This window comes from Lactuca virosa, chromosome 9 (assembly GCF_052849685.1).
Source record: "Lactuca virosa cultivar CGN04683 chromosome 9, Lactuca_virosa_CGN04683_v6, whole genome shotgun sequence".
Classification (NCBI taxonomy): domain Eukaryota; kingdom Viridiplantae; phylum Streptophyta; class Magnoliopsida; order Asterales; family Asteraceae; genus Lactuca; species Lactuca virosa.
In genome coordinates, this window is record NC_136434.1 from 6,215,185 (window position 1) to 6,286,794 (window position 71,610).

A 71,610-nucleotide genomic window follows, 5' to 3' on the forward strand; every position below is an offset into this window, starting at 1 on the left:
CTTAAACATAATTAAAACTAAAGAACTAAGTAAAGAGTTATGATTTGTGCCTTAATTCTCCTTTGAAATTGGATCTAGGGTTGGATCTTCACTCTCCAGGTCTCCTCTGGCTCTTAATCGCAGCTTCTCTCCCCAAGGGTTCTCTCTCCAAAAAACGTGAATCGATCTGAGGGTCTCTTTTTATAGATTCGACCCGACTCGTCGAGTCCAAGACTGACTCGTCGAGTCCATCATTAAATTCCCGTGTACGGCAAGTCAAGGACTTCTTCTGCTTCGCGAAACTTCGTGGCGACTCGTCGAGTCGGTGACCAACTCGCCGAGTCCCTTGTGGTTTTTTTGGTGTTTTCTTGTTTTGTTCATTCCACAGCTTCCCGATAGTTGCTCCTGCTTCCTTTTGCTTCCGAGTACTTCTTTTGGACTGAAAATACAATTCAAAGATAATTAAGTACCTTTTTGTCCATAATATGCAAATATTTAGCTAATAAATGATAAAAATCTATATTAAATATAAGGCTGAATATGTACATATCACTCCGCTCCTCCCTGACCTCCACCTGTAATCCTCAAAGTGGCCGGTGCTGAAGTCTGCACCGGTCTTGCAACAAGTTGTGGACAGTTGACCCTCAAGTGTCCCACCTGATGACAATGATAACAGATCCTCATATCCTGAGCCGGGGCTGACTGACGGCAATCCCTCGCATAATGCCCCTCTCTCCCGCACTTGCGGCACGCACCACCGGACCTACAAACTCCGGTATGACCCTTCCCACACTTCTCACAAGTGTGGCTGCTCTGACTTCCAATCCTAGAGTCAACGGTCTTAGGCCGTTTCGGCGCCGGCTGCGACTGCACCGGGGCTTCCTCTGCTCTCGTAACTGCAACTCCATCTCTAACTCACGCCGCCTGGCGGCCTCCTGCAACTCTAACAAGGTATCACACCTCTGCGTGGACACAAACTGCCTGATATCCCTCCTGAGCATACTCAGATACCGGGACATCTGAGCCTGCTCCGACGCGAACTCCGGGCAAAACATCGCCCTCTCAGTGAACATCCTAGTGATCTTCGTCACCGACTCTGAATCCTGCTTCAGCTCCAGGAACTCCTGAGCCAACCTCTCTCTCTCAACCCGTGGAACATAACGAGTGCTGATACCAACTTGTAACACCCATAAAAATTGAGCCAAAATAAAACATTTTAATTTATTCAAAAACCATTAACTTCATACATCTCGTTTTCAAAATAGTTTATTATTAGAGTATCCCCCAGAACCATATCATATAAATCATAAAACATGAGGAGCGGTACAATCACGCCTTCGCCTTGCCACGATCTCCTGAAGTACCTGAAACATAACACTACAACTGTAAGCCCGAAAGCTTAGTGAGTTACCCCCAAAATACCAACCACACATAAACATACTCATAACATATCACAAATAGAACAGCCTTGCACATCGGGTCTACTGTGTGACTGGTCCGCCCGCACCGGGCCTTCAGTCCACCTGGTCCACCCTCCGAGTCCAGCCATGCGTATCGAGTCTACAGTGTGATTGGTCCGCCCGCACCGGGCCTTCAATCAACCTGGTCCACTCTCTGAGTCTACAGTATGACTGGTCCGTCCGCATCGGGCCTTCAGTCGGCCTGGTCCACTCTCCGAGCCTCGACACGTCTGGTCCGCCCTCTTGGGGCCTTCAGCCTATCCGGACAGTCGGGTTTTACCAAATGGACTCGTCGAGTATCTGAATGGAACTCGACGAGTTTTCTTCACTGAGTGAAAAAAATTAGCTCCTGCTTCAGGTTCGTTTCTGGGTTTTTTGGAGATTATTATAGCAATATTCCCCCTCATTTTTCTTCAGTAAAAACACATCCCTTCAGCTGTTTAATTATCGGACTCGTAATTAGACTCAATTCTCCCATTCTTCTCGTTTTAGACTCGATCCCACGTTTTATTCCTCACACTTTATTCGTTCATTCTATCCCTCACCATATATTCTGAAAAGATCAAAAACAAATACCAAGTAATAAAAAAAATAAAAATAAAAATCCTAAATTATCCCTAAATACTAAAAGTTTAGAAAGAAAAAGAAAAGCAAACTCTCGTAACGGGTTGCCTCCCGCCAAGCGCTTCTTTTTGAGGAGTCTTTAGTTGGACTCCCTCCCGCTCTACGTTTCTTCGGTGCTCTTCATCGGGATGCCATGCTTGATCTTTTGTTTCTTATACTTCGTCTTGTAAGCGTATATCTTCCTTTTGTAAGCTCTTCTTAATTCTTCTTTCCTCCTCTTTTGAGCATTATCTTCAGATTCATACCTTATCCTTTTTCCACACTTCTCTTTCTTCAACCCGTTTCTTGCACCTATCTTTCGGACTTCTTCTTTATCAACCTTGATTTTTCGTTCAACTTCCACTTCATCGTCACTTGATATTAGGAATTCGTAATCACTCTCATCACCTTCCAAAGAATTCGGTGGTTCAAATGTGAACACTGCATAATTAGTCGACACTTGGGCTCGAGGTTTTGTTCTTTTAAGTGTAGGTGACTTGTTCTTCTGATTAGCAATTTGTGACTCAATGGATGAATTCGGCAAGTCATTATTATCAGCCCTTGCATTCTCCTTTTCTCCCAAACTTGCCCCCTCGTTAAGTCGAATTGCTTCATCTTTTTGTATTAACGTGTCCAGGTAAGCTACTTGTGCGTTTTGGAAGTCACAATAATTTTTAACAAATTCTCCTTCTGCTATTGGACCTTCCAAAGACTCAAAAAAAATATGCAAGTCTGTGCCATAAAGAGAACTTGAAAGTGGCAGGTCAAGGTTTTCAGTAAAATTGAAATTCTCGACTGGACTCGTCGAGTCAGTCGATGCGACTCGGCGAGTCAATGCGTGTTCCACAATTTTAATTGTTTCTTCTGAATCAGCCTCCTCTAGTAACTTTTCTATCTCCTTTAAATCTTTTTCAGCATCAAAATGTATGTGAAACTAACTAGTTTTAATCCTACTTATAAAATCTAAATTAATCACACAAAGGCAGTGGACCTGTCTATTGGTGGTATAGTTCTAGTAAGCAGGGTATCGAACTCAGGGAATGACAATTTAAACTAATTACTAAAATTATCTAATAGCAACTAACAAATAATAAAAGAGAGGTTTTTCTCTAGTTTTACAAGACTAGAAACTTACTAACACTTAAACTAAATTACTAACTAGAAACTAATCAAGCAAAGACCAACTAAATTCAATATCTAAAGGTACTTCTGTTCAGGTTCGACTCAATTGATCCTATGGTTGATTTTATGGTAATAGTGCAATGGATTAACTTTTTATTGGCTACCGATTCAGGTGATTAGGTTCACATTCGCTACACTAATCCTTAGAAAACAAACTAAATCAAACAGTGGCCAGTTGTCTAAATTAATTTAATTCCCTAGGTTATTTATTCGGGTTAATTAAGACTTGTTGTGGTTAACTAATTTGCCCCTTTAGTTGTCCTCTTGTTGATGGTCATCATACAAGCTCACACGTAAATTTACCTATTTTCTTATTAATTCTAGTTTCACATTCGCTAATTTTAGTCATATAATAAAGTGTTCACATAAATTATACGAGGTAAACAATTAAGAGATGTTCATGCAACTTAATTATCTTCCTATTAACATAAAAATAGTTTTCATTCACACATAAGGTTCTTTAACAAGCTTAAATTAACAAAATCACCAATATAAGACTAATCCTACCATAAATCAAACCATAGTATCAATATTGTCTCCCCAAACAGAAGCAACAAAGGTTTTAGCTCATGATTAAGGTAAAAACGAACTCAAACACACATGCTAAAAGCTTAAACATAATTAAAACTAAAGAACTAAGAAAAGAGTTATGATTTGTGCCTTAATTCTCCTTTGAAATTGGATCTAGGGTTGGATCTTCACTCTCCAGGTCTCCTCTGGCTCTTAATCGCAGCTTCTCTCCCCAAGGGTTCTCTCTCCAAAAAACGTGAATCGATCTGAGGGTCTCTTTTTATAGATTCGACCCGACTCATCGAGTCCAAGACTGACTCGTCGAGTCCATCATTAAATTCCCGTGTACGGCAAGTCAAGGACTTCTTCTGCTTCGCGAAACTTCGTGGCGACTCGTCGAGTCGGTGACCAACTCGCCGAGTCCCTTGTGGTTTTTTTGGTGTTTTCTTGTTTTGTTCATTCCACAGCTTCCCGATAGTTGCTCCTGCTTCCTTTTGCTTCCGAGTACTTCTTTTGGACTGAAAATACAATTCAAAGATAATTAAGTACCTTTTTGTCCATAATATGCAAATATTTAGCTAATAAATGATAAAAATCTATATTAAATATAAGGCTGAATATGTACATATCAAAATACCCCACACTTGACTTTTGCTTGCCCCCAAGCAAAACTGAATTTTAAACATACTAGCATCACATAAGACAATCCCAATCTATCCCAGCCATTATGTCAAGACCGCAACGCATGCATTTGTGTCTAAATTTTTTCCTAAGGACCCCCCTAATTCTAAATACTAACAATCCTCATAAACACTCGCCCACTTCTTTTGAACAACGCTCATTTTTTGCATCCCTCCGAATCCATCCCCAGAAAACTTTTTTAACCTCAAGGTATTTTTGGCTGAGCAACCCAAGCATACACAATCTAGAAAAATACAACTTTTTGATACCACTATGGAGCTCTTTGGGATTCTTCACTTCTTTGATAATTTATCTTGATTTCTTTGAATTCACCACCTTTATGATTCTTGGTATCTTCAAATTTTTTGATTTTTTGGAATTTTGATCTTTTGATCTTCACTTTGAAAGCTCCAAAATTCTTACAACTTTTCTTGTAATTCTCTCTCTCTCTCTCTCTCTTTTTTAACATGTATCTCACTTTTTTTTCACTCAATACCTACATGCTTAAGCAAGGGCACTCAACTTCAATCTTTATTGGTTAAAGTATTAGTCTTCCTGAATACATTTCAAGTACACGATGCTAAACATATTGCGATCCTCAAACTAAGCGAGGTTGTGTTTTTGTCCCATGATTTCACTAGAATAAAGGGGGCCACAAATGCACTAGAACGTGTATAGGCTCAACTAAACATTTGGGTCTTCATAAAATCATCAAACATAACACTAGCATGGAATCCTAATTGTTTTTACCAAGATTTCCTAAATTAACCCTAGCAATTTTAATGCAAAAATTTCAAAATTTTCAAAATTTAACTAAAATTTTAACTAATGTAACCAACCCCCTACCCCACACTTAATTCATGCAATGTCCCCATTGCATATCATGATAATTAAAGAACATAAAAGTAAATAGAGAATTGGAACAAACTCCCCTGGGATAGTAGTGGCGAGGTTGATATTTCTTCTTTTGAGCTCCATCTTCAGCTGACTTTAGACATGGGAACAGCTCATCCATGCCTTGGGTGTCATTTGTCTCGTGTGGTTATACTCCAAAATATAGAGAAAAAAGGTCTTGGAAATTCTCGGAAATTGATCTTTAATAGTATAGCCAAATGCCCTTGTCAAATGTAATCCAATCACCAACTTGAAGGTAAGAGAAAGAGTAACTCGTCGAGTCCAGAGTGAACTCGCCGAGTTAAGTCGATAACAGTCGGGTTTTACCAAATGGACTCGTCGAGTATCTGAATGGAACTCGACGAGTTTTCTTCACTGAGTGAAAAAAATTAGCTCCTGCTTCAGGTTCGTTTCTGGGGTTTTTTGGAGATTATTATAGCAATATTCCCCCTCATTTTTCTTCAGATTCATACCTTATCCTTTTTCCACACTTCTCTTTCTTCAACCCGTTTCTTGCACCTATCTTTCGGACTTCTTCTTTATCAACCTTGATTTTTCGTTCAACTTCCACTTCATCGTACTCGGAGTCCTCCTTTATTGGGTCGTCGCTTGCCAAAGAGGTGCTGGATTCTCCGACTTTCTTGCCCTTCTTCTTGCTGAAAACGGATTTGAGATTCTTTAGCGGTGAATTCTTTGGTTTTTCGGGATCTCCAATCGTTATGCCTCTGTTCCTTCTAAGTGTTGCTTCCGGGTCGTCAAACGGTGGGATCAGAGGTGTATTTCCTCCTCTGGTCATAAAAGTCCTGCAAACAAAAAGAAAAACACACGTAAAAAGAACAAAAGAAAACTAAAAACGAAATTAGCTGTTCAGCGATGGACTCGTCGAGTCTGTTCGAATGGACTCGGCGAGTTTAGTGTAAAAACAACAAAAAAATTTAACTAAAATTTCCTAAAAACTTAAAGCTAAAATTAAAACCTAATGCTAAATCTAATAGAAGCAGTAACTTTGTGCAAGATAAATCTCACACAAAGGATCGATAACAATAGCAATCAATTTAAAATTAAAACCGTTCCCCGGCAACAGCGCCAAAAACTTGATGTATGTGAAACTAACTAGTTTTAATCCTACTTATAAAATCTAAATTAATCACACAAAGGCAGTGGACCTGTCTATTGGTGGTATAGTTCTAGTAAGCAGGGTATCGAACTCAGGGAATGACAATTTAAACTAATTACTAAAATTATCTAATAGCAACTAACAAATAATAAAAGAGAGGTTTTTCTCTAGTTTTACAAGACTAGAAACTTACTAACACTTAAACTAAATTACTAACTAGAAACTAATCAAGCAAAGACCAACTAAATTCAATATCTAAAGGTACTTCTGTTCAGGTTCGACTCAATTGATCCTATGGTTGATTTTATGGTAATAGTGCAATGGATTAACTTTTTATTGGCTACCGATTCAGGTGATTAGGTTCACATTCGCTACACTAATCCTTAGAAAACAAACTAACTCAAACAGTGGCCAGTTGTCTAAATTAATTTAATTCCCTAGGTTATTTATTCGGGTTAATTAAGACTTGTTGTGGTTAACTAATTTGCCCCTTTAGTTGTCCTCTTGTTGATGGTCATCACACAAGCTCACACGTAAATTTACCTATTTTCTTATTAATTCTAGTTTCACATTCGCTAATCTTAGTCATATAATAAAGTGTTCACATAAATTATACGAGGTAAACAATTAAGAGATGTTCATGCAACTTAATTATCTTCCTATTAACATAAAAATAGTTTTCATTCACACATAAGGTTCTTTAACAAGCTTAAATTAACAAAATCACCAATATAAAACTAATCCTACCATAAATCAAACCATAGTATCAATATTGTCTCCCCAAACAGAAGCAACAAAGGTTTTAGCTCATGATTAAGGTAAAAACGAACTCAGACACAGATGCTAAAAGCTTAAACATAATTAAAACTAAAGAACTAAGTAAAGAGTTATGATTTGTGCCTTAATTCTCCTTTGAAATTGGATCTAGGGTTGGATCTTCACTCTCCAGGTCTCCTCTGGCTCTTAATCGCAGCTTCTCTCCCCAAGGGTTCTCTCTCCAAAAAACGTGAATCGATCTGAGGGTCTCTTTTTATAGATTCGACCCGACTCGTCGAGTCCAAGACTGACTCGTCGAGTCCATCATTAAATTCCCGTGTACGGCAAGTCAAGGACTTCTTCTGCTTCGCGAAACTTCGTGGCGACTCGTCGAGTCGGTGACCAACTCGCCGAGTCACTTGTGGTTTTTTTTGGTGTTTTCTTGTTTTGTTCATTCCACAGCTTCCCGATAGTTGCTCCTGCTTCCTTTTGCTTCCGAGTACTTCTTTTGGACTGAAAATACAATTCAAAGATAATTCAGTACCTTTTTGTCCATAATATGCAAATATTTAGCTAATAAATGATAAAAATCTATATTAAATATAAGGCTGAATATGTACATATCACTCCGCTCCTCCCTGACCTCCACCTGTAATCCTCAAAGTGGCCGGTGCTGAAGTCTGCACCGGTCTTGCAACAAGCTGTGGACAGTTGACCCTCAAGTGTCCCACCTGATGACAATGATAACAGATCCTCATATCCTGAGCCGGGGCTGACTGACGGCAATCCCTCGCATAATGCCCCTCTCTCCCGCACTTGCGGCACGCACCACCGGACCTACAAACTCCGGTATGACCCTTCCCACACTTCTCACAAGTGTGGCTGCTCTGACTTCCAATCCTAGAGTCAACGGTCTTAGGCCGTTTCGGCGCCGGCTGCGACTGCACCGGGGCCTGCCTCTGCTCTCGTAACTGCAACTCCATCTCTAACTCACGCCGCCTGGCGGCCTCCTGCAACTCTAACAAGGTATCACACCTCTGCGTGGACACAAACTGCCTGATATCCCTCCTGAGCATACTCAGATACCGGGACATCTGAGCCTGCTCCGACGCGAACTCCGGGCAAAACATCGCCCTCTCAGTGAACATCCTAGTGATCTCCGTCACCGACTCTGAATCCTGCTTCAGCTCCAGGAACTCCTGAGCCAACCTCTCTCTCTCTCAACCCGTGGAACATAACGAGTGCTGATACCAACTTGTAACACCCATAAAAATTGAGCCAAAATAAAACATTTTAATTTATTCAAAAACCATTAACTTCATACATCTCGTTTTCAAAATAGTTTATTATTAGAGTATCCCCCAGAACCATATCATATAAATCATAAAACATGAGGAGCGGTACAATCACGCCTTCGCCTTGCCACGATCTCCTGAAGTACCTGAAACATAACACTACAACTGTAAGCCCGAAAGCTTAGTGAGTTACCCCCAAAATACCAACCACACATAAACATACTCATAACATATCACAAATAGAACAGCCTTGCACATCGGGTCTACTGTGTGACTGGTCCGCCCGCACCGGGCCTTCAGTCCACCTGGTCCACCCTCCGAGTCCAGCCATGCGTATCGAGTCTACAGTGTGATTGGTCCGCCCGCACCGGGCCTTCAATCAACCTGGTCCACTCTCTGAGTCTACAGTATGACTGGTCTGTCCGCACCGGGCCTTCAGTCGGCCTGGTCCACTCTCCGAGCCTCGACACGTCTGGTCCGCCCTCTTGGGGCCTTCAGCCTATCCGGACCGCTCGCTGGGCCTTCGGAATATCCGGTCCGCCCTGGGTATGTTGGCCTACAGCACAAATCACGACCCGCCTCAACCCAACCCCCGTCAAACAACCATGTGCACATAAAACAACTAATCACATAACAACCCTTAACCAGACAAACAGTCTAACAGATCACATAGCATATCAACATCCTAACCAGGATTCCGACCTAACCGGTCACTAGCATATCATTACCCTATATACCAGGTACCGACCTTAACCAGGTCACTAACATAACACCATCCTAAATACCAGGATGCAGATCTAGCGAAGCAATAACATAACAAACAATACCCGAATTTCCATCCGATAAAGGGCCGGCCTTGGTGCCGTAGACCCTGTCGATATAGTGAGGATAACTCACCTGAAATTGCCGACTGAAAGGATAAGATCAGCTGCTCCGACCACTGACACGAACTCCACCACCGAACACTACCAAAGAACCAATTCCATAAATACCAAAATCACCAAAATACCCTTGGTAGACAAACTGGTCAACTCTTGGTCAAAGTCAAAGTCCTCAGTCAAAGTCAACCTCCCTGACTGACTCTACTCGCCGAGTCGACCCGTCGACTCATCGAGTCCCTATACTCAGAAACTCCCATAACACGACTCTACTCGCCGAGTCACCCCAAGACTCGTCGAGTCCAACGATCTCCGAGTCCCATCCTGCTCAACTTACCGAGTCACCTCCCGACTCACTGCTTCAAGGTTTAACCAGAAAAGATTGGGGTCTGCGACCAGACTCGTCGAGTCCAGAACAGACTCGCCGAGTCCAAGGCAATCTTCAATAGACTCGCCGAGTTGTTCATCAACTCGTCGAGTCCATGCACATGTTCATACGACTCGTCGAGTACACCCATGCGACTCGCCGAGTCCCTTCAGTTCTCAATCCATACAGAGGCTTTTCGAGCCATGCAGAGGCTCCAATCCATAGATCCACTCTTCTACAGCCTAACCCTCACATAAAGTTGCAAACTTTACGTGAAACCAAGGGGATATAAGTCCAAAACACTCTAGGGCTAGGGTTTATGACAAAGGGGCTTCACCAACAACTCAAAGACTTATGCTTTATGACTTTCTGGACCAACACAAGTCTAGATCTGAAGTAGCAACCTCAGATCTAAGCTTCTAGCTCGAAATAGCTCTCAATCATACCAAAAATGCCCCAAATCTCAAATGATAATAGATCTAGATGCAAAAGAGCCCAAGCAACAGATTATTACCTCTAATATAAGCTCCAATCTGAAGTAGATCCCGGATCTACACCACTCCTTTGCAGCAAACCTCTTGATCTTCAAGCTCCTTTCCAAGATCTTCTCCTCCAAAGCTCTAGTCTCTCTATTAATGGAAGCTCACTCAATTCTAGGGTTTCTGGATCTCAAAAGGGTAGCAAAGAGGCTGATGGTGGGTTATAATGTGCTTTATATAGGGCACAACCCCCGGGATTAGGGTTTTCTCTCTTCAGCACCAACTCGTCGAGTCCAAGCCGCCGACTCGGCGAGTTGACGACTTAATCCGCCACCCAAACCCGCTCCGACTCGGCGAGTAAGCGTACCTACTCGTCGAGTCCCTTCTTCAAAATTACACTTTGCACCCTTCAACTTCTTGCTTCCGAACTTGGGATGTTACAAAGGTAGCCCAACACGAAGCCCAAAAGCTAAAACCCTCCTGACTGAGTACGCGGGGCGTACTCAGCTGTACGCTAAGCGTACATGCAATCTGGCTTGTACGCCCAACGTACAGACTTATACGCCCAACGTACTCCTCCTTTAAGCCATTTTCGACATTATGCTCTTAATGCTTAAGTCCAGAAGTCCAACCCATAGATCTAAGTCATAAACAACGTCTAGAACCATAAAGTCACTGACTTGGTGACTTTGCATGACCCAAACGAACCCAATCTCGAAATATAACCTTCTACTTCCATTAAATGAGCTCAAACTCAAGCATGGAGGATTCTAAGCCATAAAGGTGCCAACTTTATGAATCTAGGACCATAGAAACACCAAGAGTGGCAACTCTAAGCTCCAAGAATGGTATTAACCACTAAATCCCATCCATGGGACTAAAAAGGGTCCAAAACTCATACAACATAGATTTAAGCTAAAAATGAACAAGGTCAGAGCTTTTTACCTCAAACAAGTTAGAAATGAAGCACATACTCAAGATCCACAAGCTCCTCCTTGGTGCACAACCTTGCACTAAGCTCCATCTTCTTGGAAATGGCCCAAAAACACCAACATGCACACCATGAGCTCAAAATCACAACCATGGAGGCTTGGAGACGATTTCTAGGGTTTTGGGGACTTGGAGGCTGGTAAAGAGGCCAGCCCTAAGGACTAAATGTGTTTATATAGTGCCCAATACCAAAAATTAGGGTTTCTTAACTCCCCTCGTACGCCCCACATACTCCTCGTACGCCCAGCATACGAGGCTTCGCATTCCCGATCAGCCCTCACACTACGCTCAACGTAATCCATACTATGCCTCGCGTACCCTCCTCCGCAGCAGTACACCCCGCGTACTCCCTAGGTACGCCCCGCGTACTAGGGTTTCCCTTCAAATCCTACACATTCTGAAGGCTATAATTTCTTCGATATACATCCGATTCCGACGATCCATATATCCATGAAAAGGTAACGAGAAGCTCTATGTTTTAATCAACTCGTACCCGCCTTACCATATCCCAAACGAACATCCATTTTCCATAGAAGCCGAGCTGACAAATTACCGAAATACCCTTTAACTCCAAAACACAAACCGAATACCCGGATCATCCAAAATACATCATCCACCTCTAAATGAGCCCAAAACTAACTTCTTCAAGGATCCTAAGCCTGCAAATACCCAAACCTTTGATCACCACCCCGAAATGGAAACGATCTGAAACAGGGTATTACAATCATTCTCTATCTCCAGAGGGTAAAAAGTCTCCTCCTTGATGACTTAGTTGATAGATCTAGATTATATGTTTTATTGTGATCTTTTGTCCCAAGATTATGACTTTCTTGTGGATTGCATGCTAGAGAACATTTGGGTTGTCCTTTTGGACGTTTTTCCAAGTCTAGAGCCATAAAAATATGATCCTGGTCCCTTAGTTGTCCCCATGCATGTTGTTAAGAGCTTTAGTGATTAGGGGAGTTACGGTTTTGTTGTTGGGCTTGATTTAGGCATGTAGAACCATAAAGTTAGAAGCTTTATGGTTTGGAATGACTTATGGGACTGAGACCAAGGTTTGGACGTGGTGGGTTAATGAAATAAGCTCTTAAAAAGAAGATTGGAAAACCACCGCATACGCTGGGCTTAACCTGTTGTACGTCGGGCGTACGCCAAAGAGGACCCTGATCTGTATAGCGTGTACGCTGGGCATACATGCCAAGAACGCGGGGCGTAACTTAGTCTAGTTGAATTTTTTGATCGTTTGACTTTTTGACCTTTTGACCTAGTTGACCCAAGGGGTATTTTTGGGTAATTTGAATGGTGTTTGAGAATTGGTCATTTGGATGAATAGGTAGTGGTTAGAGCTAAGATTTGGAGTCGGGACCTCACCAGTTATTGTTCGCACTGTGAGGTGAGTTTTCCTCACTGTACTTATGGGTCGAAGGCACCAAGGCTGACTCATTGGATTGATATCATGGTTTACGTATGTTGCTATGCTGTAGTGATATCTTAGATCTGTATCCTGGTATATGGGGTGTTGCTATGTTGTAGTGATCTGTTAGATCTGCTTGATGTTTGTTGACTGGTTATATGATTATTTGTTATGTATATGTCAACATGTTATGTGTGGTTAGGTTGAGGTGGACCAGTGTAGACTAAAGGCCAAGAGACCTAGGGCGACCCGGATAGACTGAAGTCCTGTGAGGTGTACCAATCAGGCCGAAGGCCCGGTGAGGCGTTCCAGTCATGGTGAAGTTTCTAATGTTTCTGCGGTGTTAAGGTATTTTGTATAATTTACTTGTAAGATTATTGTATTTTATTACCATATATATTGTTACGGAGATGAGGATGTGTCACAACTAGGAATTCTGATACGTTGTAAACACTTAACAAAGAATGACATCATAGCTAAAACATGTATGGTGTTTATTCAATGACAACAAAATTCCATCAAATACCCTATACAAACTTTCAAATAGTCAACAAAAGTTGGAAACCCTAAAAATCCCGGTTTAAGTCCATTTTGGACTAGGATTTTCTTATTGGGCCTAATGGACCCATAAGCTTCCAATTTGACTATTTTGGGCTTAGGACCCTTAAATGGACCCTAATTTGGACCCATTTGCATGAGACTAAATGTTTTGGGCCTCATAAGCCTAGAATGACTAGTTATCTTTAATGGGCCTTATTGGGCCATAACAAACCTAATTAGCCCTAATAAGCCATAAAACTCATTCTTTGATGTATATTGGGCCGTGAATTACTCTAGAGGCCCAATGGGCCGAAGAATGTTACTTGAGCCTCATAAATTCGAACATGGGCTCAAAATGACTCCTTTCCTTCTTATACAACCCAAATCTCGGCCCAAGTAGGAAAAAAAAGAAAAAAAAGGAGAAATGTAGAATTATGAGGGCAAGACACCTCATAATTACCCATTGGAAACCCATGCATAAATCTCATATTTCCATGCATATCACCTCATCTCTCACCTCCCCTCTCTTCTTCTTATCTCTCGGCCGAAAATCACAACACACATTTCACCAACTTCGTTCAACCTCACTCTCTCTCTAGAAAGTCTTCATTTCCTTCTTAAATTTTCGAAGATCTAAGGTGGATCAAGAAGGTTTCCACCAAAAACTCATCTTCCCTTGGTAAGTCCTTACACCTCTAAGTTGTATAACTTCATTTCCATGCTAAGATCATCCATTCTAAGCATTTTGTGATCATACTCTTAGAAAACCTCCATAAGTTCGAGATCTATTCAAGGAGGGCTTGTAAGGCCGAAAATAGCATCAAACTCTTCCATTTCTTCTTCAAATCGAAATCAACAAGCAAATGTGAGTTCATACCCCTCTATTTTCGATTTTCACATGTTTTATGGGGGAGAATACAAGTAAAATGTGTAGATCTATGTGTATTTGTATGTTATGTGTGATTTCTTGTGTTTATGTGGTAAATAAGTGCCAAAAATGAAAGATATTTTGAGATCTATAGTTCATGGGGGAAAAATATGTGATCTAGGATGTATTACACTTAACAAGTTAAGAAAATTTATCATCTAAGGTTATAATAAGCATGTTACAACATAAAACCCATTTTTGGACTTAAATTGTCAAATAAACAAAAGTTGGGTTGAAAATTACCATCCACGGTTTTCTTAAGGACTAAAAGAGTCAAAAGAGTAAAAATAAAAGTTTTTATGAATATCATACTCTTTTAAGGGCTAGAAATGTAATTTGTAGCTTAATGGGCCAAATTTTGGGCTTTTCGGCCCATTGAGCCAAAAAATGCGAAAAATACAATTTTCAAGGGATTGAAATGGTGAACTTCTCAAAAACAGGGGGTAAAAGGGTAAACAAAACTAATTCAGGGGTTAAAATGATTTATTTTCCAAACAAGGATCAAAAATGTAAACTTTTTGGATTTTGGGCTAAAATTGTAAAAGTTGCGAAAAGTTTAGGCTTAAACTGAAAAACTCTTTACTGGAGGGGATGAAACTGCCAAAGAGTAAATTTTGAACTAAAAACATCACTTAAACAAGTCTATGGGTCAAAATTGTCAATAAAATGGTTTAAGGGCCTAAAATGTCTTTTTTTTATAAGGGACTAAAATTGTCATTTTTATTAAAGAAGGGCTGAAAAGGTCAAACCAATATTTTGAACCAATTATTTTATTACTAAGATATTTGAGTCAAAAATACCAAACTACAACTCATGAAAATGAAAAGATGAATATACGTATAATTCCAAATATCGTTATAAACAACCGACCGGCCTCGTGCCGATACAAAAATAACAATCGTTCAATCAAACTTTCCAACAATTATACAATACCTAAAACAAGTAAATATTCAAATAGTTGGGCTTGAAAGATCTTAATCATGCTTATTGGGCCTTCGTGACCCATTAACATAACTTTTGAGCCCAACGATGAAGATAAATGTTATTGGGCCTCCGGTGACCCAATTACATGCTTAAGGGACCCTCAATGGCTTTCAAGTGCTATTGGGTCTCAGTGGCCCAATTAGCATTGCTAGTAAGGTCCAAATAAATCAAATGCGAAATGGGCCTACATGTCCTTCGTATACCCAACAGCCTTAAATAATACACGTAATTAGCAGGACTTTGTAATCTTCTTCTTCTCGTTTGTTAGGCTTACCTTCAATTCAGTAAACAAATACAGGTCGTTAATCAATGGTAATCAAATTCAATTGGATTCAGTGAGTAATAACGGGCAGAACCTTTATGGGTCGTTTGTAGTCTGTAGTTATAATCAAAGTCTCCTGGAGGGAGAGCGAGAGTTTGTGTATAGATCTATACGGGGGTGACTCCCCCACACCTCAGCTGTTCGCTATAGTTAGACTCGGCCAGTCTAGGGTGACAAAATCTTAAGATCAATTCTGGCGTTTATTAGGATGCCAAGACAGACGAACTAGTCATTATTATGCATGGTTATAACGACTCACGTAATTAAATAAATCCAATACCATCCGAGTAATCAAGGAAGAGTAATCAAAATCACTCGTTGTGGCGATATAACAATTTGAAATAATTATATTATGTTATCGGAAAACATCGGGTTTTTCGAGGAAATCAACACCACTCGCTTGTATTTTCAATAACTATAATGCAAAACTTCTCATTTATACACGTTTTGAAATCATTCATGCACAAACTTATGGATCTTCACACTTTGGTATAAACAATTATCTTTTCAGAAAATATCGGATTTTTTGGGTTTTATAAACTACACAAAACATTTTTATAACAACCCTGCTTATGAACTCACCAACATTCCATATGTTGACGTTTTCAAAATAACTTGTATTCTCAGGTAACAGGTAAGCTGAAGAGTAATACCAAGTATGTTAGGGAATTATGCTTTGAAAAACTTTCCAACAATTCATGATATGAATATGTAATATTTAAACAATGTACTCGATGTGAACAATGTCAGTTGTAATGTATTAATGCATGGTGAAGTTTATGTTATGTTTCATGTATATTCATTGTGATGATATTCAATTTGAGTCACGCGAGCCCTCGGACGTTTCCGCCGTCTGGTTCGGGGGTGTGACAGGATGCTCCATATATATTGTTACGAATATGAGGATGTTACACTTCGTGGAGGCGTTAAGAAACGATTAGGAAGATATGTTGGGGGATATTAGGGTGATGGTGGAAAACCGAATTCCTTATGGATCGTGTATGTTCACTTTCTGAACTAATATTTCCACCCTACGCTTAGGTTACAAAAAATCCAGTCTAAGATAATCCAAAATGACACTTGTGTATCTAGGCACATAAACACAAGCCAAATTGCCAGAGAGTTTTGTATTCGTTTTTGGAAGAAGAGTTGAGAAAAGGGTTCTGTCTACGGCTCATAGAGGAGTCGTATATATGCATGACATGTTAGGGTTTAATCTTCTAAATTAGTTAGGAAAATCTCGATATTAATGGCTTAATCAATGATTTCCAAAACTGATAAGATTTGTCAATTTTACCATAATCACCCATTAGAATTCGGTTTTTCCATAATGAAACTAATTCGATTTTCCGAAGACCTTTTGGGCGCTGCCCCTCGACCCCACCCACCAACTCTGCCCCTTGGACCCCGCTAAGGGGGCTGTCCTAGGACCCTGCAAGGGGGCACAACCCCCTTGACCACCGTCATTCTGTCATACCGGCTTATAATTCGATTTTATACATGCACACTCCGCATTCACCGAACATATAATATATAGTACAAATAATAAACCTCTTAGCTCACATATTAGTTCTAATTACATAAAATGTCAGATGACACTAAAATTACCAACAAAATATGCTTTTGTTAATGCCCTATCTGACAGATATAAATATTTAGTATAAGACGCCATAAAAATAATTTATTGTAACTTATAAAACAGCTTATAACACATCAAATAGTTTTATATATGATTTAGGGAAAATCTTGGAAAAACCAATATATTTTTATGGAATGCTTAAAAAAACCATTATATTATTTTTAATATACTAAAACCCTTATATTTTTTAAAATTATTATTTAAGGTTTTCTGACTTCAGAAAAACCTAATTTATTTTAATGAAATGATTAAAAAAACCACTATATTATTTTTTAGTGCATTTAAACCCTCTGATTTTTAATTTTTTTTTTAATCTAATGAATTGTAACAATATAAACGTTAAGAATCGATTACCTAACATTTTTGGCTATCTAGGATTTACCGAGCTCGATGCCTTAAATGATACATTTTAAAAAATATAAGGGTTTTAACGTAAAAAAAATAATATAGTGGTTTTTTTAAAACTTTGATGAAAATATGTTGGATTTTTATAAGATTATTATGATTTAACGTTTTTATCTCGTTTTACCAACAAAGAATAGGTACAAAGGGCATCTCCTGGACCAAAGGAAAAGGCACGAGCACTCTTCTTTAACCTCTCGGTCATATAAGGCATTGCTTTCCTTATTGAACTTATGATATTAAATATATTAAATATTAAGAATAATCAAAGTCTAACTTCATATTTTAGTCTTCAATTATTTATCTTTTTTTTTTAATTATTTATCTTTGTAATTTATATGTATGAGTTTCAATCTTTCATGCGATTTTTTTATTCTCCATAATTTGTTTTATTTCTTCTCGTTTGAATAAGATCTACAATTATGTTTATATTTTTCTTTATATAACACAACTAAAACATAAACAATAAATGTATTTATAAAATAAAAATAAAAATGACAATAATCAACCTATATCATGGTTAGTTTCTATATGTAAGGATGATATTAGAGTTACCTTTCACAAAAAACACAATGTAAATTTTATATTTTTACAGAGATTTACATTGAATAAATCAACAACTTTAAAATACAAACGAATAAATTTATGTATGGGTTGAATACAAGAAAAATCAACATATTATTCTCTATTTTTTTTTACCATCCCAACTTTATTTATTTTTATTATATAGTTGTATTTTTAACACGTTCCTTTATGACAACATTATAGTTCAAAATATTGGTCATTTCATATTTTAGAATAGGGATAACATTGTTTTTAGGAAAACAATTATTTAAAGTAAAACTTTATGTAGAAAATCTTATTATTTTAAGAAATTTTTTAATATAGTCTCAAAAAAAATTTTTGAACAGAAAACTCCCGATTATTTAATATTTTGTCCAAATTAACGAAAAAGTATTTTTTCATATTTTAACAGGAAATGACAGATTATGTGATTTTTTTTTCAAAATAATAGGACTTTTATGTTAAAAAAAAACTCTTAAAACTTTATCAAAATTTTTCCTAAAATATTGAGACTTTTCCGCATAAAACACTTTAAAGTATTTAGCGGGTGAATTTGCAAGTTTTTTTTTTTTTTTTTAATAATGTTTTTAATTTGTCAACAAACTTATTATATAAAAATATAACAATTTTTTAATTTCCACAATTTATGATATGTTTAGCAAGCTATATTTTAATTTTACATTTTGGCCTAAATTTTAATTTTTGCTAAGAATTTGGTACAAACTTTAATTGTTATGAATATGAGAAATCTCCGATAAAGTCTCAATATTTTGGTCAAGTTTATGGTTTAATCCAAATTATTATTATTTTTTTTTACAAAAAAAGACAACTTATTGGTTAAAACTTCGGAATAACCCTTAGCCAATATCCTATATTTTTTCGTTAATTTGGTAAAAACTTTTTTGGACTTTTCTAATGATTACGTTATCTGTTTACCAATAACCAAAATATTGTGGCTTTTTTGAAAATTACCTTTGAACTAATGTATATTATTATTAACAATCATTTATAAACATAACACATTTTTTTTATCATAAAAAAATAAATATAGTTGTTGCTAATTTCTATGAATATAATGGTAGACTAAATACCTCCCCCCCCCCCCCCACCAATACTGCTTGTTGATAACTTCAAACTTTTTACATTCCTTTTATGCATCGTTGTAGGTGTCATAATGAGATGCACTATGTAGATGTTCATTTCATGTTGATGTTCTTTAACCTAACTATCACCTAACCCACATATCTTACCTCGTAATAACCATCGGCTAACATGCATCCATCGAGAGTGAAAAATGAACTTTAAATGTCGGTTTAAATACATAATCACTCTTTACTCATTTGCATTTAAATTGTCATTTAAGGTTGACTTTTCATCCTCAGTAGATGTGTGTTATCCAATGGTTGTTACCAGGTATGAAAGTTGAGTGATAGTTATGTTAAGGAACATAAGAAGAACACCAACATAATGCATCTCACCATGACACCTATAGCAACACATACGTAGAAAGTACTTGAAGCTCTCAACAAGCAATATTAAGGGTTGGGATACTTAGTCCACATTTCCAATCCTTGAAATTATCAACAACTGTTTTTTTTATAATAAAAAATGTATTATGTTTATAAATGATTTATTAATAATAATGTACATTAGTTTAAGGATAATCTTCAAAAAAAAGTCCATATATTTTGGTTATTGGTAAAATAACGTAAAAAAAAACAGGATACTGGCTAAATGTACAAAACTCACTAAAAAAGTTATTCCAAAGTTTTAGCCGACAATCTATCACTTTTTGTAAAAAAGTTAATTTAAGATTAAACTGTAAAATGACTTAAAATATTGTGACTTTATCAGAAATTTCCCTTATGAATATAGTTTACTCTTTTATAATTTCGTCCCATTTTTTTATTTTTAAATTTACTTTTTACAATTTTTTTTAAGACTTTTTATTCAAATGTTTTACAACCTTTTTGTACTTTTAAAACTTCTTTTACAATATGTTTTAATTTTTTTTACGATGTTCTAAACTTCTTTTAAGAACCCTTTTACATTTTTTTTAATATTTTTATAGAACTTTGTTTACTTGTCCTTTTTACAAAATTTTAAACCAAATTATTTCTAAAAATTGTAATGAAGCCTAAAAGGTTAAAAGTGTAAAAAATAAAGTTTAGAAAATATTGTAAAAAAGCTTTAAAAAGTTGTAAATAATAAAAAAATGTAAAAAATGTGAAAATGTAAAAGAAGTAAAAAGGTCGTAAAAAAGTTATAAAAGGATCAATTTATAAGAAAAAATTAAATTTGGGATGACTTTTATTTGAAAGAAAAATGACTATATTTTTAACAAAAATTACAGATTCATAAAATTCGTAATAAGATTTAAAAGTATGGGCCAAAAGAATAAAATTGAAATATGACATGTTAAACCCGGTATTAGAGGTGCACATTTGACAAATCCGGTCTGATCCGATCCGGCTCGGATGATGTCACATACGCCAAGAATCTTATTCGGTTTGAATCCAATTTTCAACGGTTTGGGATCCAAATTGTCGATAAATTGGTTTACGATTCGGGGGTTAATTCGATTTTGGGTTTGGATTTATGACCGAATTAGGAAGCGGTGGATCAGATTAATCTGATCCGGTTTGGTCAAATTTCGGTTTTGACTGAATCTGGGTTATAGATAAGATAAGATCGATACCGAATATCCATTTTCCGTGTGCACCTCTTCCGGTATACTAGGGTGAAAATAAAAGAAATGGAGTTCTTTACTCTGTTACGTAATAATTTGAATTTGTTGGCAATTTAAATATATTGACTATAGTTGATTTTCCAAAAACGTTGTTATCCCTTTAGTGTATCATGTTTTAAAAATTTATGCAATTATGATAACGAAAATTGTTTTCTACTTATCTCATCTTTTTTACGCGGACGGTGTCATTTTCTTGGGTGACTGGAATCAGGAAAATATCAGTAATCTAATAGTCATCCATCGGTGTTTTTACATGGTGTCTGGTCTCCAAATTATTTTGCGAAAATCCAATTTGTTTGGTGTTGGTGTTCCTCGCACGGGAGTCGATCAATATGCTTCGTTAACGTTAACAGGTTGTAAAAGTGTAATTCTGCCTTTTTACTTACTTGGTTCTTCCGGTAGGTGGTTATATGTCACATTTTTCTAGATGGGAGATTATTATTGCCAAATTCCAAAATATACTTTCTTCTTGGAAAAAAAATGATTTCCGTTGGTGGTCGTTTTATGCTATTGAAATCAGTCTTAGGTTCGTTGGGTATTTTCTATATGTATTTGTTTCACATGCTTGCTTGTATGAACAAACACCTTGAGAAGATGAGGGCTGATTTCTTTTGGGGTGATGACGAAGGCGATATGAAACTTCACTGGATTAAACGGGATGCTATTTTAGCCAACAAAGAAAAAGAGGTTTGGACATTGGGTCTTTGGATGCTTTTAATAGATCGTTACTTGTTAAATGGAAATGACGTTTCATAAATAACAATAACGATTTATGGTTCAATGTTTTGAAGGCGTTACATGGTAGAGATGATGGTCTCGATTGGTATGGTGTATCAGAGATGCATAGAGGTGTTTGGCATAAGATCATTGGCACAATTAATCAGTTACATGTTACATGACTCTGGGATTATTCCTAAAAATGTGTTTCAAAGAAAAGTGGGAGGCGGGGCTTGTACTTTTTTTGGAGAGATCATCGGATGGGTAATTGTCCGTTGATGTTTCGTTTTCCTAGAATATTTCTTTTGGAATCGAGAAAGATTGTTTTATCAATCAAGATGGAACGGGGTTAATTGTATTTAGAAGTGGGTCCGGGAGATTCAAGGTGGGACCGGTCACGTTTTGATGTTTCAACTACAAAACATTATTTTTAATTTCATTTTTTCTACTTATAATGATAAGTGAGTGTGTGATGTAGGTGGTAGTGACAGTTTTACGGTCTCAGAGGCACGTAAAATTATAGACGGCAATTCTCTTTCGGATGGAATTGTCGGCCCCACATGGAACAAGGTTAATACTTTTTATTGGTGATGTAGATAAACAAATTGCTTACACGTTTAATTTTGAGCGATAAAGGAATTGACATTCCTTTGGTGGTGTGTGTGATTTGTAACTCTGATATGGACGATATTAATCGAATTCTTCTGAAGTGCCAAACTGCAGCAAATTTATGGAGATACCTTGGTAGTTGGTATGATCTTATGATTCCTGGTTTTACGGTGCTCGAAGGTGTTGTGACTTTGATTGATTATCTTTAGATATCCATTATGAAACGTAGCGTCTTGGAAGCTATAATGGTAATTATGTGGTGACATATTTGGAATTTTAGAAATAATATTCTTTTTAGTGATCAAAACATGCAAAAGAATATGTTAATTAATAGATAGATTGATTATTCTTACACTTGGGTCAGTGGTCATAAATAAGAAAGCTAGTGTTAGCCATGTAGTGTGGTTTTTAAATCCAATTATGTCTATTCATTTGTAAGTATTTATTAGCCTTTTGCTAACTTTTATAATAATTTTTCAGTTGTTAAAAAAAAATAACAAAAATTGTTTTCTATCTAGATAATATTAATGTAATTAAATTAATTTTTTCAACATATAATATTGCTATAAATGTAATCAAAAGAATACATAGATATATTTATATATAAAATTTTACACATAAAGTCTAAGGTTTAAAATATTGGTTTACCAAAATGTAATTAGTTAACCTCTCACATGACTCTTGAATTCATGTCGACCATTGAGATAACTAGGTTTACTATTTCTTCTTTAGTTATGGAGATAAATATTATTGGCAGGCATAATGTCAAAAGCCCACTGGTATTTAAATTTTGTTTATTATGAAAAGCTATGGTTTACGATTGCTTAAAATGGCCACCATTACTAAGTGGGTTGGTAAATCATTTCTTCCGCGTCTCCATTTATATACATTTAAATTAATTGTATAATTATATGGCCGTGTCTGTAAAATTTAAGGTAAAATAAAATTATTTCTTCCGCATGTTATTTATTTATTTTTCTTCTTCTTAAAAAAACTCCTTATCAGACACGATCACGATTTATCAATTGGTTTTGAAAATGACACTTTAATAAAAAAGAAAATCTTCAAAAATGGTCTATGTGGTTTAAAAAAAATCGAGTTTAGTCCTTAACTTTTTAGGTCATCAAAGATAGTCCATGTAGTTTCAAAACTTTCAATGGATGATATTCACGTATATAAAAAGACATTTATACCATTTATAATTTATTTTAGATTTAATTTAATCAAATTTTAATTTAAAAACAAAATAAAAAATAAGATGGACCCCATCCCTCTCTCTCTCTCTCTCTCTCTCTCTCTCTCTCTCTCTCTCTCTCTCTCTCTCTCTCTCTCTCTCTCTCTCCAAACACACCTCATGTGGACCACCGACTGAATGGTTGTGTGCCAGTGCCACCTTTAACCACCATGTCACAACCACCACTGCTATGAGTTTGTCATCACCTCTTTAAGAACCATAACCCTAGTATCGACTACTACTATTTCGGGCTATGGTTGTAACTTGTAATAGACTATTTGTTGTAAGACTCATGTTTTTTGAAGTAATTAACTTCAATTTGGTGTTTTTTTTAAGTATTTAGCTTGTTGTTTCGTTTATAGAAAATTGGTTAAAACCCAAAACCCATGGGTTTAAACCCAGAACCCGTGAGTATATGGGTTGAACCCAAGAAACCGAAAAATCGACCAAACTGACCTCAGAACCCGATAAACCGAACCGACCAGAAACCGATCCTATTGGGTTCTGAAAACTAGAAACCGACCATTTATGGATTGGGTTGGGTTTGGGTCCAAAACCGATCCAAACCGACCCATGCACAACCCTATAAAAAACCACAAGGACCATGTTTGTAGATTGTCCAAAAAAAAATAATAATAAATGAAATCTACAACCTAAATCTTCCTGGTTCCTACATTGAATATCACAATTCCAACCTTGCTAAATGGCACAATTCAATAGGACATGTTTCCTTAATTTTATTTATTGATTGTAATTGTAATAACTGTTATTAATAATATATTTATTAAAAAATTATAAAAATATACTAAAATTTATAGTTTTTAATTTTTTTTATAAATAAAGTTAAATTAGCACAAGTTGTTAATTTCTTATGGTTTAAAAACTTTAAATATGGAGGAAAATCCGAAGAAAGTTGACCCTTTCTTGTATTTATCTTCGGGAGCGGCGACACGCCAGGGTCAGGTGCTTCCTCACCCTTCTTTTGTACATGAAGCCAGCAAAACAAGGGGCTTAAATCGTGTTCATTTTCTCTGTCAACAAGATACGAACAGTGTTCTCGTTCCCCTGGCTGGCCCTCATCACAATTGCAACATAATAACACAGATCGATTGTCGTCCAAATATACATCCAATTCTTGTTGTTCTTTATAGAATTAAGGTAGAAGATGAAGTTCTGTAAGAAATACGAGGAGTACATGCAAACACAAGACCATAAGAAACTACCTGGTGTGGGTTTTAAAAATCTCAAGAAAATATTGAAGCGCTGTCGCAGGGAGACAACTCAGTTACAGAATTCGCCATTGCTTCTTAATGACTCTGCTCATCATAACTCTCATGCGCGTTGCCTGCACCCTTGCCCAGGTATTTTATTTATCCCACTTTGTTACTTTACATATGTTTCTGTTTCTTAATTCAGCGTCTTTTTTGGGTTTTTAGTTTCGTGTATCAATATCCTGATTTAGTCTTTAAGGTGTTTGATATATTGTCACAAAGGTGCTTCTATTACAATCTTCTTATTTAATTTTGTTAAATCTTAAACTAGAACCCACCTACCCATTTAAGAAGGAGAGGAAGAAGATGATTAATAAATACCAGTACTATTTTCTTGGTTTCTATACTTGTCAACATCATTACTTTCATTTTGTTGATAATATTTCTTGTTCTTCTCTTCTTACGTATCTCTCTCTGTTTCTTTAAGCTAATATATGATTGGGTAGAGTTAAAATTCGTTACATAGCCACACTACACAAGCTTTAACAGTATCAATGATGTGTGAATGCTATAATTCTGTAATATATTGTTGTACGAATTTGCATATATAGTTGTTGAATACTTGTGATTTATTAATTGTGATAAATGTTGATGTAGTCTGCGATGGAAGCTTCTTTCCATCCCTTATGAAGGAGATGTCTGTGGTGGTTGGATGTTTTAATGAGCGTGCACAAAAGGTGCTTGATGTTCATCTGGCAACAGGTTTCCACAAGTACTTCATGTGGTGCAAAGGCAAGTTACATGGCCAAGGAAACGGAAACCATCATTCCTTAATACAAGAAGGCAAGGACCTTGTTGGCTATGCAGTTATCAATGCCATTGCTATGCGCAAAATTCTTAAGAAATATGATAAGGTTTTTATTTGTCGCTTATAATTATCAAAGAGCTTTTAGATTCTTCATAATAAAACATGAGCAGTTGAACACTCATAACTTTTTACTGCAGATACATGACTCTAAACAAGGGCAAGCATTCAGGTCACAAGTCCAGAGCATGCACATGGAACTCCTTCAGTCTCCATGGCTTTGTGAGCTTATTGCCTTCCACATTAACTTAAGGGAATCAAAGAAAGCTTTAAGGAAAGGTTCTGAAATATTAGAAGGCTGCTCTCTTATATTTAATGATGGAAAACCATCACTTTCGTGTGAGCTGTCTGATGCTGTGAAGCTTGAGATAGACTTGACTTGTTCCATATGCCTGGTCAGTCCATGTAAACTTTTTGTTATAAAAAGCATACCTTGATTAATTAAAAATCATATATCTGCTATTGATTAATCTGTCATTTGTATTTGTTGAATGATTAGGATACTGTATTTGATCCTGTGTATTTGAGTTGTGGACACATATTCTGCTTCATGTGTGCTTGCAAATCTGGATCAGTAACAATTGTTGATGGATTGAAGGCAACCGAGCCTACTGCCAAATGTCCTCTGTGTCGACAAGTATATACTCTCTCTCTCTCTCTCTCTCTCTCTCTCTCTCTCTCTCATTTGGTGAATTGTATCTTGGTGCTGTTTTTACAGGCAGGAGTTTACAATGGATCTCTCCATCTGGACGAGCTCAATATTTTACTTAGTCGAAGGTACGTTTTATACAGTGACAAACATGATATTACTTGATTTTAAATATGAAAATGGTGCTTTATGAAACTTGTATAGATGCCCTGAATATTGGGAGGAAAGGCTTCAAAGTGAGAGAGCAGAAAGGATTAGACAGACAAAGGAGCATTGGGAATCCCAGTCACGTGCATTCTTGGGGATCTGAACAGACTTTTCGCCACTTGTAAGAAGTTTTGAATAAGTTGTAGCTTGCTTCTTGTAATATATTTCATGTTCTATGAGAAATAATTTCGTTTAGATGAATTATTCGAGTGTAACATTAATATCAATCCACATACGTTTATAAACCAGATGATCGGTTTGCATATTCCTGAACCAATGCCCCGAAAAGTGAGGGCTTTTCAATCAAAAGCGAAGGTTTGTCAAATTCTTTTGCATACCCTGTGAAAACAAACCAGCATAAGTTAGTTGACCTTCATAGTAAGAAAACTGATGAACACTTGATCACTGTTTCTTGAGAAAAATGAATAAGAAAGTATACCTGCATCAATGACAAGAACCTGATCACAGTCCATGACAGTGGGTATCCTGTGAGCAATGCTAACGATAGTACAGTCTGAAAAGTCTTCTCTTATGACTTTCTGAATTAATGCATCTGTTTGTGAGTCAACAGACGCTGTTGCTTCGTCCATGAACAACAGCCTGCTGTGCTTCAGCAACACCCTTCCCAGACAGAGAAGTTGCCTCTGTCCCACACTCCAGTTATCACCATTATCAACAACTATAAACAAAACACCCAAATATAAAAGCAGCGAAAAAGAAGATTACATCTTTTTTTCTATTTTGACACAAAAAAAAGTCCCTAGATCCGTTTTAAGTACCTGCAGAATCAAGTTTCCCAGGTTTTTCAGCTACAACATCATTAAGTTGGCATCGTTGGAGACTCTAAAAAGCATGTTCTTAGGTTAGATGGATCAAATTCAAAGGAGGTGAGGTGAGCGTAGGGGTGTAAGTGAGCCGAGCTACTCGTGAGCTACTCGGGATCGACTCGTTAAAAGCTCGACTCGAGATCGAATTAAACGAGTGTGAGCCGAGCTCGAGCCTAAATACGAGGCTCATTTATTAAACGAGCTCGAGCCGAGCTTCAATTCATGGGCTCGCGAGCCTAAACGAGCTTAAACGAGCCTATATATATATATATATATATACACACACACACACACACACATATATATACATATACATAGAGGCTCGTTTAGGCTCGATTAGGCTCGCGAGCCGAGCTCGAGCTTCATTTTAAGGCTCGAATCGAGCTCGAGCTCGAGCTCGAGCTTCCTCAAAATTAAACGAGCCGAGCTCGAGCTTGGTGAGGCTCGGGCTCGGCTCGGCTCGTTTACACCCCTAGGTGAGCGAGTAAGATTTAAGAAAGAAAGAAAATGACGTATTTACCCTCCATATCTCCTCGTCGGAATGTTGACCGATAGGGTCAATATTGCTTCTGACCGTGCCTTTAAAAAGGATGGGTTCTTGAGGAATGATACCAAATCGAGACCTAAGATCATGAAGTCCGAGTGTGGAGATGTTGATACCATCAATGATGATACTTCCTCCAGAGGGCTCCACAAGTCTAAACAGAACCTGGATCAAAGTTGATTTCCCACTGCCTGTTCTCCCAACAACACCAATCTTCTGCCCCCCTTCAATCTTTAAAGTAATCCCCTTGAGCACGAGAGGTGTGTTTGGGCGATATCTAACCTGCTCACAAGCCAACATTCATGTTAACAGATATGAATTGGAAATGTTGAATCTTGATAATGTAGTATCCTGGCTACCTGCAAGTCTCTGAGCTCCAAACTGCCATGAGTAGGCCAATTCGGAGGAGGTGGAGCATCTTTCTTCACCCATTCTGCTTCTGATGGTATGTTGGTGAACTGTTTTATCCTTTCAACTGAAACCATTCGGTTTTCAACATAACAGCTTCCAAATAAAGCCCAAAACAGCAGACCGTTGAGCGACAACCCATACGAGAGTGACAGTCCAACGTCCTCTGTAATCATGAGTGCCAAATTGGATCTACATATGGGAGGTTTATTAATTTGATTGGGTTTTGAAGGGAGAAAGTACCTGGTTTAATGATGTTGTTGGGTAAGATGATCATGAAAAGAGTGGAAAAGCAAAGAAACAAGCTTCCTATAAACTCCATACGGAAGCCCAACCACCCAATGGATCCATTGTTGTGGAAATCCATTTTTAGATTTCCATCCACACGCTCAACATTTTCTTCAACAAACCTGTCTTGTTTCCTGAAACACCGGATCGTCATAGCCCCATATATGCTCTCAGAGAAGTGGTGAATCACAAGTGCTTTTGTAATCGAGTCGAGTCGGGTTATTTCACGAGATGTTGCAAGGTAATAATCCTGAACAAATTAGGATAAAAAAGAATCAGTTTTTTTTTTTTTTTAAAAGAAAAAAGAAAAACCATTTTGTATCCTGATGACTTCACAAACACGTACCCGGTACCAGAAATTGAGCCAACCGAGTGGAACCAGCAGGAAGACTGTCGGCCAAGTGTATTGGCATGTTATGATGATGACACTAATCACAGACATGTACAAAGCAAGGCTCAGATTCATCATGAATGGAAGCAGAATATCGATGTTGGTTTGATCAACTGATGCCTGAAAAACATCTAATAAAAAGCATACAATCAGGTTGTTACAGAATACATTTTTTGCCTAAAAAAATGGGGAAGTTTACCCGACTAAGCATTCTTGCTGAAGGAGTGGTGTCAAAAAATGACATTGGAGCATGAAGAATGCTGTGAAGAATCTGTTTAAACAACTTTTGTGCAGTCTTGAGCCCCAGGAATGTATATAAAACAGTTCTAGCAAATGACAGGACAAATGCAACGCATGCAATAACTGCATAGACTCCAATGAAACGAGAAGTGTTGAAAGAAGCAGCTCGATCCTCTGAAGTTTCATAAGCCAACCAATAATCACTACCCATCTGTGTGGCTTGCCACAACACCGACAACAACAGAAACAGAACCACACCAGTCCAGCCACAAGCCTCGGTGGCATACACTTTGTAGGCATGTAAACTCACCCTTCCTGTTTTATGTTCCTCATCTTCAATCAGTTTTGATGTTCCTACTATAGAACTTGATTGGGATCGTGCTGAAGCTTTCCGATTTTCTTTTTTTTCTTCCACGGAGGACTTATTATGGCTAGGAGATTTTGTTAGGGTTTCTGGTTCAGTAGTAGACTCCATTTGTACTAGCTGCATTGAGGTCTCATGGGCTGATACTAAAGCGGAAAAATCCAGACCAGATTCAACCAGTTCATCATACTTCCCTGATTGTACAATCATCCCATCACGCATCACCAGGATAAGATCCACATTATGAAGGAAGTCGACTTGGTGAGTCACAAGTAAGATTGTCTTGTCTCTAAGGATGCCCCTCATGCATTCCTGCATGCAAAAAAAATTATATATATGAAGAAGAGGAAGAAGAATGTGATACAGTTTATTTATAGAAATTCACGTACTTTGAATATTTTTGAACATGTGTGGGCGTCAACAGCACTAAACACATCATCAAGAAGATAAATGTCAGAATCTTGATAAACCGCTCGTGCAAGCTGAATCCGTTGCTTTTGTCCACCACTGAGATTAATCCCACGTTCCCCGATTTCAGTTCGATCTCCAAATTCCATCATTTCCAAGTCTTTCTCCAAGCAACATGTTGTTATTACCTTCTTGTACTTGTGTCTATCCATTGGTGAACCAAACAGAATGTTTTCTTGAATCGTTCCGTTTTGAATCCATGGCGTTTGTGCAACATACGCAGTACTCCCGGACACTTTGACCTTCCCTGAGATTTTGGGCATCTCACCAAGAACAGATGCAAGCAGAGACGATTTCCCAGAGCCTACAGTCCCTACAATGGCTGCAAGTTCACCTTTCTTAATCTCAAAGTTGACGTTCTTAATCATATTCATTACCCCTTCTGAAGACTCATCATGCCAGCTAAACGACCCGTTTTGGATCTCAACAGCATTCATATTGTTGCCTTGGTGTCTCTCGACCCAATCTTCTTCCAACTCCTTACTCATCATATACTCATCCAATCTCCCTAACGAGATCATCGCCTGAGAGAGTGAGATCATCGACTGAGGAAAATTCCAAATCGGTTCTTGCAAGTTCTTGAACAGCGATGTGGCCGTGAAAACCGTTCCGGCATCAAACTTAATCCCGAGCAAAATCGTGCTCCCGAATGTTACCGTCGAGATAAGTAACGGCGTGCTCCATAAAACAATCATGTTTGCACCGACCGAATACATGAACTTGCAAAGCCAACCGTATTCAGACTCACGAAACGTCTGAATCCTCTTGTTGAAATGTTCTTCCCAAGCTTGAAACTTAATCACCCTCATGTCACTAAGCATCTCGTTTGTGGCCTTCATCCTTGAGTCCCGGTTCATCATTATATTAAACTGGTACCTATTGTTTCTTTTCGTACCCCAAAACACAAAAAGTAGAATCACCAAAACCGCAATGAGAGTTATCACGGTTGACAACCCGAGGTACCCGTAAAGAATGACTAATGACACCAAAACATGACATGGCAAGAGCCAAACTGCGTGTAACTGAAGCATAACATCAGAGAGCTGTTGAGCATCTACAACCATGTAGTTCACAATCTGGCCCACACCATGAGACTGCCGAGCCGAGCATGAGAGGCGTAAACCTTTCTTGTACAGAGAGGTTATGAGGGTTGACCGGATTGACGTCCCGAGCTTCTGAGAGTGGAAATTGAAATGGTGTGATGATAGAACCTCAACCAATTTTGCAACTAGAAGGATCAGAACCAGGTAAAATCCTTCGAATGGAGAGTTTCTTTCCCCCGAGGTGAAGTCCACGAATCTTTGGATGAGCAGCGGACCCACATACACAATACCCAGCTTTAGGATCGCCAGGAAGCCGATAAATGTGATGTCTTTCCAGAAACAACGAAGCAGTGTGGTTCGAACCGGATGTTTCGACTTCTCTTCGGGTCTGGGCCAGTTTTGTTCGAAAAGGGACAACATTCTATCGGCTCGGTGTTGTGGAGAAAGTGAAGGGATGTCTTTTATTGTTAGCGGAGTTTTGTAACCTTTTTTCAATAACGGATTCAACCATAACCAAAACGTTCTTGAAAAGATCGAAGCAGATGCCCATCCACTCGCATTCGATGATTTTCTCAATTCAGGTTTGGATTTATTTGTGACTGTAATCCCGGTTGAACCGGTTAATGATGGAATCAAGAAGAAAGCCGAAAATGGTAAACAGATTGATGCGATTACGTCTCCGGTATTGGATAATGGAGTGTTGGAAACTAGACGGATGATACTTGAAGATGCGATTAGTGTAATGGCTATGAAATTTAGCACCCAGAATACACGAAGAGAGACCGGATGAGTTTCTGCTCGAAATCTCTTCTGGTGGATGATTAAAACAGCGATTGTGACGAATGATATCGCTTGAATTAACCAACAACTCCCATTGATCACTCTCCATGGCGTCTTCTGGGCATCCTGGGTGAAGCCGAGAATCGATGAAATGATGGCTAAAACAGCTACGATGCCTGAAACAAGTTGAGATAGTTTAAACCAAAGACTGGTTTTGACAGAAACTGTGTTTTTAGCAATTAGAGGTTCATTAATGCTGTTATCGTGGGAGGTGAATCTTGAATAGAGCTTTTGAAGTGCAAAAACAAAGAGGGCGAAGAGAAAAAGGGTATTAATGGAAGCTAAGAGTAGCCTTTGGGGACATGGAGAGAGCAAGATGAACTGTAGCCATGAAAGAATGGATGAGTTGTGTGAGGTGTCGTTTTCAGCTGGCATGGCAGAGGTTGAAGAACAAGAGAGAGATGTGATCCAAGATGAAGCAGAAGTCATCTGTACTGGCCACAAGGATATATATATGTCTAGAGAATAACTATATATGGAAAATGGAAGCACATGATCGACCAACAAGATTCAAGGAATTAATACTGGCAGTGCAGGGCTGTGTGGAGGCCTGTGGATCCGTTTTATAGGTAGTGGAAAGATTTATATATTTCCCGGAAAAAGAATTTTAATTTTTTACCTCATGCATTCACAAATAAGAAAAGTTAACCAACTGACAAATCAGTTTGGGTGTGTGAACAGAAAGAGTACTGGGTTAATTTGATGAAGTTGTCGATCAAGTAAAGCTGACAAATGTAAGCAATGGTTACTAGTTAAATACCAACTCACAGTAAATTAGGTTACATAAAACTGAAACTTAACAGAAAAAGATATTGATGTTAATTAGCAGTTTTTGTTTTTGGGGTAAACGATCGATCTGATAAATTTAGGAAAGAAAGAAATAATGTTGTTAATTAAATAACAAATAATTTTTTGTATCAAAACTCAAAAGTTGTTGAATCGTTATATGTATAAGTAAGTATATGGTTTGTGAAGGTTGATTAATTTATGTTTTAGTGTCGTGAAAAAAGTAACAGCTACATGTAATTGGTTTGTCGACACAGGCAGGTGCAAGTTGTACACATGTTGATAAAGCAGTTGCGGCCGGGTAATTAGTATGCAAATTAAGCTGAGCATGTAATCAGTCTCATCTTATGTTATGCTTTCATAACGTATATTGGAACTTAATTTAAGTTAAAGGTGAATGATTACATTATATATATGCATGTGTACGAATATTAATTTGTATAATTAGGGTAGAATTTTTTTGATGTAGTATTATAATTGGTTACTATTTAGTAACTTAATTTGGCCTGTTATGAATGAATATACAACCATATTATATTAATTATGGTATAGGTCATATATAGTGCATGCGTGGACCTAACACTTTGGAAACTACGTGGTTCTGAAATTCCCGCAAGTTACTTTCCTTTCTATTATAGTATCATGGGTCCATTCACCAGAGTTAATGTCCGAAAATTTGTCCCCACTACAAAATGTTTTGTTCCTAGCTATTCCTAGATATATCAATTCAAGTACGTGGGATGGTTGACAATTTGGACCACCCTCCGATCCATCTTGTCGATATTTCTTGGAACTCAGACTATAAATTGAAATCTGATTTGTGATATTTTCGAAATCTAATTATTATTATTATATTAAATATATAGAGTTTATAACCGATATTTTTGAATCCGTGTTAATGCTATTATATTCGGTTTTGAAATGTGTTTGAACGAATTGATCAGTTGTGGTTTATTTTGTTTTTCACTCTTTCATGTTTAGTGTCCGAGCTACGTACCTTCTTTTTAATTATGTTTGAAGAGGCTCTCATCATGATTTAATCATCAAAATTATTTTCCAAATCAAACCAAACCATTTAAAACAATTAGACCGGAGGGTAGGGGTGAGGAGTTTCCCTCACTTTTTGTGGGCCACACCATTCTTTCCTTCACTTTTCTTTCCCTCACTAAAACCCAAGCGCCCGGCTCCCGAGTTCAACTTAAGGAGAGAAAAGAAAGGAAATGAGAGGAAATAAGAGGAAAGTAAGAGAGATTGGTGCTCCCGAGTTTCATTAAAGGAAGGAAGTGGAAGGAAATAGAAGAATCACTTTCCCTCCTAACTTTCCTTCCGATTTGGAAGGATTTAGAAAGAAAGAACAAAATGTTTAACTTTCCTTTCATTTCTCTCCTTACTTTTATTTTATTTTATTTTCTCTTCTTTTCTTTCCTTACTTTGTTTTCTCTTCTTTTCTCTCCTTACTTTGTTTTCTCTTCTCTTCTTTTCTTTGCTACAACTCGGGAGCGGGGTGAAGGAGTGTGTGGGAAACTCCTCTCACTATTTTTTTAAAAAAAAATATATTTCATACATATATTATACTCATTTTGTAGGGAATTAAAAACCATGAATTTTGATATATTTTTTTATATTTTTTAGTAGGTATATAGTTTTATAAATATTAAAAAAGATAAAAAAAATTAAAAAAAAATTAAAAAAAAAAAAAAAAACTGGCTAATAGAAATAGGAGAGAGAGTGCGGCACCCCCTCCCCCCACCTCCTTCCCGCGGGTTGCTCCCCTCACCGACGGTGCGGTGTTCCAGTGAGAGGGAAGCCCTCCCACACCTGTTTCCCGCTCCATACCCTCCGACCTTAAGAATCATAAAGCATATATCTATAAGACTAGTGGGTGTGGGCAACTAGGTAATGGGTTTATCACACCCAAAAATTGTCACCTCACATGCCATACACCAAATATAGGAAATTGACAACTAGTTATAACACTTCATGTCATCATTTTTTTTTTCGATTTAATTTTTATTTTTTATAAAAAGTTAATTAAAACATGTTATTTAAATAAAATCTACTTTTTTAATTAAACATAACATTTAAAAAACATTACAAAAACATAACATTTAAAAAAATTACATTTTGCCCTTAATTTATTCATTTTCATTTCCATCGTACATAAAATCAGCCAAATCTTCTCGAAATTGTCTGTGTTTTCGTGCGTCTTGAATATCTACGACCCTATGTAAATATTCCGCTGTCCCGGGTTGAAATTGCATGTGTCTGGGCTCCGAAGCCGAATACTCCGTAATGTTTCGTCCTTTATCTTCAATCACCATGTTATGCATTATGATACAAGCATACATAATATCATGTAGAACGTATAACTGATATGGTCGTGCCACATGTTCAACTATGTGTCATTTCGACTTCAGAACTAGCATGTTCTACATCCTTACGTGCTCTTTCTTGTTTTCTCTTGAAAAAATTTCTCTTGGTGTTACTAGGTGTCGAAACGCCTTCACGAATGTGGAATATGCTGGATATATTTCATCCGTAAGGTAATATCCAAACTTATATTCATTTCCATTCACTGTGAAAGGAGCATCTGGTGCCTTTCCTGACAAAATATCGTCGAATATTGGTGACTGATCAAGAACGTTCATGTCGTTATTCGAACCCGCAACCCCGAAAAAAGCATGCCAAATTCATAAATCTTGGGACACAACAACCTCTAATACCAATGAAGGCGTTCCATGCCGACCACTTGCGTACTGGCCTTTCCACGCCACATGACAATTTCTCCAATTCCAGTGTGTGCAATCAATGCTTCCTAGCATACCCGGAAAATCATGTCTTTCTTCATGCGCTGCATATAGTTGTTGTATATTATTCAACAAAGGCTTGCGCAAATAAACATCACCGAAGGTTTCGACAACACCCCTCGCTAATCTATATAAACTTTATTTTGCAGTTCTCTTAGACATTCTCATATAATCGTCAATCGAATCAGACGACTCTCCCTTTGCCATAAGCTTAATTGCAGCAACACATTTCTGCAACCCTGTGAATTCTCGCTTACCTCTAGCATCATATTTCATTTGGAAAAAATCATACCTAAACATATATTTAATATGTAAAAACTATATTTGAAAGAAGCAATGTATTTAAATAATGTAAAAGCTATATTTGAAAGAAACAATACCTGCTTTCCAACGCGTTGACTATACGAACAAAAACATTTTTCCGCAAATGAAACCTTCTTTTGAAATCGCGTGGTTGATAGACACAATCATTCGCAAAATAATCATGAACTAAACGCCTGTGCCCTTCTCCGCGATCTCTGTTTAACGCTGCGCGTCTGGTTAATAAAGGATCTGAATTTGGTTGTAGTAGCACGTTCGTGCAATACTCGTACATCATAGCGACAAACATATCATCATCATCACTATCATCGAACATATTCATTTTTTTGGAATGTTTTGAAAGTATATGAAATAGAGAAAAGTGGTGATTAAATTATATATATATATATATATATATATATATATATATATATATATATATATATATATATATATATATATATAGAGCCAGGTTCATGTATTAAAAGTAAGTATTGTGTTATTGTATGTATCAATGTGGGCCAATCAAAATTAAATTAAAAATTAAATAATTAAATAAATAAATAAGGGTAAGTTAGTAATTTGTTTAGTAACTTCCAAAAATAATCCATGTAATCATGGTATTGATTTATAACCTAAATAAATAAGGACTTTGCTCTAAACAAGTGGATCCGCTTAAAAGATTAGGGCTTTTCAACCAGTGAAGCACCATCAATCGTTGATACTGATACGCAGCTACTACGCCTCTTTCCTCCCCACTTTCAGACCCACACAGTCGACGGACCAATGTCGCCGGAGACATGGAAGACATCGAGGATTTGTTGGTAGGCGGTGGCGCTGCTCCACCCGGTTTCCGACTCCCCATTACCGCCGCCGTCGGAATAAATCCAATAAAAAAGAAGAAAAACAATAAACTAGAGCCATCATCTTTGCTTCAAAACTCCTCGACACATCAAGTCCCTGGCACCCAGGTTGGATTTCTCCTTATATTCGTACCCTGGGCGAGAATCGTTTCCATTTTCTGCTTCGCCTTTTTTGCTGATTTCACTCTTCTTTTGTTATCTCTCAATCTCATAGACGGTTTTTTTGAAGACATTTGGATGTTCACACAACCAGGTACAATCGGGTGCAGGAATCGTTTAGGGGTGTTGTCGATTGGTGGAAGGCCGAGGTCAAATCAATTAGTGTTCCTCGATCGACTGAACGATCTATCGGGAGGAGAATGGTCGTCTCCGGGGCTCGATGAGGCCGAAGACAGGAAACGGGAATCGCAGTGAGGCTGTTGTGGCTTCTGTGGGTGTAGCGAGGACTCAAGCAGCCTCTGTTATCGCCTACTGTTTTACTTTCATTTCCCCCAATTTTTCTCTGTTTATACCCTGCATCTAGATTTTTACATCAGTTTTTTTGTAATTTCAGTCTGAAAACTAACAAATGATCGTAAATTCGTTGATTTTGTGTTAGTCGGAGGCTTGATTAACTTGAATTATGTGAAATTTCTTTATTTATAACTTGAATTCTGGGATTTTAGAAGCTATAAGGCGATTGAGAATTCACCTAGATGGGAAAGAAGATGAGACTGATTCAACAGTGTATCCAGATCGACCTGGAGAACCCGATTGCATATATTATTTAAGAACTGGAGCGTGTGGCTATGGTAATAATTGTAGGTTTAATCATCCAACTTACAATGCTCAGGTAAAAAAAAACAACTTTTGTTTTCGATCATAAATTTCTGTTAATTTTAATGAAATATGGATTACGAGACGGTGTTCGAGATTTCTTATCAAATATGGATTCATATTTCAATTTATGTTTTTTTTCCTGATTTAACACTTCATTTATGTGGACAGTGCAAGATCTTGACAAGGTTGAATTCTGAAAAGGTATCAAGTATGTTTATGTAGATGATTCAATGGATGATATTGGTGAGATTCCAATTCTATTGGAATGGAATGACGAATTCCAATTCTGTTGGAACGGAATGATGAATTCCAATTCTGTTAGAATCACAAAAGTTGATGCTTGAAGAACGGACCACATTATTCTTTTAGAATGTATTAGTCGTTGTTAGATTTTGATTTTTCTTCCCCGTTTTGATTGTTTTTTTAGTTTTATTCTTTAACAATAAATGTAATTCTTAAAAATTGTTACCCGTATTCTATAAGAAATAATGTATTTTTGTTTTTATTCTTCAATTGATTGTTCAAGATTTTGTTATTCTACAAGAAGTTGTTATTCTTCAAGAAGTTTTTAAAGTCATCATCAAGAAATAGGTTCAAGAATATTTTTATTATTTATTGTTCAAGAATATTTTTATTTTCGAATATACTCATAAACATATTCTGTCAGAATGTCCGAATTAAAAGAATTATAATTCGTAAAATCATATTTTTTTTTAATTAATAGAATATATGATCCCTTAAAAATGCAATTTTTCTTTATTAAATCTATATTAATTGACTAAATTACCCTTGTAATTAATTAAGATGATTTTTTTCAATTATATTTAATTCAATAATATATATTAATCACTTTCTTAAAATAAGTAAATTTGATTGGCCCACATTTATGCATACAATAACACAATAATTACTTTAAACAAAATAACCTAAGTATATATATATATATATATATATATATATATATATATATATATATATATATATATATATATATATTTTAACACTATATTTTTACTTTTTCTTAATTTTGCCACTAAAGTTTCAACAAACTTTTCCTTTTTATAATTTTGTCCCTTTATTTTTACTTCTTCATATTTTTGCCACTAAACGTTCACTTGTACTTTTTTAAAACTCTTTTTCTTTATTCTTTTAGAATTTTACCACTTTATTTTTACTTTTTTTATAATTTTGCCACTAAAGTTTCAACAAACTTTTCCTCTTTATAGTTTTGGTACTTTATTTTTACTAATTTTGCCACTAAAGTTTCAACAAACTTTTCCTCTTTATAATTTTGACACTTTATTTTACTTCTTTATATTTTTGCCACTAAACTTTCATCCGTGTAACGCACGGGCCTTTTCCTAGTTTATATGAAATAGAGAGAAAGTAGTGATTTTATAGGTAAAGATTTTTTTTAAAGAATGTTACCGTTTTTCAACGGTAAAATGAGGATATTGAAAAAATCGAAACGCGTTACGTTCATTACAGTCACAACGAAGGACCACATAATGGCTTGGGGGGGGGGGGGGGGGGTGTTCCGCCCGTGGTAACGTCGTGGAGGCAGTGGCACGTAGGCAATAACACCCGTCCAAGGGCCCATACGGAGTAGTCTAAATGTATTAACATGGAAAAATGCTAATACTCGACATTCATAACATCACGTTTCACATTTTGATATGTAATTTGTTTTCGTATCAAACTATATATCCTTCCTTGTTTTGGTCGAAATGTGATCAGAAGATATAAATCCATGCATGATCACTATTATTATAGTTAAAAGTTACCAAAATCTACAGAAAATCACCAAATAACTAATAGAATAAACACCTATTAACCTATATACATTTATATTCTACAAACTTATAAATTATAATAATATACATTGATATTCTTACTTGAATGAAAAAACATGCATGTATGATCTATATATTTAGATCCCCAAGAATGCACGTGACTGTGATTCCCAATGCTCCTTGGTCTGACGAATCCTTTCTGCTCTCTCACTTTGAAGCCTTTCCTCCCAATATTCAGGACACCTGTCAAAATTTTATAAAATTCCAACTCAATTAATTCTACAAACAAGTAAAACCATATATAAATAAAGTGTTACCTTCGACTTAGTAAAATGTTAAGCTCTTCCAAATGGAGAGATCCCTTGTAAACTCCTGCCTGTATATATTCACCAAAACCAAATGCTTATAATTAAGAAAACACTAATTAAACAAAGATAAAAGAGAGAATTCAAAGGTATTATATATATATATATATATATATATATATATATATATATATATATATATATATATATATATATATATATATATATATATATATATATATATATATATATATACGTACTTGTCGACAAAGAGGACATTTTGCAGTGGGTTCTGTTGCCTTCAATCCATCAACAATTGTTACTGATCCAGATTTGCAAGCACACATGAAGCAGAATATGTGTCCACAACTCAAATATACAGGATCAAATACAGTATCCTGATCATTCAACAAATATGAAATATAAATAATTAACAATTTGATTTTTCAGTCAAGGTACGCATTAATTATGATAACAAAAGGTTTAATTTACAAAGGCTGACCAAGCATATGGCGCAAGTCAAGTCTATCTCAAGCTTCACAGTATCCGAGAGCTCACAAGAAAGTGATGGTTTTCCATCATTAAATACAAGAGAACATCCCTCCAATAATATTTCAGAACCTTTCGTCCTCATATCTGCCTTTGTAATTTCCCTTAAGTTAATGTGGAATGCAATAAGCTCACATAGCCATGGAGACTGAAGGATGTCCATGTGCATGCTCTGAACTTGTGACCTCAGTGCTTGCCCTTGTTTAGAGTCATGTATCTGCACCCAAAAGGTATCATCATATATATTGTTGATTGTTACTTTTGAAGGTTTAAGATGAAAAATCTAACAAGTCTTTGATGAAATTCACCCAACCTTATCATATTTCTTAAGAATTTTGCGCATAGCAATGGCATTGATAACTGCATAGCCAACAAGGTCCTTGCCTTCTTGTATTAAGGAATGATGGTTTCCGTTTCCTTGGCCATGTAACTTGCCTTTGCACCACATGAAGTACTTGTGGAAACCTGTTGCCAGATGAACATCAAGCACCTTTTGTGCACGCTCATTAAAACATCCAACCACCACAGACATCTCCTTCATAAGGGATGGAAAGAAGCTTCCATCGCAGACTACATCAACATTTATCACAATTAATAAATCACAAGTATTCAACAACTATATATGCAAATTCGTACAAACAATAGTTTAATATGCAGGGCGAGTAATATCAATAAAAACAAAAAAAAAACTAATATTGCTGATATGTAGCCTCAAAAAGATAAAGATATTATCTAAGAGATAAAATAATTACATGAAACGAGCTTGAAAATGAGGGTTATCACGATATCTTCGTGATTCTATTGAATTTCTTTTACAGGTTTTGGTTACGTGTTTCTTCGGCAAATAAGTTTATCATCTGGTGTTATGGTTCTACGTTCTAGTTTAAGATTTCACAAAAATAAACACCTTCTTTGTGACAATATATCAACCACCTTAAAGACAAAGTCATGATATTGATGTGCGAAGGAAGATACTAATAAATTAAGGAGCAGAAACATCTGTAAATTAACATATTGATGTCGGAACCTAAAAACCCACCAAGAGTATACTAAATTAATCCGTAATTTATCAAAGTGAGATAAATTATAAATACCAGGGCAAGGATGGAGGCAATACGCATGAGTATTATCTGCAGAGTCGTTAAGAAGCAATGACGATTTTGACTGCAACGGAATCTGTGAAGGAGTCATCTCTCTACGACACCGCTTCAAGATTTTCTTGAGATTTTTAAAACCCACACCAGGTAATTTCTTCTCAGCTTGTGTTTGCATGTACTCCTCATATTTCTTAAAGAACTTCATCTTCTACCTTAATTATAATACTATCAAGAATCAAGAGACAAACAATAACAATTCGATGTTTTTTTTTAACGTGTCTATCGATCTGTGTTATTATGTTACGTGATGAAGGTAAATGAAATTGTATTCATCAAGTAATGCTATGTATTTTTGTTGATAGATCTAGAAAGTGAAGACAGATTTTAGATTTATGCCCACGGTTTTGCTGGCTTTATGTACAAAAGCACCTGGCTCTGGCGGGTCGGGTCGCCGGTCCCGAAGATAAATATGAGAAACGGTCAAAATGTCTTTTATATCAATATTTAATATATGATTAAATAAAATATTTAATATTTATTATTATAGATATACCATTCTATCAAATTATAAATCTGTGTGTGAACCTACAAGGCTACAAATACCGATTTTAAAATCGATGACATGTCTTTTAAGTGCAAATTGCTCTCAATAAACAAAACCTGTTTTTATTTGACCATTAGCCTTTTACAAAAAGAAAGTGGAAATCAATGTAATCTTTAATACTGAATATTTACAGTAAATTTGACAAAAAAAAAAAAACATTTAACAATTCTAAAAGTTGCATGATTTTCTAAATAAATGCTTTTGAAAGTTGGATTATTTCTATAAATATTTTCTAAAGTTATATAGATTTGGTAACAATTTTAAATTTAGTGATCAAATTAGGAATTAAAGGATAAATAAGCCCTTACCCTGTAGTATGTTTATTTAGAGTTTTTAGAATGATTTTGTTATAACAGGATATATACTAGGCCTCAAAGTTGAATCATGTAAGATTCAACATGAGGCAACTCCTTTGGTGGGGGTAAAGGTACTTGATTAATGTCTAAAAAGTTTTATCAATCTGCGATTTGTTAAATCATATATTGCATGTATTTTTAAGCCATGGAGTGGATACTACATTTGTCTCTAATATAATCACCTGGTTTGAAAATATGACAGTTAAATTGACATGTATTTTTTGACAACGTTTTTTATAAATTGATAATAAAATACTTTGAAATTACTTCGAATATCCAATATTTTTATAATATAAATGCCTTTTGTAAAAAAGAGAAGGCTGATTCATGTGAACTTAACAAAGATTTTACCAAATTGTTGGGTTTATGCTTATCCTTTTTTCCAAGTGAATGTCGTTTTCTCCTCTACACTTTTGATAAAGTCCATCCAAGTCTGAAATAACTTATCTATGGATAAATTCATGGATTTTGACTTATATGTTAATGTTAAGAGTTATTTATAAAAATATTATATGAAGGTGTCTTTAGTAAAAAAAAACTTATTGCTTATTAGCTTATAATTTATTAGTTTATTGACTTATAAACTAATAAGTTAGAATGGATTAATTTATGAAAAATAACTTATTAGCTGTTTGTCACCGTTATAAAGTATTTTTATACAAACACCTTTTTAACTTACAGCAGTATAGAACCACTAATAAGCTAATAACCTGTTTTGCCAAACATCCCAGAAATGTATTTTCACCAAATTTATTGTTTCTAATAAAATGGCCACAAACATGCTAAAAAGTATGAACGAACCCAAGGTAAAACATGTGGTTCATTTGTCACATAGAAACCCCATGATTGTAATTAATTTCTATAAGTTTAACTGTCTCCACTGAGTATTAATCGTTAAGTATGCACGAATAGAATGTGAAACCAAAATTGTTCTTCCCAATTTGATTTTCATAAAGCTAGTCCTATTTCTTTCATGATATTACTTTTAGTCTTGTGAACAACAAACCCCTCTTTTTACTTTTTTATTGTGTGCTCATAAATGTGAAGAACAATATTTAACACTTGAACTATGTACTTGATGATTCAACCCCTATTTTCTTTTTACTATCTTTTAATATAAATATAAGTGTTTTAATTTTATTTATATATCCTATTTATTTGTTGGTTTGACAATCTAACAACATATACATATAGACATATACAGTGGCGATCCAAGATTTTCATGTATTGAGGGCACAAAAATAATATCAAACAATTTTTTTCCAAGTTGGGTCAAAACGATTTTAAATACTAATAACAAAGTTACAGTCTAATATAAAAAATAAAGAAAGTTAGCTATGTGATCTAATAAATAACATGAAACTAAAATTTGAAAATTCACAAATCATATCACTTTACTCTGCTTCCACATAAAGATTACGCAACAGATGAAGATATAACCATCATCTATTGGGGTCTAGCCTTTATTCCCTTTATTCCTTAACCTTTTATTCCTTTTGATGGGCCTGCTTGCTTTTTTTTTTATCACTATTTACAACAACAGTGATAAAAAAAAATGTAGCTTATTGATGTTAATTAATTTTCTGTTGATGGGGAACTTGCATCCGCCCTCTAGAACCGCCAATGTGCAGTTGAATTTAACATACAGTTGTATAAACGTATAGTCGTATGCCATTGGTTTCTTCATGGCCTGGGTTTGGGCCTTAGTCTTGGATTTGATTTGATTGGGTGAGGTTAACCATTAGCCAGCCTGAGCCCTAGATGGGCTAAAAAAGTAAGCCCAAAAACTGAACCTAATGGCTAGTGGGTGATTTGGACACAACTCAAAAGACTAGTGTCTTTATGAAGATAAAAAAGAACCAAAACCACTCACTAACCCTCTTCCATTCTATCTCTCTCTTTATATCCCAAGCCCCAATGACCACCCAACTAGCGTCTTTTAGTCAACTTTTCTTATCGATGTATCTTTATCTTTCTTCTTTTTAACTAAATAAATAAACTCACGCTCCTAGTTTGTTATTTATTTATTTTTATTTTTTTGAACAGCAACGCTCCTAGTTTAATTAATTACTATGCATGTTATCATTTCAAATCGATACACATGCATTAATTTAAGAATAAATTCTTAGTTTACATTCATGTCTTATGTAGTTGCGATGATATGATAGACCGAAAGGTTATATGAACCTGAGAACAAGAAATCACTTGAGATTGACGTTGTTTATAACTTCATCATTCTTTTCTTTTAGGGCTGCCAACGCCATTAAGGCATTAACCCATTTTAGATTATACTCTGTTGTTCTCTATTTCCAATATTGATTACAAGCAAATAATCATATACCCTGGAATTTCTTTTATTATGTGAATACCTATATATCTATATGACTTTGTAATAGTTTGTTAATGTTGTTTATCTTTGACGATCGATGGTTTTCAAATATAGCAACGAATTGATACGAGGGTATTTAATCATCAAACCAAATATTGCATGCATTACATTGCCGTGATAGGGAAAAAGAGCACATCCACTTGTCAACAATGACGTTAAAGCAATAGATTACACCACGTGCTTATTATCTTCTTTCTAGGATATTTTTCAAAATAAAATATATCAAAAGTAAAAATATAAAAGCCTATCTATAAATTATGTTTTAAAACATATACTATCTTAATACTACTAAAAAAGTGAATGCAAATTGCAAAGTAGACTTTTTGCTCTAATTTATGCAACAACGATTTAACTTCTCTTTCGAAAAAATAAACAACGATTTAACTTGTTACTGGTTTCCTATTAATTCATGCATGCATATAGTATTATTATTAGTTTATAACCTGTAGGAACCACGATTACAAAATTAATTGAATTTTCATAGTAAAAACTCATAGTTATTAATCAATTACTTTAAATGAATCATTTTAAATAAATTATTAATTAAGAGATATATCAAAATTTTAAAGTTACTCATAACTTTAAATTTAACATATAATTACAAAAAGTAAATGTTTCTATAAAAAATTTAAAATCTATTATTTAAAACTTTAACTTCATTAATTGTGATAGTGATTTGCTTAATATATTTCTATGATATCTTTTTTGCTTAATATATTTCTGTGATACCTCACGTAATATTATTGAGAAATTATATTAAGGTGACACATGACAAAAGAGTATTAAAACTATTTTTTTTATTAGGATAAAAAGAAGTGATAAAAGAAAATAAGGAGATATGCATATTGTGGATTTGTGGCAGAAAGTAAAAAGCTTTGTAAACATAGTACCCTTTACAATACATTTTGCAAATATAGAGTGTGACCCCAATCAATCATCAGATATTTACGTTTATCATTTTAAATATTTACATTTAAGGCCCTTAAACTATCATAATATATTATACGGATATCTTTTTGTTTTTAATACTTTTTAGCTTTTATTGGTATTTTATCCGTCTATTAAATTTATATGTGAGACCCTTAAAATATATTAATACATTATATTTATATTCTTTGTTATATTTTATTCATATTTTATCTTTATTATTCTTTAATATTTTATCTATAAATTTATTTCTTTAAAATGTTTATTTTGTTATTTATTTTATTATAAATTTTTCATTAGTATCTTGATTTAATATTGATACTTCATATTACTATATATTACTATAAATGTATAATTTATAAACAAGCAGATGATTTTTGGGATTCCCATTTAAAGCCAAAAATAATACTATTTTGTATGTGCTAAATAAATCATTTTTTTTACTTATGAAAGAATATAAAATCATAGTTATTATGATTTTATATAGTATCCATGATTTAACCATTTTTTTATACATTTTCATCCAAACTTTATCTTTATTACGATATTGGTATTTATGTATTAATTTTACGTTTTAGTTTTTTTTTTACCAACTACTTTTTGTTTTTCAAAACAAAGTTGTTTTGTTTTAATTATTTTTGCAACTTTATTTTTAAATATCTTTTAAAAAATTCATTTTCGCAAATTCAACTTTTATAACTTTTTTCAAGAACGGTTGTTATATTTAAAAAAATCATAATAATGTAAAAATATTATAAAATATGATAAATATGTGAATATGTGGAGTTAAATATTTTTTTCAAAATATAATTTTTTAAACGTCTTTAAGAAAAAACTAAATAATGTAATGTGATTTATGAACTAGTGGATTTACATTGATTATTTATTTTAATTTTTAATATTTTAAAATATTTTGAAAAACAACTCATCAGAGAAAAAATATTTAGTTCCACTAGTTCAAAAATCACATTATTTAGTTTTATTTTTTAATTTCTTTAAAGACTTTAAAAAACATTTTGAAAAAAATGTTATTTAACTCCATATATTCACATATTTTAACATGTTTCATAATCTTTTTACATTATTATATGATTTTTTTAAATATAAAAATCAAACTTGAAAAAAGTCATAGAAAACAAATTATTGAAAATAAAAGTTGTAAAAATATTTAAAACAAAAAAAAATTGTTTTATAAAACAAAAAGGAGTTCGTAAAAAAAAATAAAACATAAAGTTACAAAAAGTTTTAGAACGTAAAGACCATTGTCATAATAAAGATAAATTTTAGATGTAAATTTAAAAAAAAAAAAAAAAAGTTGGTTAGATCATGGATACTATAATATCTACATTTTTATAATTTATTCGCTTATGAAGAATCAATATTGAATTGATGATACTAACGAAAATTTTATAATAAAATAAAAAATGAGGTATATATTTAAAAAAAATAAATTTGTAGATAAAATAGTAAAACATATTAAATATAAAATATGAATAAAAGATAACAAAAGATTATTAATATTAATGTATTAATATACTTTAAGGTCTCACATATATAAATTTAATAGATGAAAAAATACTAATAAAAGCTAAAAAGTTTTAAAAATAAAAAGGATATGCATATAATATGTTATGATCGTGTAAGGGCCTTAAATGTAAATTTTTAAAATGATAAATGTTAATAGGGAAATTGACATTACTGATCTTTGTCGTTTTGTTCACATTTAAATAACTTTTTTATTTTTGTGTACATTTAACCATTTAACTTGTTAATATGTATTCACATATTGTCATTGTTACCGGCTATAACATGTGACAATAGTAATATATAAACAAAATTAAAAAGTTAAATGTTTAAATGTGTACAAAAAAAAAAGTTGTTTAAATATGAAAAAACGAAAAGTTAATTACCCTGATAAGTTATTTTCCCCGCTTTTAATAGCGATTTTATTTTTCGTATTTGTTTGTATTATTTTTTTCAAACGTTATATTTAAAATATTCATAATTTCCTAAATATTAATTAAATATTGATCAATTTTAAACTTTACTTTTTAACTAATAACTATGTTTTTGGTCTGTGAAATATTTTATATAGCTATTTATATTTTTTTCTTTTGTTTTTAAGCATATACAATATTTTTAAAGTAAATAGTATCTAATAATAAAATTAGATAAATTAAATATGTAATAATAAGTATGAAGGGTCTTTTAAAAAATAAAAACAAATATTACTTAGCAAATAAAAAACAAAAAAAATCTATATAATGTAAATGTTTTAAAATTATTCCAACTTTTTAACAGTTTTTAGTTAGAAGTTTATAAACTAGTATTTAACGAAAGTGTTTTAAAATGTTATAAAAAATATTAAATTGTCATACAAAATCTGTGACACACTTTAAAAATGTTGTAAAAGAAAGTTTAGAAATAAATGTATGAAAGTTATGAAATTTTTTTATGAAAATGTCAAAAAAAAACAAGTTAAAAACTTGTAAGAAAAAATTAAAACTTTTATAAAATATTTGGTTTAAAAGCACATGTATTAAAATTATATAAAAATATAAAAAAAAGTTAAAAAAAATATTATAAGCAAAGTTTAAAACATTGTATTGGAAAAATCTATAGGAAAGAAATATCATAAAAATGTTGTAAGAAATTATAAAAGTTTTAAGAGATTTGTAAAAAAAATGTTTACATTTATACAACTTTCTTTTTTTGTACATGTTTGACCATTTAACTTGTTAAATGTGTTCACTAGGGGTGAGCAAAAACCGCACCACAACTAAAATTAACCGCAAAAACCGCATAAACTGCAATCGATTAACCGCAACCGCAATAAAAAACGATGGTGAGGTTTTCTGTTTTTCAAAAACCACAAATTTGCGGTGCGGTGCGGTTATTAGTTTTAAAAAACCGCAAAAAAACCACACCGCATATATTATATACAACTTTTTTATTAATTATTAATATATTAAATATTAAAAATAAGACAAGTTTCATGGATAAAACAAAGATTAAATTCTAGAAAACAAAAGTGTTGGTTTTTTCTTATGTTTAACTTTGGAAACTGGTGAAATTTGACAATTTTAAGATATTTATTGTTAATTACTAGTGATTTAAGATTTTAAGATATCAGTTGTTTGTAATTTAAGTTAATTGTCTTATACCTTATGGTTTTATTATTATTACAAGTAATATGTTTAAACTCTTAAAACTGTTTGAACTCTAAAGTGCGGTTAAAAACCACACAAAATAACTGCATCAAATCAATGCGGTTAATAACCACAACACAAAAAAACAAAATCGCACCGCAAAAATAACTGCCTAACCGCACCGTAAAAATAACCGCATCAAGCGGTTTTGAAAATGGATTAACCGCATTTGCGGTTAGTGGTGAGGTTTTGGCAAATAACCGCACCGAACCGCACCGCGCTCAGGGACGGACGCAGGAATACATTGCAGGTGTTGCCGGGATGAATAGGTGTTGCCGATACATGAAAAATAAATAAAAAAAATCGAAAAATCAAAAATTTTTCCACTGCGGCCAGAAAAGTTAGGGGTTGCCGGTGCCACACCGGGAACCCCTTAAAACCGTCCCTGACCGCGCTCACCCCTAGTTCACAATGGTAATATATAAACACATTTAACAAATTAAATTGTCAAATGTGTAAAAAAAAATAAAATTACCTAAACCCGAACAAGACGAAAAGGTAATTACTCTTACAAGTCAATTTTACAAGTAAATATTGGTGATTGAGTGGGACCACAGTCCTATATTTGCAAATGGATTGTAAAATGCCGCATTTTTACAAAACAAAATGTGAACCCCATTTTTGCAAAAAAAAAACTCGCTAGAAACATGTAACTTCATTTTATTAAAAAAAATAAAAATCAGTGATTTTTCTAAATAGTATTAACAAGAAATGTTGATTTAATTTTTTTTATTAAATATCTTTTAAAACATCTTAGTTATCATCGTACAACGAATAGGAAGGCAAACAGCGCCGCTAAAACTTTAAATAAATAAAATACAAATTAATATCGCTAGTTTGATGCGTAGAATATATAACACTTCCTATTCTTTATTACTTTTTCGTTTATATATGTCGACGCACTTCATGGAAGCTAGATAACAGAGAAGTTTCAGACTTTGTACTTTTTACATGTATTGAAAGTTGAAACTAACGGCGTTAAGTCTCCTTTTTGGTCTATTTAAACTGTAATTCTGAATAGTGATGCAACTAACATTGCAATTGCTTCAACTGTACACACACGACACACACAGCAAAAATAACAATGGCGGCAACAGCCAAGCCGGTGATGGTCGTCGGAGTTGATGATAGCGAGCAGAGTTTTTTCGCACTGGAATGGACGTTGGATCACTTCTTTGTATCCTCTGCTCCACATCATCCCTTCGAACTAATCATTGTTAACAGCAAACCTACTCCTCCTTCTTCCATTGGATTCGCCGTTCCAGGTAATTGTATATATTTAGGGTATTGATTATCTTCTTCAATTCGCATGCATGTATATGTATGTATTAAATTTGTTGTTGAATATATATGATGAATTTGCAGGTGTGGAAGTTTTGTCGCATGTGGATGTGGATTTGAAGAACATCGCTGCTCGAGTTATCGAAAGGGCAAGGGAGATTTGCCTTTCTAAATCGGTTTGTGAATCCAGCTTCAATTACATAAGGAGAAATTACAAATAATTATATATAGTTGGATTGCTGAAGAAATTCATGACTGACTGTATTTAATCTAACGTGGATCATGTATTATGCAATGAATGCATTATGCAGGTGAATGATGCGACACTAGAGATTGTGGAAGGGGATGCGAGAAACATCCTATGTGATGCTGTGGAAAGATACCATGCCACCATACTGGTTGTTGGAAGCCATGGTTATGGAGCAATAAAAAGGTACATACCATTAATTAATTAATTAATTATGATTAATTTATGCATATGCATATCAGCATATATGTACATATATACTCAATTAATTAAACATATATGCATGTCTCTAGCTAGCTATATGATTTATATATAAGATTAAAATTGATGTTGTTGTTCATATGTATTATAATGTATAGGGCGGTTTTAGGAAGTGTAAGCGACTATGTTACCCATCATGCTCACTGCACTGTCATGGTAGTGAAGAAGCCCAAGGCTTAGCTTAATTAACACGAATTCAAGATATCTTGCCCCATGGCATGGCATCCATCATCATTAGTTACCTTTTATGCTTATCTTTCATCTGAACTCCCCATGGCTGCAGTCTAACACCGTTGTTGATCGTGGTAGTATGTATGTATGTTTAATGTTTGTTCAATTTCATAAACTTATTTTCATTTGAGCAATCTATATATGTGTTTCCTTCATTTTAATCGTTATAAATAACATGTGTGTGTGTGTTTTGGACGTGCAAATTAATATGGATATTCCATTTCTATACAACACGTTCATTGTTTGTGACATATAAATAGCAACAAGTACTGGTTTCACTATCAATCAATGGTGATGATGTGAAGCCTAAACTTTGGAACTATGAGGACATGTAGTTTTGATAATGCTACTTGGAGAAAATTTGGAACTATGAAGACATGCAGTGTGATAATGCTATTTGGAGAAAATTAAACCAGTGTTTATGCAAAAAAAAAAAAATGCAACATAAAAACACTACTACTACTACAAAGTACAAATACAGCGGTAATTTTGCATTCACATCACAGCCCACAATTACAAATGGTAACTCTTACAAACGAGAATCCTTTTTAATATTTTTTAAAATTCAATGGTTCATGTGGAATTGTACGTATTTTGTAAAATCCAACATTAGTTTCCCTCTTTCCTTAATTGTATTCAGTAGCTCTTGGAGTTTGCCACATGGATGAGTTGTTATTACAATTTACAAGTGTCAGTTTTCACCAATTCATGTGTGGTACTAGTAGATCGGATGGATGGATAAATATTCCTAAATAAAAATCGTATCATTCAAAAAGTATATATATATATATATATATATATATATATATATATATATATATATATATAGAGTTAGGTTCAAATGTTTCTACTATCTATTGTATGCTTGTAGGATTGATTCTGAACAATCATTTTATTTATTTTAAGAAAGTAATTAATGCATATTACATATTAAAGATATAATGAGCATTAATTAAAACTTCAGCATTTAATATGCATTAATTACTTTCTTAAAATAACTAAAATGATTGGTCCAGAATCAATCCTACTAGCACACAATAGATAGTAGAAACATTTGAACCTAACTCTATATATATATATATATATATATATATATATATATATATATATATATATATACCACGGAATCTTTCTCAGCCAGCTAGCTAGCTTATTGAACAAGGGACCTTGATACACAAATAACATTTGACTTGGTTAAAAAACATAAGATTCCCAATATCTAGGATGGGCAAATGTGTGATATATATTGGTTAGGTTAGGACCTAGGAGAATCCAAAGGACCCAACCAACGCTTATTGCTTTTTACAAGAACACGATGCCAAATTAAAGCAAAGCATCCATGCATCCATGAAACTACTTTGCAACTGGGTCTGGGATATATCAAGATTCCAAAGTAGAATTTAAAACTACATATATAAGTTCAAGTTCAAGTTCCCCCTTGTATTCGTGTGATATTATTATAATAACTGTGACATGACATATAAAAATAAAAGTTGGCAAAAGGCATAGAAATGAACCATTGTGTTGTGTTATCTTTCTAGTTTGCTTAATAAGTCTTCCATTGCTGGCAGCTCTTTCACAATTTGGTTCCAATCAGGCAACCCCTATAGAAAAAAAAAAAAAAAAAACAACATTTGTTATATATGTCCGTTTGACCTCAAAAGTTAAAATTAATCAACAAACAACAATAAAAACGGTTGATCATTGTTAATTTCTATAACCATCCGTCATAATTGGCTTTCGTTGCAAAATTTCTTGTGAAAACGCCCAAAAAACATCTTAGTTTTTTGCAGGAATGAGCCAGATGTAAAAAAACACACAAAACATCATTGTTGGCATCTTTTTGTTAAAATATGCTTTTTTTTTTCCTATTTAAATCAATGATTTGTTTACAAGAAAAAAGCGAATTATGATGGTGAGAAATTTCATGGACTTAGAATGAAAGAGCGATACGAAAATAATAATAATAATAATAATAATAATAATAATAATAATAAAAAGAGCAGTGAGTACTGACCCTCCCTGATCTTCGAACACGACCATCTAGACGTAGTATAATATATACATCCTCACCGGGAGTAACTCCCTCTGATTTTTGTTGCTCCTTTATCCACCTTTCAAACAACTTAACACACTTAAAACAAACCCAATAATAACTTATTTAATTTAGAGTGAGATATTTGATAAATAGTGTCACATATGCATGCTGTCTTTTTAACCAAACCAATGTTGATCAAGGATAATAAGATTATTATGACTCACCTTTCCCACTCCCCAGGTGCCACAACCTCCGCCTTGAATCGGATCTCAGACTTCAATTTTGTTTTTGCAGTTATCGACTGAGCCCGCGACTCAAAATCTTCCTACAATCATCCATCCAAACAAGGTATTAAATTAGAGTGCTATTATATAGCAGTAGTACAGGATAAGGATAATTTTGCAAATTTATACCCCAACAGAAGGAAGAGATGCAGCTGCTTTTTTAGGACCCCCAAATCCTCTCTTATCGCTTTGCAGTTCTCCTTCGCCCCAAATCACAGGAACCAATATAACACCTCGGTTCAAGAGCTCCATCCGGAACCTTTCCGCCTTTTGAATAGCCAAAGTGACACTCTCTTTCTTTCCCGCCAATATAACCTTCAAAAAAAAAAAAAAGTAAGAAAATTTCTACTTTAATTTTGAATAATGTAGCAGTGATTATGCATGGTTGGGTAAAAGGGAATTTGGATACTAACAGGCCTTGCGGTGTCTCTTAATTGCACAAGTTCAACCACACGATTAGTTGAGAGGCGCAGAGGCAACCTTGATAGTGTTTCATCTCGGGTTATTTGAGCAAGTTGTTCTTCCTCTTTCTTGTTATCCCAAAGAAACAACGCCACAAAAACTACAATGCCTACAAACTCAAACCTTTAGTTTTTTTTTTTTTTTTTTTTTTTTTTTTTTTTTTTTTTTTGACTTAAAGCACTTAATCTGGACATGAGTGTGTCTTTTTGACTTAATCTGGAAAGAGTTAAGCCAAAATAAACACTGCTTAATGTATTAACCCACCAACCTATTACATATTCCACCCAACTCTCCTCACGTTAAAATTGATGAATATTATGAAATGAAATGCAAGGGTAAAATGGTCATTTAGATGGTTAATTCGATCTAGAAAAGAAACGAACCTTATGCATACAACATTTTATCCATACAGAGTTATAGACATCATCAGTCACTTTACCCATACAAAAATTAATGAGAAAAGAAACAGCCCCTTATTCTGATAAGCTGTACAGGGTGTATCTTTTTTACTTAATAACAGAACGATTTAATAGAGAAATTCAAGGAGATGAGACTTTTCCATTAAGTCCTAAATTTTTATGAAGTTATCTAGAAATTACTTGATATGTTTTACCTCCAAGATTAATGGCGACATTTTGGGAAGTCCCTAAGATATCAGGAGCTCCCTCACCACCTTTGATAGCAAGGAAGAGTCTAGGAAAAGTAAGGAACAATGAGATTCCAGCAGCTGCTGTAAATGCCACATAGAAGAATCTTCTAACACCACGAAATGGAGCTTGAACCTCACTAATCAGCTTCAGATCTCTTCTGAAACCATATCCTACATCTTCCCCACCAAGCCTAGCCTGCAAAATGCAAATACTTTTCATCTTTAACTTACTTTGATATTTGCTAATTCTTGAATTACCCACTTAGGGTTTCAAAAAAGATGAAGAACCTCTTCTTGTAGTTGTTTAAATTCAGGTAAAACTCTGAAGGAGGCCAAATCTGGATCGTTTAGAATGGTTCCAAATTTCAGGTTATATTCTTTAAGAGCAGTGCGAAGACATTCAGCAGCCTTCTTTCCCTCCCCTCTTCCTCCAAACAGATAAAAATGAATTCAATCAGATTGTCCTGATGCATTTATAAAATTATAGTGATATAGAACAGATAATCAAAAGGAAACCAAAAATCCTACCTATAAGCATGGCAACATGCTTTGTTATAAAGTGCAGCTTGAGCCTCCATGGGATTAGGGTTCAAGGTAAGCGCTGTTTCAAACTGGATGAGAGCATCTTTAACCTGAAAATTTTATATCCATCATGAATGCCCATAATCATGATAGTCAATTTAAAATCTTGGATCCATTGAAACTGATCCAGACATTCCACTCCAAGTCAGGATGTTATGGATGTTTATCATTTTAATTCCCAAATGCTTCATGATCATGATACATTGTTGTAAAACACTCTATATGGTACCAGAAAGAAACCAATTCTTATTAATTTTCTAGAGAATTTGACTTCGAGAAGGCATTCAAAAGTGTAAACATGGATGCATCCCTGAAAAAGAAATTAGTATGATAGTGGACATTCAGATATAAATTTCGGCCACTGAATTTAAACTAAGAAAATCCGGGCAATATCCATAACAATGAAGCCATTAGCTTGAACCCTATAAACACCAAAAATATCCAAAAAAAACATGAAACATTTTAACATACTATAATAGGGTGAATTTCGATGCAATAAGCAATGATAATTACGTATACGGAGTGCGATGGAATTAAAAGATGAATATTAGTATAACTACCCGTCCTTTGGAGAAGAGGGTGAGGCCCAAATTGACGCAAGATTCTGCTGTCTCTGAACCAACTTCCGGCGACGGAGAAGGTGGTGACGGCGAGGTTGAAGAACAAGAAACTGGTGAAAAAAGAAACTTCTGGGGGGAATTGAAAGTGGGTTTTCTGCGGAGTAGTAGTAGTAATGAGGATATTGATTGATTTGGGGAATTGAAGGAGTAGCGGTGGTGATGCTGGTGCCGGAGCACAGGATTTATCACATCCATTGAGGTCTCATGGAACACAACCGTTTATCCACTTCTTTGTATAAAACTAAAAAACCAATTGAGAAAGTGCTACCGGAAAGGTCTGTGGTTAAGAAATCCTGATCGGGTAAGAAATCCTGATGTTTGATTGTACATCTGACTGAATGTACTGAGTGATGAAAAATGACCATTTTACCCTGTTGTTATATATATTGATGGATTAAATTGCTGAATAATTATAAAAACATACATATTGTCATACAAAATGTAAATTACACACAAATAAAAAATGTCATACAAAATGTAAATTAAACATAAATAATTTAATATCCAAATAAAAACATAATGAAATTTAAAATAACATAACAATTTAATGTAAAGTAGGTGAAAGTAGTCGATTTGCAATCTGATCACGCAAAACACGCATATATTCAACGGCTTCTGGACCCCATTCTATGCCTTGTATGTTTTCTCTATCAATTCCCCCACATTGGACGTCAGGAGTAACCATAGTGTCCTCCTCAAAATGTCTAAACAAGTCATCTTCTATATTGTATTTCCTTATAAAATTATGGACCGCGACACAAGCAATGACTATGTCTCTTTGCACTGTAAAAGGATAAGGAGCCATTTGTTTTAAGATTGGGAATCTCGCCTTCAATACACCATAAGCACGCTCAATAACATTTCTAAGTTGTGCATGAGCATGATTGAACCTTTCTTCTCTAGTTAAAGGTCTGTCTCTTCGAAAATCGGCTAACCAATACCTAGTATTGCGGTATGGAGCCATAAACCCACGAGTGTTTGTATATGCGGCATCACAAAGGTAATATTTATCTGCAAACGAATGTGACACATATTATATAATGACACATATTATATAAAGAAGATAGATAATAAAAATTATATAAAGATTACAAACCTGGTGGAGGAAATGGAAATCCAGAAATCGAATTGAATGCAACTTCTTTCAAAACTCTTGAATCATGTGCTATACCCTCCCATCCAGCCCAAACAAAGGTGAATATCATATCAAAATCACAAATTCCTATTACATTTTGAAAACATTCTCCTTTTCCTCTTCCTCTATAACGAGTTTGTTGATCAACAGGTACAACCGCATGTACAAGAGTTCCATCTAATGCACCTATTGCTCCGGAAAAAATATTTTTTAACCGTCTATGTCGTTCCGAGTTATGTCTTGTTGGGTTAGGAGTTGTTGGTACTATAATTTTTTTTGCAAAACACATCATTGCTGTTAGGACCTCGTGAAAACATTGATGAATCGTTTGTGTGGAGTGATGAAATCTTCCCTTAACCGCGCGAAAACGTTCATTATGTCCTATAACATGTAAGAAGATAGCCATCTTCTCTTCAATGTTTATTGTCCTACTAGCTTGCAACCAATTTTTTTGGGTAAAATGGTTGCATAATAATGCAAATGCCTCTTGTGTAAGACGCATCATATCGAAACATTGTGTAGGGTCTCCGTACATCAAATCTTGTGTATATGCATACCCGCTTGAATCGTTATCTCTAATTCTATGAATTCTGATTAGTCTACGCCGGTTTGACCTCAACCAATAAAACACAAGTAAAAGAAAAGCTACAACTTCACCATCAGAAACCATACTTGATCTGTTACAAACAATTAGGTAACATGTTAAAGTAAAAAAAAATTAATGCACCAAAAAAATGAGTAAACCACATCAAAAGTAACAAAAGTCATATAACAAACGTTATATAACAAAATACTAGTAAACCAAAAAAGTCATCAAACATAGGATCCAAAAAACTAGTAAACATCATCCAAAAAAGTCATCAAACATAGGATCCAAAAAACTAGTAAACATCATCTAAAAAAGTCATCAAACATAGGATCCAAAAAACTAGTAAACATCATCAAAAAAAACTAGTATCCAAACTTTTCTACCTGCACCTATCAAAGATAACCATACTTCCTACCCGCACCCATCACCCACGACTCACAACTACTATGCGAAAGTCGTAACCAAACTTTTCGAACATCAGCACTTTCACCAAATAGCAAAAGAGCGGTCTTGTATCTTTCATCTTCTTCTCCCCATTCCATTTTGTTCAATTTCTCCATACACGCATCAACATCCTTATCCATTTCACTTTTTTCAATTCTTTCATTTTTTTCCACTAACGACCTTGCAAGCTTGACAATCTCCTCTTCAACTTCTAATGCCCTTGCATCTCTTTTTTTTCCACCAACTCTTTTGTTTCCACCAACTTCCTTATTTTGTGAACGCCCCGAAGATTCTTCACTTGCACCTACGTGTTGTGTTGAGGTTTCCATTGGAACATCATCATCAAAATCATGGGGACTAAACTCTTCTACAGGACGAGGGAGTGTAGAAGATGGCCCCCAACTTTGAAAGCCGGTTGATGTCGACCCTTCAAATAGTTGGGTGCAAAGATCAGGGAACAATAGGGGTTTAGTTTTCAATGACAACACGAACTTGCTCAACTGTTTACAATTTTTATAAATATTAGTATATGTTATAAAAATAATCATAATAGTATTGATTAAAAAAATAAATTTAATCAAATAGTATATGTTATAAAAATAATCATAATAGTATTGATTAAAAAAATATTACCTTCCCCTCTTCTTTCCATTGTTCATCGGTCAAATTAAATTTATTTTTTATAGGATCATATATATTGCCGGTTTTGTTTTTGAGTTTCACCCAAGCAACATACTTTGATTTGTAGTAGTCAAAGTGGTTTCTCATTTGCTTCTGATCAACCTCTTTACCGTGTTCGTTTATCAATTTTTCGCGTATTGTCTTCCATGAACTTGCCTTAAGCCCGGAACCCTCACGACCATTAGTGGTTAGTTCATGGATACATGCATCAAGAAAAGTTTTGTCCTCACTCTCGTTCCAAACCAACATCCTAAAACATTAATATTTAAAGTAATTTATCATAGTTTTTAAAGAACAATTTTAAACATAAAGCAATTTTCAACCAAGGAAGTTAACATCATCCTAAATTATGATTTGATAACTTATACACAAACAATTTCAGATGTCACAAAACATCAATATTCAAGCTAACAATTTCACAAAAGATAACAAGCTAACAATTAAGGTCAACAATATCAAAGCTATAAAATTAGAAAAAAAAAAACAAAAACAGCCCAATTTTTGATTTTATAGCTTATAATTTTGATACTAACACAAGCTCAATAATTGGAAGGCATGTGATGTTGCATGCATTCCCCCTCTCGCCCACTCTTCATGGAACAATTGGATTATTAAAAAAGTTAGGTTACCATTAATCTTATAATAATTATTTATTATTAATTTTACTTTTGTACTTTACACATAAAAACACAACATTTGATTGTATTTTCTGTAAAACATGTGATTGTGGGCTTGAAAATGGGAATTTACAAACCTACTTGTATTTTCCAATTCATAAGCTATTCACTTTCAATTTCAATTCATAAGCTATAAAATATGAACTGGAGAAAAAAACTTCCAATGTGAATTGGAGAAAAAAACTTCAAATTCAGAAAAAAAAACAAAAAACAACTACCAATTCACATTCAATTTTAGAATTCATAACATTAGAAAAAAAAAACCTTCAATTTTCAGTTCTTATACACAAAGAACTACAAAACAAAACATAAACAAGCTTCCAATTCACATATAATTTCGAAATTCATCATATTAGAACAAAGAATTTCACATTTCAGTTCTTGTACACAAAGAACTACAAAAAAGAACAAAAAAAAACTTATCATATGAACATATAGGTTGAGAATTCATAATATTCTAACAAATAGTAATTTGATTTCATAAAGAACTACAAATTTCATACCATCAAAGCATAAATGGTATCTGATTTTGAAAATTATTAACAGAAAAGTTAGAAGAATATCTTACCTGTGTGATGGATCGAGAAGGCGTCACTGATGGTGGTGGCGGAGGTCCGGCGAGATGGCAGAGGTCCGACTGTTTGGCGTTCACTCGTTGTGGAGTTCTTCCTGGCGGCTGCTGCTATGCTTTTAGGTCACTGGGAAGGGACGCGAATGAGGGAAGAAAGAATAAAGACGCAGGGGCAAGATGGTCTAATTTCCAGTCAGCAATTGTTAAAAAACTGAGCCAGAAAGCGATTTGGGTCAGCTGATCTTACCGATAAAGCTCAAATCAAACACCAAAGGTCTGACCGAGTCAGCCCAATTTGCTGACTCGACCCAGTCAGACATTTATCAAACACTCCCTAACTTTCCATTGTTTTTTATTTATTTATTTTTACTAATGAGAAATTTAAGTGGTGTTTGGGTAACTTATGAAAAAATGATTTATTAGAAGTTTTCCACCGTAATAAGTTATTTTTTATCCAAACACTTATAGGGGTATGGAATAAGTTATTTTTTATCCAAACACTTTTTTAACTTATAGCGGTGTGGAACCTCTAAAAAGCTTAGCCAAACACCCCCTTAATGTCATTTTTTAATTTACTTTTACGTTTAAGAAAAAATATATATATATATATATATATAAATTTTTGGCAATTTAATTAGTTAAGGGATACTTCACATTAAAATGTTGGAAGTTACGGTTAGAAAAAAACTATAGGAGATGTTTTCATTTATTAATATTAACTAGGTGTGAGATCCATGTATTACATGAGTTTAATTAAAAAAAATTAAATATGAAATTTTAACAATTTGAAAAAGTTTAAATTTATAAGAAAAATGAGAAAAATTTTACATTATTAAAATTAGTAAGGCTTTAATGTATTGAATACATTACATATATAAACTATTTCTAATAAATACTTTACATATATATTACCTTACATATTAAATATGGAATTTTAATTTAATAAAATGACAAGTGGAAAATAGAAAATTTAAAAATTGTAGAAAATGTCATGTGTCCAAATGAATGAGACAAAAAACCTTCATTTATTAGAGTAGATTTTATTGAACAAAAGTGAACAAAAAAATGACCAATGTAATGTCTAATTTAGAAAAGAAAATTCATGGAGTATCAAAATCAAAAAATAATAATATAATAACTTTTTTACCATTTGTTCATATTTCATTAATGGTTTTTTATTTGATTTACCATAAATCACACATTTACACGTATTTCACTAATAATAAACTTTTCACTATTATAAATTTAAAATATATTAAGGGCGTTTGGTTTGGTTCGTATAATGTTTTTTTGAAAAATAAAAATGTTCAAATATATCGGAATATAAATGAATTGAAATCTATGATGGGTCTGGTTAACATGAAATACACTCTGTTTTCTGTTTGATTTGTAAATTTATTAAAAGAATCAGAAATTAATTATATAATATGACCAAAATACTTTTTTATTGATTTTTTATAACTTATTATTATCTTTAATAAAAATGCTAAACTTTCATTTAATAAAAAAATTTCATTTATTCAACTCTTATCCGCTCAAATATGTGTTTTTTATTGAATTTTCACATAATATATAACGAAAAAAATAGTTTACCAAACATATATAGATAATTGCACTTGATAAAAAAAAACTGATAAATATCTTGTTTTTGGGCTAGGTCTATGGCCATTTAATAAGGAGTTTGAGTGCATATTTACAAAGTTAATGAAAGAAAAAAAAAACATAGAAAAAAAACATGTGTGTATGCTTTTATATGTGTGTAGGGGGTGGGTGGTCATATGCATATAGGGTGTGGGTGTGAATGTAGGTATGGTTATGGGTGTTATGAGTGCAAGTATATAAGTAGAGTGAGGTATGGTGCATGTAGGAGTAGGATGGGATGGGTGTGTTGGTTAGTAGGTATTTGTGTATACTTTTGAGTGTAGCAGTGTGGTGGGGGTGGGTGTGGTGGCAAGGTATGTGTTGGTGTGGCCTTGTAGGCATGGACATGTATCCGTGGGTGTTAATATTGGTGTAGGGGCTAGGGTGGCGTTGGTGTGACCTTGTGGGCGTGTATATGTATGTGTGGGTGTGAATGTTGGTGTAAATGTGGGTGTGACTGTATATATGGTAGTGGGGATAGCAGTGGCGGATCCTCACTAGGGCCAGGGGGCCATGGCCCCCTTAATTTGTTTTACTTATTAATACTTGTATTATATAAAACGATAGGTTCATCTTTTTCACTAATTTTATGGCCCCTCCAGTTTATGATATATGACATTAAATCGTCAGCTCCAAAATAACTAACACGAAAAATCAAGCTTATTTGGTGATAAAAAGATTTTATATAATTAACAGATTATCCGAAAATCACTGAAAAAAATCAAAACCAAATCATAATTTTAAAAAGATAATATCACACTCTATAAATAAACCCCGAAAACTATTATAATTTACATTTTATTAACACAATGTTTCAGAAAATATGAAACCTAAAAACTAAAGAACACTACTGCCAGAAAAATTGCTCACCGGAAAACAATCTCGGAGTCCACGAAGGCCGGTCTTCTCACCAGAAAATACGCCGCCCAATAGTGAGTGCTCAATCACTCACTATTTCCTCTTCGCCCTTCTTGCACTATATGCGCTATGTCTCTAGTCTCTTGTCCGTGCCGTTCGCTGAACTGCTAATACGAGTCTCCGGCGTCTCCTCTTCACCTGCAATGTGATGACCTCCTTGCGCTCGGTCTCTCCGCTCCGATCTCTGTAGGATTTGTAAGCTATATTCTTTTTCTTACACTTTCTATCTTTCTATTCTTCTTTATCTTTCTTAAATGAGATTATAGCGTTGGAATTTGAGAAGGATAAGAGGCATAAGAGCAACTCCAACCATTCCACTGAAAATATCACTAAATTGGTGTATTTTTAACACCAAAACTTTTTTCTACTCCAACCACACACTAAAAATTTACACTAAAAACATATTTACATATTATAATATAGAATAGAATAATTATTAAAGTTGTAAAAGTTATAAAACTAACTAAAATAGTATTAAACAATTTAAAAAGATGTTTTGGTGTGATGAATAGTGTTACACCAAAAATAGAGGCCACTATTCAATCCCACCATTTTTGTGTTGAGTTTAGTGGTCCATTGGAACAGGGTACCCGCTTTCGGAATCGGAACCGCCTTGGAACCGCCGGTTTCGGAACCGGAACCGCCTTAGACGGTTCCGGTTCCGGTTCCTAAAGTTTTGGAACCGTCTTAAGCGGTTCCGGTTCCGGTTCTCATATTTTCGGAACCGTTACCCGCTGGGTACTCGCCGGAAGCCCGGAACCGGTTTATATATATATATATATATATATATATATATATATATATATATATATATATATATATATATATATATATGTGTGTGTGTGTGTTGTTCGAGTTCCTTATTATTGCAAATACTCTGCGTTACAGCAGAAATGGAAAGGATACTTTTAAATTTCAACTTAAAAAACTAAGTTATATGAATTTTAATATCCTATATACATATTATTTTTGTGCACAGTTACTAGGTTCTGGATCGATTTGTGCATAACATTGAACATTCACTGTTAACTACAAAAACAACCTTATGTAAACATATACACATCGAAGGTATGTTTTTTTTTTCTTTTACAAAACCTTATATAATATTTATAATTTAAAAGGTAAGCCATTAAAATGTAATTATTTTTTAATTAGACACCGGGTACCCGGAACCGGAACCGGTTCCGGCGGTTCCGGGAACGGTTCCAAATATTTAGGAACCGGTGTAAGCCGTTCCGGTTCCGGTTCCAATATGAGAGGAACCGCCGGTTCCGGTTCCAGTAAATTTTGCCGGGTACCCGCCTATGCTCATCCTTAATTTTTGTGTATCCATTGAAGTTGGTCTAAGAGGCAATTGAATGTCTAAAAGCTGTAAAAGTAATTTTAAAGGTTGCAACAAGTACTACACATGTATTGTCATTTACTATTTGTTAGTTTATGATTTTTTTTAAAAAAAATTTAAAGATTCGTACGCTAATCATAGGAAATTAATTTGGAATTTAGTTTTGTTTAGCTGAATATATATATATTAATTGTTAAATATTTTATAATTATGAGTTAATTTTGTAATTTGTTAAATGTTGGTTGACTATAATTATAAATTTTGTAAAAAATTAAAGGAAAGTTTAAGACTAATTTTACAATATTAAAAAAATTAAAAGATAATTCTCATTTTGACGATGGATGTAACAATATTTCATATTATTTTTTTCTAAAATTTTGATATGTCGTAACTTTGAATAATTTTAAACTTTTTTATATGATTTTAATTTCAAGTTTTAGATCCCCCCCCCCCCCCCCGCGTCCTAACGTGCTTGTTCCGCCTTTGGGGAATAGGCGTATGGGTGTGCTTGTTCCGCCTTTGGGGAATAGGCGTATGGGTGTCAGTGTAGAGGTGAATGTGAAGGCGGGGTATGTATGTTTGTATAGGTGAGTGTGATGGGGGAGATATGATGCTAATGTATTTTGATTTGATTAATAATGACTAAACTAAAGAGGAGGGTATAGGATATTTGTCTTTTTAATATAAATAATGAATGAAATCTAAATTTTCTGTCTTTAACAAAAAAAAAAGACAAATTCCTTCAAATGCATAATTAAATGGAGTTTCAGAAATTTTTTTTTTTAACCAAACATAATTTTTACTAAATTTACATTATAACTAGAAAGGTGCCCCCCTTGGGGGGGTTGGAAGGTGTCACTTTTTTGTAAATGTATAGTACATTGCATGAGATGGTAGCCACAACAAACTACATTGCTATTCTCTGCAATTCGCCTGTACATCCCTATTTCCTAACCACACTAAAGTACATTGCTTTTTCTTAATTTGATTACTATAAATCTATTCTTTTGACATGAATAGCATATACAATTGGTTTGGCCTCACAGTTGGGTCCTTCGACACGATTTCGCCTCACAGTTGGGTCGATTCTCGTATTTGCAGTAGATATCCATGATTAGAAAGAGGCAAAAGGGAACGATCGAGAAGATGCCTGAAAACCATCAGGAGTATAACATGTCAAGCATATATCATATGGTTAAAAGAACTCAACTTGCAACAGTAAAGATAGAGTGTAGGAGGGTGATACCAGTTAAAAGGCCTTTCGGTCAAAGGGACACAAGGACTTCAAAAGGAAATACAAAATATTTCAAACCACCAAAAAAAATTAATTAGAAATAATCTCTAAAGGGAGAAACTAAATCACATAACCTAACTATTATGCTCATTACCAAACCATCAATTATGTAAGTTCGAAAAAAATACACATTTATTAAAAAGAAGAAATAGTGTCGTATTTTTATAAACAACCAAAAAACACAAATTTTGCCGCCATAAAATAGCAACGTACAAAAATAAAAAAAAAAAAAAATATAAATATAAAAAAAAAAAAAAAAAAAACCAAAAAAATCTGGATCACGTTTAAAATAAGGAAATAAAAAAGATGAATTTTTTTTATCAAGAGCAACATATAAGAAAAAATCACCTAGAATCATGGTAGGCCTTTTATGTCATCTTCTATCACAATGAGCCATCTAAAACAACAAAATATTAATTGGTTGATTTTCCCTTTTTAAGTCACTATAACCAACGTGATTAATGTCATATGATAATACCTGCAACTTGTGATAGAAATCGAATGTAACTTTTCCTGCATTACTGTTACACAAGTACATATAACTATATATGACCAATTTTTTTTTATAATTTAAAAGATTAAAAATAGAAATTAATTGTAATCCTCAATGCTTTTCTTAACCCTTCAACAGAATGAACTTTTGCAGGTTGTCCATGTTTAGCTACACTTGTCTGGTTTTCAACCATGTAAATGCCTTCTGACTGCATTCTATTTTTAAAGTTGAAAGTTGTTCTTAAGTTCCTGAAGTAAATGCAAGAAATAGTAACATACTTACATTGATTTGCTTATTAATACGAAAAAAAATATATATAGACTATAAAATATAAACACAACTTTGGAATGATAAATAACTTGAACGGGTAGAAATGTAAATAATAAATATGTAAATTTGTTTTCATACCCTCCCATGAACTCCACTGTTTTAGTTGAATATTTTTCTGATGCATTCTGTGGTAATCATGAATATATATATATATATATATATATATATATATATATATATATATAGTAGCAAAAGTATGATGTGACCAAAAATGGAAAGAAAAGAAAGATGAAGAAACCTTTCAAAAATGAAATAAGATAAAGCTCATCACCATTGTAAAAGGAAAATAAAAATTCAAAATACACCAATCCTCTTTAATACTATGCAAGTCTTAATTAGATTTCAAAACACACCATTAGAGTAAGTTTTAACTTGAAACCATTGAACCCATTCACTAATTGTTTTTGTTTTCAAATTTTACGCAATTGTCCCCTTATCATTTATATATAAACTGAAATCAACTCATTTCCACATAAAAATAGTGAACAAAATGAAAGTAAACTTCTAACCTTGTTGTATGTCAAATGTGAGATGATCCAAAAGTTTTTTTAACATTGTCGGCATCCCAGTAATATCAGATGCGGATTGAAGCCTCAAATCGCTTGTTAACCACCTAAAAATGAAAATAATAAAAAAAACAATAGTTTTTATTTTTTACTTCAATAAATGTGAATAACTTATATAGAATAACAATTTACCAGGAAGTGCTCAGACATGTTGGGGTTGACTTTTGACAGCTGAGTCGATAGGCACCCAAAATTTGTTAATCAGAGTTTTTAAACCTCAATTTTTTAATAGATATATCAAATCGAAATAATAAATAACCCATAAGTGAAGAGTTTACCAGAATTTGATCCTTTACTTGACTGTATGATCCCTATTCCATGGACACAAAGAGAGCATTTCAGTGTTATGTAGCCAAAGTGGTGAATGAAAACATCATTCACATCCCCTGCTTTCATTGCACAAAGCTAACGTACAAATACACAGTAATACATATCTCTACACAAATAAATACACAAACACACATAGATATATACAAATACAAGCAAAATTACAAACACATACAATCACAAAAATACACAAAGATTGAAACATACACATAAATCCAAACAAATACACAAAGGTATGCACTCCTACACAAATAAACAAATATATACACCTACACAGATACAAACACTCCCACATAAAAACACATACACAAATAGAAACATCTACATATAAAGATACACACATATATACACTATTACACAAATACATATATAGAAACACATACATAGACACACACATAGAGATACACAGACCTACACACAGTGATACGAACGCCTACACATAACACACAGATACTCACGTGGAACATGTACATAGATAATCATTTGAAACTTATCAATATCAATGAATCTAAAATTTTAACTAACAATGTCAGTCACCTTGGATGAAGAACTGAATGAAAGGATCTTTTAGAACTTCCGTAACCATGTGTGAAAGCTTCAAAGAAACAGACCACAACCTGTAATACAAACATCTAGACATATGTTGATTTAACATTTCAAGGCCTATAAAACAGACTCAACAGTCAAGAATTATCATAAAAGTATAAAATTATGGCAATAAAGCTCAAAATCAGAATCCATACATGTAACACTCAAAGTTAAAGTCTATTATGATCATATACCTGGAACAACTTTCAATTGAGCCTCTTGTTGGAGAAAATCAAAAAAAAAAATCACTTTGTAATAGTTTGTAGTGAAGTGTCTCTCCACATCCAATAGGCTATTCATTTCATGAATTGCAGCAGCCAAACTCAGAACGAATGCATATCATTTTGATTTGATCACTAAAAGTTTATAAACGCATAATATAATCTAAAAACATATTACAGTGATTGAAAGCATTAGATTGTAAAGTAGATAAACCCTAAATACCTGTTAGAATAATCAAAATGGAAAAAGCAGTAGCAAATTCATTAAAATTCAAACCCTATTTCACAGGTCTATTTCAATCGATTTTTCTGGCCATTCAACGCCTTCAACTTCTTGAACAAAAGATAATCCTAGATTTTGTACCTTCAATTAGGTAAGCTTGGGATTTTGGAGGCAAAGAGCTTGAAATTAAGTAGATAGCAATGCAAACAGCTGTAATGAATGGATAAAATCAAAATAGAAATGGAAGGAAAACTATTAGTAGTCACAATAAAACCTGTTATGGCTCGTAACTGGAAAGATGTTTTAGGGTTCGAGACTTGCAGTCCTAAAAGCTATTAAAGGTGATGTTTTAGGGTTCGAGACTTACTTGAAATCCGAGATGAACCCTTACTTCCATCTTCCTCCAGCACATAGAGGCAACAACAGTTTAATTTATTTCACTTCTGATAACATAAACATGTCACAAATCTAAAAAAATAAAAAAGAACAGAGGGAGAAAGGGTTTTATAGAAAGGGACCTTACATCGCATCTGTGTCTTCATCTTCTAAAAACTGTGAAGTTTTAGAGAGCATTTCAGTCTGTGGTGAATGGGGTATCTAGAAAATTGACAACCTCGCAGATAATTGAAATTGGCAGATGATCTTTACTTAAGTGGGTTGGCAGCCTCCAAAAATAGACGAATAGAAGGTAAAACAGGATGACGAATTGAGCGCGGAGTGGAGGTCATTCGATCGGTAGCGGCGGTGGTGACGTCTGTGGAAAATACGGGGATCCATATTTCCCCAATAATGATTCACGTCTGTGGAAAATACGGGGATCCATATTTCCCCAATAATGATTCCAACAAATGCAAAAGAAATCCTTTAGTGAAATCACTTCTAGAGAGAAACAGGAAGAGAATGAGAACAGGTAGAGGTCAAAAGAATGGTGGTGCTAACAGAGGGAAGAGAAGAGATGATTAAACCTGATGAAGACAGATAAAAAACACGTGTCTACGACACCGAGACAACCATGGAGAACCCAATTTCAACGACCGACAAACTGTGGCTATAACCGACGCAAGAGCAAGTGAAAGGGGTCGATTTCGGGAAAACCTTGACGAAAATCGTTCTTTATTTCTCCGCTTTGCTTCAATATTTTGGAGGTTTGATTTTCTGAAAGGAAACGAAAACGGGAATTCCAGAAATTTTGAGGCAAAGGAAGCAAAGAAGGAAGAAGCGTGGCTTGAAAGTAGCAAGAGCAAGAGATGAATCAGCTATTAAAACCAAGGTGATGTCCATGGCGGTGCTAACAGATGAGCAGCGTATATAAGCAGATAGAGTTGGGAGACGGTGGCCAAGACACAGACCCAGTTCAGACTACCTCCCAAGAAAAGTATTGAGGCGGTGGATTATATCGAGTGGGTGATGGAAGCGGTGATGGAAGGCACATTATTTAAGACGGACCGGTGGGAAAACCAACGACAGAAGAAAAAATAAATAAAAGGCAACTAAAGACAAAGCAATGTAAGTAGAAGGGAAGGGCTGGAACAGACAAATCAGGAGCCACTTTACTGTAGGTAAGGTAGGATAACTTTAATAATAATAATAATAATAATAATAATATATAATTCTTCCAAATTCCGTTAAAATTTGTAAGCGAATAGCATCCTAAAATTGTGGATGTGAACTTGGATTTATTTTGTAAATTGATTATTTTAGGGAAAAAATGTTATTTTTAAACAATTGTTAACTTCATTTTGCATCATAAAAAACCGTTTATAGTTATATTATATCGTTAAAGTAAATAACTATATACAAGACACCAAATAAAAACTCTAAGAACACAATTTAAAGTACTTAATCATTTGTTATTTCATTAATAATTCCCATCATCTATGACTATAATCACTTACATGTGCCATTAACTAATGTGATAGTTTTTAAATCAAATAATTATGACCGATGGATCAACAAGTCATATGTTACAAAACATATGCATCAATCATCGATCATTAATTACAAAAGACAAAAATCATATCTATGTATGGCTCCACGATCCCAAAAACATAATTGTTCTAATAGGATCATCCATTTTCACTCTTCGATTCAATCTTTTAACTTGTTTAGTATTATAAATTTTTCTTTCTGAATCTGAACTTTCACTTCTGCTATCCTCCACGACTATCCTGGCTTGAAAAGCTTGTCGAAGTCTTTCACCTACCATTCTTTTGCACTCATGTATCATAGAAGTATCGCTTGAGAGATGTTGAGGCTTCATTGTTCAAAGAGACTTGTGATTTTTTAATGAATGGTAGAGATGAAGAGGGACTTGTGATTTTTGAATGAATGGCAGAGATGAAGAGAGTTAAGCAATATACAAGAATATTGTTTAGTATTTATAGAAAATACGAGTAGGGTAGTGGGCTCACAAAGGTGGCCAACAAGGGCTCACTAGAATAATTTGGATAGGGTAGATGCTTATGTTTTGTGGGATACAGATCGGTTTTTAGGTAGTTGTTTTATTTGGCCTTCGAAAGTGGGATTATTTGTTTTTCGTTAAAGTTCTTTTTTACTTTTGTTTTTCTTCTTTTCTTAAAAGTGTTAACGTTAATGTCATAAAATAATCATTATTACAACTTATTTTGTTTATTACAATATTTATCTTTTAATTATATTTAAGAGACTAATAAACTTATTTTGTTTACAATATTTATTTACTTTATTTTTTTTAACAGCAAATATTTCATTTTTTAATATATGATTAGAATAAACTTTAACCATGTAAACTGATTTTTCATCCAACGCGGCAAAATTAATGTCTATATAGATATTAAGTCAGCGTCATGTAAACACATAAATAAATTATATCATATTAAATGACATTGTGAACGCTAAATAAAATATTAATGACTTAAAAAACACATTGATAATTTTGTACGGTTATTTTGTAACAATAACCGTTTTTTTTTTTTTAACATTAAACATTTCATCAAAGAAAAAACAAAAACTTAAGCAAGGCATTCAAGACAAAGTTCATGAAAAACAAGATAAATGAGAATTACACCACATATGTCAGTTAAGAGCATTAAACTTAGATCTATTCTTAATCCAATTAAACGTAAGCATGCTAATATCACCAACAATCGCCATTGAAGGTCGCCTTTCATTCCTGAAAACACATGTGTTTCTTGCTTTCCAGATCATCCAAATGGTGCAATAGATTAATGACAACTTCAAATTTTGAGTCTTTTTCTCAATGTTAACCTGATTGAGCATCATTTCCAAATCAAGAGATGAAAATGGTTGTTCTGGAAGAATTCCAGACCACTCCACATGCCACTTCCACAACAATGACACATAACCACAGGAAAAGAAAACGTGATCCAACCCTTCATCAAAATCATGACAGAAAGTGCATAAGTTGGACGATACCGCTATACCACGCCTCATCAGGTTAGGAACCAAGGGAATCCTATTTTTTATCATTCTTCAGACAAAACAATTGATCTTCAGCGGGATACAACCAACCCATTTGAAAGAAGTTACCATAACATGATTCTCCATAAGAAGCTTTAAAGATGTGATAAAGAAATCTCATTTGATATCAGCACTCCAAGTCCACCTGTCATTATAAAAATGAAATTGAAAATTATTCAACATATCAGTCAAGTCTGATAATTGCCTCATTTCACACCCTCTCCTTGTTTGTCTAGACCATTCCCAAAAGAAATGCTTCTCCATTCTAGCCCCGACACCCACTCTATCACTAATTATGCAATCTTTAACAGTTTCAATTGCATAAAGATTTGGAAAGATCTCCTTAAGCTTTAAGTCACCACACCAAACATCCTTCCAAAAGTGAGTTTTATCCCCTTTACCTATTACCCTTTTAAAAAGAGTATTCAACTCAATTCCTTTATCACAAAAATCCTTATCCAAATTTGAGATATCAAGCCAAACACCATTTAAAGACTTTTTAGCCAAGGGTTTGCCATCAATAAGCATAATATTATGAATGGATTTGACACAAGAGCACCACAAATCATCATACCCAACTCTTAAATTTTTGAGTCTTTTTCTCACTGTTAACCTGATTGAGCATCCTTTCCAAATCAAGAGATGAAAATGGTTGTTCTGGAAGAACTCCAGACCATTCCGCAGGCCACTTCCACAACAATGACACATAACCACAGGAAAAGAAAACGTGATCCAGCCCTTCATCAAAATCATGACAGAAAGTGCATAAGTTGGACGATACTGCTATACCACGCCTCTTCAGGTTAGGAACCAAAGGAATCCTATTTTTTATCATTCTTCAGACAAAACAATTGATCTTCAGCGGGATCCAACCAACCCATTTGAAAGAAGTTACCATAACATGATTCTCCATAAGAAGCTTTAAAGATGTGATCAAGAAATCTCCTTTGCTATCAACACTCCAAGTCCACCTGTCATTATAAAAATGAAACTGAAAATTATTCAACATATCAG

General features: G+C 34.3%; 6 protein-coding genes and 3 long non-coding RNA genes across 28 annotated transcripts; 4 read left to right on the top strand and 5 right to left on the bottom strand.

The window, feature by feature from the left end:
- Positions 1-20,905: 20,905 nt before the first annotated feature.
- Positions 20,906-22,281, top strand: LOC145141187 (uncharacterized). Its single transcript, XR_013722486.1, has 3 exons — positions 20,906-21,420; positions 21,525-21,835; positions 21,929-22,281. It is a non-coding gene; the product is annotated as an uncharacterized LOC145141187 (long non-coding RNA).
- Positions 22,282-24,210: 1,929 nt separating this feature from the next.
- On the top strand, positions 24,211-26,426 carry LOC145137629 (putative E3 ubiquitin-protein ligase BAH1-like 1). Of its 2 annotated transcripts, XM_079071757.1 has the most exons (6): positions 24,215-24,654; positions 25,162-25,418; positions 25,510-25,764; positions 25,869-26,006; positions 26,088-26,146; positions 26,223-26,426. In XM_079071757.1, the coding sequence occupies exons 1-6, from the start codon at positions 24,459-24,461 to the stop codon at positions 26,326-26,328; spliced, it is 1,011 nt and encodes a 336-aa protein (XP_078927883.1). In that variant the 5' UTR covers positions 24,215-24,458; the 3' UTR covers positions 26,329-26,426. The 2 variants fall into 2 exon arrangements, with proteins under 2 accessions (XP_078927882.1, XP_078927883.1); XM_079071756.1 differs by having other exon boundaries at positions 24,211-24,654; positions 25,869-26,146.
- A 4-nt stretch (positions 26,427-26,430) lies between these two features.
- On the bottom strand, positions 26,431-32,173 carry LOC145137628 (ABC transporter C family member 14-like). Of its 2 annotated transcripts, none has more exons than XM_079071755.1 (9): positions 29,677-32,173; positions 28,883-29,599; positions 28,639-28,803; positions 28,248-28,542; positions 27,956-28,071; positions 27,573-27,878; positions 27,005-27,068; positions 26,665-26,904; positions 26,431-26,564 (listed from the first exon to the last, which is right to left on the bottom strand). In XM_079071755.1, the coding sequence occupies exons 1-9, from the start codon at positions 32,065-32,067 to the stop codon at positions 26,464-26,466; spliced, it is 4,395 nt and encodes a 1,464-aa protein (XP_078927881.1). In that variant the 5' UTR covers positions 32,068-32,173; the 3' UTR covers positions 26,431-26,463. The 2 variants fall into 2 exon arrangements, with proteins under 2 accessions (XP_078927881.1, XP_078927880.1); XM_079071754.1 differs by having other exon boundaries at positions 27,956-28,170.
- A 6,840-nt stretch (positions 32,174-39,013) lies between these two features.
- LOC145135691 (E3 ubiquitin-protein ligase NLA-like) lies at positions 39,014-41,341 on the bottom strand. Its single transcript, XM_079069945.1, has 6 exons — positions 40,955-41,341; positions 40,174-40,430; positions 39,814-40,077; positions 39,572-39,709; positions 39,324-39,382; positions 39,014-39,249 (listed from the first exon to the last, which is right to left on the bottom strand). The coding sequence occupies exons 1-6, from the start codon at positions 41,160-41,162 to the stop codon at positions 39,144-39,146; spliced, it is 1,032 nt and encodes a 343-aa protein (XP_078926071.1). The 5' UTR covers positions 41,163-41,341; the 3' UTR covers positions 39,014-39,143.
- LOC145135692 (uncharacterized) lies at positions 39,947-41,432 on the top strand. Its single transcript, XR_013719966.1, has 3 exons — positions 39,947-40,090; positions 40,679-41,104; positions 41,320-41,432. It is a non-coding gene; the product is annotated as an uncharacterized LOC145135692 (long non-coding RNA).
- A 7,991-nt stretch (positions 41,433-49,423) lies between these two features.
- Positions 49,424-50,623, top strand: LOC145135921 (uncharacterized). Its single transcript, XM_079070132.1, has 4 exons — positions 49,424-49,707; positions 49,808-49,899; positions 50,035-50,156; positions 50,330-50,623. Exons 1-4 carry the CDS (start codon positions 49,527-49,529, stop codon positions 50,409-50,411), a joined length of 477 nt encoding a protein of 158 aa, XP_078926258.1. The 5' UTR covers positions 49,424-49,526; the 3' UTR covers positions 50,412-50,623.
- A 1,029-nt stretch (positions 50,624-51,652) lies between these two features.
- LPA1 (tetratricopeptide repeat (TPR)-containing protein) lies at positions 51,653-55,342 on the bottom strand. Its single transcript, XM_079072537.1, has 9 exons — positions 55,038-55,342; positions 54,424-54,527; positions 54,184-54,319; positions 53,860-54,091; positions 53,198-53,355; positions 52,914-53,099; positions 52,725-52,825; positions 52,480-52,576; positions 51,653-52,066 (listed from the first exon to the last, which is right to left on the bottom strand). Exons 1-9 carry the CDS (start codon positions 55,290-55,292, stop codon positions 51,992-51,994), a joined length of 1,344 nt encoding a protein of 447 aa, XP_078928663.1. The 5' UTR covers positions 55,293-55,342; the 3' UTR covers positions 51,653-51,991.
- An 8,512-nt stretch (positions 55,343-63,854) lies between these two features.
- LOC145136592 (uncharacterized) lies at positions 63,855-68,633 on the bottom strand. Of its 18 annotated transcripts, none has more exons than XR_013720567.1 (10): positions 67,661-68,630; positions 67,505-67,580; positions 67,279-67,347; positions 66,643-66,722; positions 66,057-66,089; positions 65,911-65,949; positions 64,868-65,825; positions 64,738-64,786; positions 64,342-64,377; positions 63,855-64,245 (listed from the first exon to the last, which is right to left on the bottom strand). It is a non-coding gene; the product is annotated as an uncharacterized LOC145136592 (long non-coding RNA). The 18 variants fall into 18 exon arrangements; XR_013720566.1 differs by having other exon boundaries at positions 66,643-66,737; XR_013720562.1 differs by having other exon boundaries at positions 66,643-67,347; positions 67,505-67,577; positions 67,661-68,633.
- Positions 68,634-70,191: 1,558 nt separating this feature from the next.
- On the bottom strand, positions 70,192-70,569 carry LOC145138902 (uncharacterized). Its single transcript, XM_079072907.1, has one exon. The coding sequence runs from the start codon at positions 70,567-70,569 to the stop codon at positions 70,192-70,194; it is 378 nt and encodes a 125-aa protein (XP_078929033.1).
- Between the last annotated feature and the right edge of the window lie 1,041 nt (positions 70,570-71,610).

Coding starts and splice junctions, on each gene's coding strand:
- LPA1 (XM_079072537.1), bottom strand. CDS start 55,292: ATGGATGTGATAAATCCTGTGCTCCGGCACCAGCATCACCACCGCTAC. Junction 53,356..53,859: donor TGTCGCCATTAATCTTGGAG/GTAAAACATATC, acceptor TTGAGTTTGTAG/GCATTGTAGTTTTTGTGGCG. Junction 52,826..52,913: donor CATCTCTTCCTTCTGTTGGG/GTATAAATTTGC, acceptor GGATGATTGTAG/GAAGATTTTGAGTCGCGGGC.
- LOC145135691 (XM_079069945.1), bottom strand. CDS start 41,162: ATGAAGTTCTTTAAGAAATATGAGGAGTACATGCAAACACAAGCTGAG. Junction 39,383..39,571: donor AATGTCCTCTTTGTCGACAA/GTACGTATATAT, acceptor GAATATATACAG/GCAGGAGTTTACAAGGGATC. Junction 39,250..39,323: donor AACATTTTACTAAGTCGAAG/GTAACACTTTAT, acceptor AAATTTTGACAG/GTGTCCTGAATATTGGGAGG.
- LOC145138902 (XM_079072907.1), bottom strand. CDS start 70,569: ATGAGGCGTGGTATAGCGGTATCGTCCAACTTATGCACTTTCTGTCAT.
- LOC145137629 (XM_079071756.1), top strand. CDS start 24,459: ATGAAGTTCTGTAAGAAATACGAGGAGTACATGCAAACACAAGACCAT. Junction 25,419..25,509: donor TTCTTAAGAAATATGATAAG/GTTTTTATTTGT, acceptor TTTTTACTGCAG/ATACATGACTCTAAACAAGG. Junction 25,765..25,868: donor TGACTTGTTCCATATGCCTG/GTCAGTCCATGT, acceptor TTGAATGATTAG/GATACTGTATTTGATCCTGT.
- LOC145135921 (XM_079070132.1), top strand. CDS start 49,527: ATGGCGGCAACAGCCAAGCCGGTGATGGTCGTCGGAGTTGATGATAGC. Junction 49,708..49,807: donor CATTGGATTCGCCGTTCCAG/GTAATTGTATAT, acceptor ATGAATTTGCAG/GTGTGGAAGTTTTGTCGCAT. Junction 50,157..50,329: donor GGTTATGGAGCAATAAAAAG/GTACATACCATT, acceptor TATAATGTATAG/GGCGGTTTTAGGAAGTGTAA.
- LOC145137628 (XM_079071754.1), bottom strand. CDS start 32,067: ATGACTTCTGCTTCATCTTGGATCACATCTCTCTCTTGTTCTTCAACC. Junction 28,804..28,882: donor CAGCAAGAATGCTTAGTCGG/GTAAACTTCCCC, acceptor GATGTTTTTCAG/GCATCAGTTGATCAAACCAA. Junction 26,565..26,664: donor GGTTCTTGTCATTGATGCAG/GTATACTTTCTT, acceptor TTGTTTTCACAG/GGTATGCAAAAGAATTTGAC.